Source organism: Mauremys reevesii, unplaced genomic scaffold (assembly GCF_016161935.1).
Source record: "Mauremys reevesii isolate NIE-2019 unplaced genomic scaffold, ASM1616193v1 Contig12, whole genome shotgun sequence".
NCBI lineage: Eukaryota > Metazoa > Chordata > Testudines > Geoemydidae > Mauremys > Mauremys reevesii.
Window position 1 is genome coordinate 435395 of NW_024100738.1, and position 70410 is coordinate 505804.

General features: G+C 52.7%; 2 protein-coding genes across 3 annotated transcripts in view; both read left to right on the forward strand.

Annotated features, from left to right (window-relative positions):
* The first annotated feature begins 15751 nt into the window (after nucleotides 1-15751).
* LOC120392840 (zinc finger protein RFP-like) lies at nucleotides 15752-60277 on the forward strand. Of its 2 annotated transcripts, XM_039517521.1 has the most exons (9): nucleotides 15752-15969; nucleotides 23010-23463; nucleotides 26600-26695; nucleotides 27278-27508; nucleotides 28948-28970; nucleotides 29659-29774; nucleotides 34236-34295; nucleotides 49201-49260; nucleotides 59760-60277. In XM_039517521.1, exons 2-9 carry the CDS (start codon nucleotides 23047-23049, stop codon nucleotides 60275-60277), a joined length of 1521 nt encoding a protein of 506 aa, XP_039373455.1. In that variant the 5' UTR covers nucleotides 15752-15969; nucleotides 23010-23046. The 2 variants fall into 2 exon arrangements, with proteins under 2 accessions (XP_039373455.1, XP_039373456.1); XM_039517522.1 differs by lacking the exons at nucleotides 27278-27508; nucleotides 49201-49260.
* A 5569-nt stretch (nucleotides 60278-65846) lies between these two features.
* The window catches only part of LOC120392859 (zinc finger protein RFP-like), an 11904-nt gene continuing 7340 nt past the window's right edge, over nucleotides 65847-70410 (forward strand). The window contains exons 1-2 of the mRNA XM_039517539.1: nucleotides 65847-66466; nucleotides 69774-69869. Coding sequence (XP_039373473.1) covers nucleotides 66050-66466; nucleotides 69774-69869 — 513 coding nt within the window. The 5' untranslated portion in view covers nucleotides 65847-66049. The remainder of the gene's footprint in view (nucleotides 66467-69773; nucleotides 69870-70410) is intronic.

The window sequence follows — 70410 nt, forward strand, 5'->3', positions numbered from 1 at the left end:
GCAGTGTTGATTTACCTGCCTTTGCCCTGCTCGCCTGGCAGTTACAGTCAGGACCGGCTTTAGGAAGGGTGGGGCCTAATTCGAACATTTTCGGAGGGGCCCTGGCAGGCGTGACTTAAAAAAAAAAAGTTAAAAAACCTTTTCATTTCTTCCATGTATAATTTACTTTCCATAACTATATAAATGATCATAAAATTATATATTATGTACATTGCTGGCTGGAGGCAGGGCAGGGGGTGGGGGGCTGGCTGCGGGCAGGGCAGGGGGTGCGGGGCTGGAGGCAAGGCATAGGGTGCAACAGGGGCTGGCTGCGGGCAGGGGGTGTGGGGCTGGCTGGAGACAGGGGTTGGCTGTGGGCAGGGGCTGGCTGCAGGCAGGGCAGTGGGTGTGGGGCTGGCTGTGGGCAGGGCATGAGGGGTTAGCTGCGGGCAGGGGGTGCAGCAGAGGTTGGCTGCAGTCAGGGCAGAGGCTCCCCTGCTTCTACCATCCTGGCCCTTTAAATAGATGCCAGAGCCCTGGGGAAGCAGCGGGGCTCTCATGGCTATTTAAAGGGCTGGGGCGGCAGAGGCAGTTGGAGCCCTGGCCCTTTAAATAGCCCCTGGAGCCTCCTGCTACCCCAGGGTTCTGGGGGCTATTTAAAAAGTCTGGGGCTCCTGTTGCTTCTACTGCCCTGGCCCTTTAAGTAGCCACAGGAGCCCTGGGGAAGTGGCGGGGCTCCAGTGGCTATTTAATTAAAGGGCTGCGGTGGTAGAAGCAACAGGAGCCCCAGACTTTTTAAATAGCCCCCAGAGCCCTGCAGCCCTACCCCAGGGCTCCAGAAGTGGGGCACCGGTGGCAGTTTAAAGGACCTGGGGCTCTCCCCAGCACTGTGCTGAGATCTCAGAGCTGACAGGGAATCTCCTTCCTCCAGGATTTACCTGATTTACTCTCTAGCTGGGGCAGATTCTGTCACTGACACCATCAAACCCTCCCCCAGGGCTGAGCTCTGCCCCTAATGCTCTGATTCTCTCCCCAGCGAATGTGACTCTGGATCCAAACATGGCTCATCCCCAACTCATCCTGCTTGAGGATCAGAAGAGTGTGAACTGGGGAGAGACACAGCAGGATCTGCCAAACAACCCTGAGAGATTTGACACTGAGCCCTGTGTGCTGGGCTGTGAGGGATTCACCTTGGGGAGACGTTGCTGGTAGATGGAGTGTGGGGGACGCTGGGCTGTGGGGGTGGCCAGAGAGTCTGTTGGGAGAAAGGGACCGATTAGCCCCCTGAAACCTCTTCGCCATGAGCAGGCTGCACGACTTGCAGATGGTTCGTTTCCAGACGGCACCAAGAGAACATCTATACACACTTGTGCTCCATACCCTTCACTTCCTCACCCTCGGATCCCACCCTGTCACGAAGTGGCAGGACCCCCTGCCACCTTTTGAGGGTGAGGCACCCCGGTGGGCCAGCCTATCCTCTACCCTGGTCCCGAGACCTGCCGGGGATATCAGTTGGCAGCTCCTCTACAGGGCTATGAACACGGGCGTGTACTTCGCACGGTTTACCCTCATCCCAGACACCTGCCCTTTCTGTGGTGTGAGGGAGACCCTGGCACATATTTACCTGTAGTGTGCCAAGTTGCAGCCCTATTCAAGCTCCTCTTAGACATCCTGTTAACCCTTTTGGTTGCACTTTTCCCCCTCACCTTATTTATGCATTCCCTATGCATGGCCCCACGAAGTCACAGACCTCCTAGTCAACCTTCTCCTGGCCCTGGCTAAAATGGCCATCTGTAAAACCAGGGAGAGGAGGTTGGCCGATGGGGGTCTTCTGTGACTGTGGAGGCTATTTCCTATCTGCTGTCCATTCACACATCTGGGCAGAATTCCTTTGGGCGGTGTCCACTGGCTCACTTGTCTTTGAGGAGCTGTGGGCGCTGTCCGGGGTTCTCTGATTGGTGTCCCAGTTATGTTCCCTTCCTTTGACCCTTTGTCCACACTCCTGTCCCTGTTATTTCATTAGTTGTCCCCCGTAACCATTTTGTTTCCAGGCCCAGTGGATCCTCCCCTTAGGCTGAGGGGAGGTCCTTTAGCAGTGGGCAGGCTCTGCCTGCCTACTCCCTGGGTCCCAGTAGGACCCCTGAGAGATTTGTCACTAAGCCCCCTGTGGTGGGCTGTGAGGGAGTCACATCGGGGAGACATTGCTGGGAGGTGGGGGATGCTGGGCTGTGGGGGTGGCAAAAGCATCTGTTAAGAGGAAGGGAGGGATCATCCGTAGCTCTGAGGGGGGATCTGGGCTGTGGAGTGGGACTGGTGGGAGTATCACTTCCAGGCTCTCACCTCCCCTGCGACCCCCCTGCCCCTGAGCCGGGCCCCCAGCAGGATCCGGGTTTGTCTGGACTGTGACCGGGGGCAGGTGACATTTATCGATGCTGGTGATGAGGCCCCGATCGTCACTTTCCCGCTGGGCTCCATCACTGGGGAGAGAATCCGACCCTGGCTCTGGGTGGGGCCAGGATCCCGGCTCAGCCTGTGTCCCTGAGACACTCGGGGAGGGGGGGGGGGACCGGAAATCAGCCTCTCTAGCCTCACATACCCCAGTCTCTATAACCTTGGAGGACTCCCAACTACCCAGCCCCTGGCTCCTCATCGCTATGGTCCCTGGAAGCTGCAGGAGGGGCCCTGAGGGGCAGAGGTGGGGGCTGGGCAGGGGGCAGAACTAACAGCCGGGCAGAGGACAGGCAGGGGTGGGGGTGGCAGGGACACAGCATGAATCAATCAGGGTTTGGGGGGTTGGGGAGAAGCAGCAGCACGGAGCGGTTTGTACAGATCGGTGGGATTAGGTCTCACTGGGGTCTCCCAGCCAGAGCTCCTGCCACAGGGGCCAGAGTCACTTCAGGACAACTGGTAACACTGTAATGGTCACACACACAACGGGCGGTGGGGGGAGATGGGTAAGGGGAGCAGTTGATGGAAAAACTGTTATATAACCTTAAAAAAAATCATCATTGGGTCAGTCCCATGATTTTTATTTTTTTTCAACTCCTGAGGTTGGCAGCACGGGGGGAGGCAGGGACAGGGTGGGTTTAACCAGAGGGAATTAGAAGAAGCAAGAAGGAAAATGTGAATGAAAATAAAAAAAGAATAAAGGGAGAGTCCAGGAGAAATGGTGGAAAACAGGAATGAGAAGAGTGACAGGAAAATATCCCTGCCAGGGGAACCAGCCTGGGGGCAGCAAGAGGGGAAGGGATAAAATTGCGGGGGAGTGAGGGGGGAGGAAAGGAGCACCATGGGGGATGATCTGTGACATGGAGGGGAGGAGAGTGGGAGAGACAGGAAAATAGGGATCAGAAGTGAGAGTTAGAAAATACAAAAGGACAGTACGAAAGGAAAGGGAACGTGAGCAGGATAGGGAGATTTATTACATGTTACTGAAAGTGAGACTGTAACTCATTAATTTCCTATATTAATCCCTGGCCATTGGTGCTATTTTAGTGCCAAAAGAAAACTGTTCTCAGTAGCTGGGGATCTCCTTGTCATGCTGTGCTTATTAAGGCTCCTTCTCAGCTCCATTTACTTACCACCTTTAGTTACTTAGGGCTTGGCTACACTTACAAATTTGCAGCGCTGCAGCAGGGTGTGAAAACACATCCTCTGCAGCGCTGCAAATTGCGGCGCTACAAAGCGCCAGTGTAGTCAAAGCCCCAGCGCTGGGAGCCGCGCTCCCAGCGCTGTCCGTTATTCCCCAGAGGGAGGTGGAGTATGGACAGCGCTGGGAGAGTTTTCTCCCAGCGCTGGCGCTTTGACTACACTTAGCGCTTCAAAGCGCTGCCGCGGCAGCGCTTTGAAGTTTAAGTGTAGCCATAGCCTTAGTGTAAATAAAACATTACAAACATTTCTTGTTTGTTCCCCTTTAATGTTCCAGCTGCACACACATGCACTGTCTCCACTCCTCCAATACACACACTCTCCCCGTAACACACACTTGTATTATTGTTGTTACTTCCTGTTGAAATGAGCAAGGCATCTATGTTCTCTGTCATTTTATTCTTTCGAAGTTGGTTAAGGATTGCAGTGCTGTTCTTTTAGGGGAGGGGTTGACTGGTCTGTGCATTTCATAATTTTATTTCTCTCTTATGCTTAAATTTAATTCTTTGAGCTTTATTTAATTATTTAATTCCGGGGCTTTTAACATCACTGCCCATTGTGCTCGCCCCCATTGGCAGTGCTGCCGGTAGAGTCCAACAGCTTCTGGATGCTACAGGCAGGGTCACCGACGGCGGGAAGTAAAAGGGCAGCTTCCCTGGGGAGGCTCCAGCAATTTAAAAGGGCTCGGGGCTCCCAGTCGCTGCGGCAGTGGTGGCCATGAAGGGCTGGCTGTGGGAGTCTGGTCCCCAACCCCACCCCTTCCACCCAAGGCCCTGCCCCTTCGGGGGGCCAGAGCCACCCTCCACCTTACCCAGAAGGGACCCAGCGTACTCATAAGTCCCTCTACTTACTTTCACCCCTGCCTGGAATCACGGTTAAATTTGTCATCCCTCCCCCTCAAAAAAAATCTGAAATGGTGCCTTGGTGAGCCAGGAGTGGCCAGGGGGCTGTGGGAGGGCCATGGGCTCTGGCAAGATGCAGTCCCCATGTGACAGCATGAAACCCTCAAATTAATCTCCTATTTCCTCATCTTGGAGTCACAGCTCTCCCAAGCTGCTCCAACTAATTCCTCCACCATTTGGTCTAGCTCAGGGGTCAGCAACCTTTCAGAAGTGGTGGGCCGAGTCTTCATTTATTCAGTCGAATTAAAGGTTTTGCATGCCGGTGATGCATTTTAACGTTTTTAGAATGTCTCTCTCTATAAATCTATAAACTATTGTTGTATGTAAACTAAACAAGTTTTTTAAAATGTTTGAAAAGCTTCATTTAAAATTAAATTAAAATGCAGATCTTATCAGTTTAGTGCAGTGGTTCTTAACCTGGGGCGCGCACACACCCTGGGGCAGGGCCGGTGCAAGGATATTTTGTGCCCTGGGCGAAACTTCCACCTTGCGCCTGCCCCCCCCCCCCCCGGCACATCGGTTCATTGAGGGGCAAATCCCAGTGAGCCTTTATAGACCCCAGGGGCCGGCCATGCCCAGGGGCTGCTCCCCAGACCAGGTTCCCCCCTCCCTGCCCCCCTGAACTCCCCTGGAGGGTGCACAGCCCCCCCCCCCGTGATCCCTTCCCGCCCCATCCCAGTGGCTCCCGCCCCGAGTCCACTCACTGGCTTTCCCAGGCTTGAGCTGCTGCAGCAGCTTGGCAGGGAGGAGCCGCCTTCTGGAGGCACCGGAGAGCCAGAGCGTCCCGCTTGCAGCAGCACCGAGCCCCAGCCAGGGAGGAGCCAGCGCGGTGCAGGGGGGCAGCAGCTCTGCAAAGGTGGCGGTGCCGCTAGTGGGGAACAGCTGTGCCCCCCTGCCCCTCCTACCCAGGCTGCGGCCTGGTGCCCCCCAGGTGCCTCCTGCAGGCTGCAGTTGATGTATGTGGGCACCAGCCCCCCAGCACCCCCCTCTCCTAGGGTTACCATATTTCAACAATCAAAAAAAGAGGGGAGAGCCCTGCCCTAGCCCCACCCCCATCCACTCCCTCCCACTTCCCACCCCGATTGCCCTGGTCAGAACCCCCAACACCCCCCCTCCCACTCCTTGTCCTCTGACTGCCCCAACCCTTATCCATACCCCTGCTCCCAGACAGACCCCTGGGGACTCCCACACCCCATCCAACTACTCCCCACCCCCTGACTGGACCCCCAGAACTCCCGACCCATCCAATCCTCCCCCTGCTCCCTGACTGCCCCCCGGGACTCCCCTTACCAGGCCCTGCCGGTCAGACACTGGCTCCGCGTGGAGTGCTGAGGCAGCAGGAGGGGGGAGCTGTGGGAGGGGCGGCAGCGACAGCTCACACTTCCAGGAGCCGCAGAACCTGAGCGCGGGGAGCCGGGGGCAGTGGTGAGCTGCCAAAATCTTAACAACCGGTTCCCTACTGGGTCTTTGGTGGCACTTCGGCGGCAGGTCCTTCAGTGCCGCTGAAGACCCAGAGCGAGTGAAGGACCTGCCGCCAAAGTGCCGCCAAAGACTTTGAGCGCTGCCCGGTGAGAATAAGCCCCATGTGTTTTTTTTACTTATTCCTGCCGGGACCCCGTCAAACTGTTCGAATCGGGCCTTGCACTTCCTAAAGCCGGCCCTGCACATCAGGGTTGCAAAATTGTATTGGGGGCCGGGTAGGGAAGGCTGTGCCTCCCAAAACAGCCTGTCCCCCTCATCCGACCCCCACCTATGTCTTTCCCCTGACTGCCCCTCTCAGAACCACCAAGGGCCACAAGCAACCCATCAACCCCCCCCTGCTCCTTGTCCCCTGACTACCCCCTCTGAGACCCCCCACCCTAACTGCCCCCCAGAACCCCTCCCCACTCCCTACCCAACTCGCCCCACTCCCTGTCCCATGACTCCCCCAACCCCATCAGATCCCCTGACAGATCCCGAGAACCACCACCCCAACGGATCCCCAGAACTCATGTCTACCCGAATTCCCTGTTCCCCGTCCCCTGACCGATGCCGTGCGGCCCTCTAGAGCTCACAGCCCCCCCTCCTTACCATGCCACTCAAAGCGGCAAGAGCTGCAGAGCTTCCCAGAGCACTGGCACTGGCGGGTCGACACACTGCAGTTCTGCAGGGGGACAGGAAGCAGGGGAGGGGCCAGGGGAGCCTCCCCAGCTGGGAGCTCTGGCAGGCCGGAGACGGGACGTTCCTGCAGGCCAGATGTGGCCCACGGACTGGAGTTGTTTGCCCGCCCCTTTAACAGCTGGTTCTACACCGGCTTCTAAATTTAACAACTGGTTCTTGCGAACCGGTGGGAACCAGCTCCAGCTCACCACTGGCCGGGGGGCTCCGGCAGCAGATGCATGCTGGCGGTGGGCCCTGCGCGGCCCCCGGCTCACCCTTCACCGTGTTCGGGCTCTGAAGCTCCCGGGAATGTGAGCCGCCGCCACCGCCCCTCCTGCAGCAGGCTCAGTGCCCTGCACCCTGGCAACGCATGCTCCCGGGAGCCGCAGAACCCGAGTGTGGTGAGGGGGGAGCCCGGGAGTGTGTCTGCCGCCAGTCTGGGGTCCCGTCCGCTGGCCCCGCTCAGCCTCTGCCGGCCTGGGGTTCCGTTAACTCAGCCAGCTGTGTGCTGAGTGGGGCTGGTGGCCAGATCCCCGGCTGGCAGCCGTGTGCCAGGAAAAATAGGCTCGCGTGCCAAAGGTGGCACGCGTGCCGTAGGTTGCCGACCCCTGGTCTAGCTACACCTCACACCAGGAATACAGCTGAGGTGCATACAGATAATTTCCCAGTGACTAGTGACAGCCCCATGAGGGCAGGGTTAACGTTGCACTAGCCGGTACCTTAACTCTGTATTTCTTGGTTTTCAGAAGTTTGAGTTTTGATGAACTTAAACCAGGTGGGGGAGATGGTCACATAAAAGATTCTAACTCTTGTTGTTGAGAGAGACGAGCTTTGGAGCTGCACCAAGCTCTTCTTTAGGGCTGTGTTACTGGAAAGCTCATCGCTGTCCCCAAAAGAAGTTGATCCAATAAAAGATCTCACATCACCCACCTTGTCTCTGTAATATACCAGGGCCAACATGGCTGCAACAACACAGCAAATCACTTCTGATGAACCTGATGTTTTGGAAGGACTGTTTATTACATCTAATACACTATACTTATTGCTTGGACAGATTATTAAAAACACAAGGAGTAAATAATCCTGTGATAATTTGTTTCTTTCTTTATGGAAACTTTACAGTATATCTACATTCAAAGTGATTTGCCATCAAATACATTGCAGATTGTTTTCATAGCAATGTAACATGAGACTTTTACAGCTTGTGGAATTAGTCATCTCTTTGTTTTGCTGAATTTTATTCAAGAACAGTGGGCCCAGTATTCCTCTTGGGGGAGATTTGTAGCAAATAACTTCCTATATTGTTAATAAAGGACATTTACTGCACCAAACCCAACGACCAGTCTAATTTTCTGCCTGTGCTGTTATTGCAGTTTTTTGTCTCTGTGGGGGGGAGGGGTGAATCCTTTTTTTTTTTTGTAAAAAAATAAAATTGTGCTCAGAATCAATCGAAACAGAAAACTGCCTCCTTTTCTCCTTGTGACTTCAGTGGGAATTAAGCATGTGCCTGAAGTTGATCCTATGTTCAAGAGTGTCACTAAGTAGGGACTTCAGGCCATACTAAAAAAGGAAATTTATACATTGTATAACAGATTATCTCCTCCTGTGTGAAAAGCCATTTAAGGAGCAATATCATGAGGAAACCTATCAGAGTGCAACCATTTAAAAATGGCAGTATTGTTGTGAAATTGTTTTTTTGTTTTGTATAAAACAATTTGCTTATTTTTCACATTTTAATCACAATATTGAACAAAAAAATAGATTTTAGTTTTTCTTTCTTTCAGTTTTCATTTTTGCTCCCTTTTGTCCTTCGAGACAGGATAAGAGATGGGTGACTAAAATGTTTTTATTCCATTTGATTAAGATTTCTCATTTTGAATCAATTTGAAATGTTTTTTTTTCAGTTAGCATTATTTCATTGAAAAATTAGAAACATTAAAATAGGAAAACATCATTTTTTCCAAAAAATGTCTAAACCATTTTCTATTGAAAAAATCATTTTTGTTTAAACATTTTTGACCAGTTGCATTGTTGTCAACTCTCATAAGTTTTTGTGGTTTTTATTTTAAGTCTCGTGGTATTCCGTAATTTTCTGTAAGCCCTAATGCTCTAGTTATGGGTTTGTGAGAAACTCAGATTTCATTTAAAATAAAAATACATTTCTAGCTTTTATGGTTGCAGGGGAAAGTTTAAGATTCTGACCCGAGTGCACACTCAGGGGTCAGAAACCAAATGGCAAAAAAATAGAAACTCAAAATGTATTTTTTAAAATATTGATTTTAAGTCAATCACTTCTTCTTTGACCTAATTGTGATTTTTTTCAATTATGCATGCGCATGCGACGGAAGGAGAGGAGGTCCAAAAAGGCCCAGGCCTCTTCTAGCTTTTGAGGTCCCTCGCCATAATAAAAAGATTTTGTCAGCAGACGAGTAGGGAAGGCATGATGATCAGCAGCTTGTGGAATGTTACTTGGAATTTCAAAACGATGAATTTGAAGAAAAGCTTTGCAACTTGCCCAAATGTTAATTTTTTTTGAATTGGATAGGATTGCAATTGTCTAAATTTGAGGCCACCTTTGAGCTGGAGGCCCAGGCCACACTCTGAAGATGGGCTAGGACGGGGGGAGTCCATCAAACATCAAGAGACTGACCTAAAACATTTTTTTAAAATGTAATGATTAATGGTGGGTTCTGAGCAGATGGGCCAGTGCTGGGAGGCTGAACTGAGGATGGTGGGGGTGATGGAATGGTGGGGGGCCTGAATTGATGAGGTTGTGATGATGGGGCTGAGGGACTGAACTGAGGGGGGCTGAATTGAGGGGTTGGGTGGGGATAGAACTGATAGAGCACTGAGGGGACAGGATTAATTGCTGGGCAGGGTGACAGCTTCTGCAGCAGGGGCCTTACCCAATACATGTAGGAGAGAACACTAATAGTCACACACTCTGGGGATGGGCTGAGTGGGCGGGGGTGTCCATCAAACATAAAGGGAATGACCTAAATTTTTTTTTATATATTTAATGATTTATTTGGGCCAATCTCATGATTTTGGGGGGGGTTCAGCTCATGCATTTTGATGTCTTGTAGTAACTTTCTTTAAAAAGGGGACTCATGGAATTATAGACCAGTCAGCCTAAACTTTGATACTTGGAAAGACCCTAGAGCACATAATTTCTATTGTCCTAGCTGGCCATATGGGTGAATGCATCCAAGGCCTTCCCTGTCAGCAATGGAGACACTGTAACATGGCCTCATGTCCCACCCTGTTAAATTCACAACTCAATTCAAAAGCATTTTAAAATAATTCCATATCTTCCCTAGCCTAAAATAATACAATATTTTAACTGGGAACTGATGGAGAAAGCAGCTGTGAATAATCATTAATATTTATCTATGTAAATGTTTGAGAAACTTACTGCAGACCTGGGTAAATTTCACTTTCCCCCACTTCCACAAATACCTTGACACAATTGTAGTTTTTCCTCCTTTTTTAGCAGTGGGGGGAAGATTACTTTACTTTAAAATACGTGGAATAAGACTAGTTTGGATACATTTCACACCTATAGATACATTTCACCCAGCTGATAAGCAATAGTTAAAAGAGGTGTGGATAAAAATAATCTCTCAGTCTTAATATTTGTATTCATAATACAGCGAAATAGTATCTGAGAATGGGAAGCATCTAATACTATTAAATATATTTTTTTCTTTATTTTTTAGGCGAGTGACAGATGGATATTGGTCAGTTTCATTAACCCATTTCTGAATAGAAAACTTTTGTATGAAGTTGGAGCCTATTAAAAGGAGAGGATTTGTTTGGTTTTGTTCTTGTTTTGAGTTTTCAATTAACTTTTTAAAAAAGTTGCATACAAGACTAAACCCCAGGAACTGAACACCAAAAGTTGATATTAAAAATGTTCTAATAAACAAAATGTAGTGTTTGTAGTGAAATGATCTCTCAAAATTTATTTTAGTGCAGACACTCTATCGTAATAGAGACTGTTACATAGCAGAAAAGCCCCACGTTCAGTGGCACAACTACTATCTGTATGTGTGGTACATTTTTACTTTATTCCCCACTTACCAGAGGAAAAATTACTCAGGGATATTTTTTAAATTAACTATTCCTCTGCATTGTATGGTTATTAGCAGAGGCAGGTCCAAGCAGTGCAGCTTGCACTTGAAGGAATTTTCCTCCAGGGCAGATTGGCAGAGGCCCTGGAGGTTTTTCGCCTTCCTCTGCAGCATGGGGCAGGGGGTCACTTGCTGGAGGATTCTCCGCAGCTTGAGGTCTTCAAACCACAATTTGAGGATTTCAATAACTCAGACATAGGTTAGGGGGTTGTTACAGGAGTGGGTGCGTGAGATTCCGTGGCCTGCTTTGTGCAGGAGGTGAGACTAGATGATCATAATGGTCCCTTCTGACCTTAAAGTCTATGAGTCTAATATTTTTTCTTTATTAATAATTATTATTTTCTTGGTTCTCAGAATGGCAGAAGTCGGGGGAGGGATAGCTCAGTGGTTTGAGCATTGGCCTGCTAAACCCAGGGTTGTGAGTTCAATCCTTGAGGAGGCCACTTAGGGATCTGGGGCAAAAATTGGTCCTGCTAGTGAAGGCAGCGGGCTAGACTCGATGACCTTTCAAGGTCCCTTCCAGTTCTAGGAGACTGGTATATCTCCAATTATTACCCTTCAACCAACAGCCTTGGACTAACTCTTAAGAAAGCTGTCTCCTTTACAGTTGCAGTGGGCAGTTTCACTGAGCCCTCAGTTATTGAAACAAACAGTCAGAGGTAACTACTAAGCAAATATGAGAAAACTCCGAAATCCAGAGTTAAAGTTTGTGACGATGCTATTGTCAGAAGTGTTGTCAGAGTGGTACCGGTGTGGTGCTCTGCTTTCTCCAATGTTGATATCACTCAGCTGCGTGCGTGAGTTCCCTCTGTGTGCTGCCCCAGCTCTGCAGATAGCTGACACAGCAGACCCGACGAGAACCCCCAATAACCACAGAGTCTAGTAAGATGCAAAGTCACGTCGACTGGGTTTATTGCGACCTTGGACACAATGGCAGTTCCTGTAGGTTTCTTAGCCTAACTCAGGGCATACTACGAGAAAGTGCCTCTTGGCAATGGACCCAGCTCAGTCAGTGGGGGGACTTTCCACTGCCCCCTCGGCTGGACAAAGACACCACCCCAGGGATACATTCTTATACACAGATACAAACAAGTTACACATCACTCCTGACGTATTGAGGTGCAACCCCTCTACGTAGCAAGGTACAACCCCTCTGCGTAGTAAGGTGCCGCCTCTCACCTTGTACATGTTGGTTCGATCAAAACAACTCTATCCATCATATTACCCTTTTGCCCCTGTCATTGGGATGGGCCAGCCTGTTCTTGTTATCTGTGTGGAATGTGCAAGTATGTGAATGTTCAGTACCTTTTAGGTATGTATCTTCTTGCAGCATCAGCCCTTTCCTTGCCAGCTTCTGTGAGCAGGGCCTGCCTCTGGCTCACAGCTTAACTTTGCTTTATGTTAGCAAAGTCTTGACCATTACTTTAGTTCAGGCCTCAGGCCTCATACCAGGCCTCTGATACCAAGGTTTATATCTTAAGGCCTCCTCTTACTACAGATGCTGCCCATGGGAGCCAGCTGAGGTTACTCTATTAGGGTGAACTGCAAACAAAGCTGGTGGATATTCCAATACTTAGATTTACCAAGCCAGCACAAAACAGCTTCTGTATTACCTCACTGCTTACCCAGAAGTCCAAACAATGCAGTTCCCTTAAAGTGCCCAGCCTAAGGCCTCCATCCAGACACATATGTCAGATATGATGATGATTACTGAAAATCTTATCTCATCATATAAAAGGAAAAGTTCTTCTGATCCCAAAGGACCAGCCACACACAGAGGTCCAATTATAACTTGGATTTTACCCAAAATAAACGATTATAGTCAATTCTTGTTAACTAAACTAAATTTTATTAAAAAAGAGAAAGTGTTGGTTAAAAGATCAATATACATACAGACTTGAATTCAATTCATGAGGTTCAAATACATAGCAGAGATCACAGGCACCAACTTTCCTTGGCACCAGTGGGTGCTCGCGCCCCCGCCATTCCGATCCCTGCCCCCGGTCCCACCCTGAGTCCAGCTGCCTCCCTGTCCCAATTGGACCCCACCCCAAATCCCCGCCTCGGCACCCATCAATTTTTCCCTGTGGGTGCTCCATCCCCAGAGCACCCATGGAGTCGGCACCTGTGGCAGAGATGAGTTTGTAGTTGCTAAAAGTCTTTTTAGAAATAGTCCTTAGGTTATAGTCCAATGTCCATGTTCAGGGTGGCTCCAGTCAATGACTGGGGATCTCAATCCTTGTAGCTTAAGGTTTCCCCCACTCGAAACCCAAAGCAGATCTGAAAAGAAGAAGGATCATGTCCCAGGGTTTTTAATACATTTCCAGCAGCCTTTTGGCCTGAGAAAACAATAGGCTTAACTTTCCTTCTCCTAAATACTCCCTTTTTGATCTTTGAATCAAAGCTATAGCTATAGACATGTTTGTTCAGGTCTTGTGGCGTAAGCAAACATCTACTCTTCTATCTCTAACAATGCAGGCTTGCATTGCAAAGCTCTATTCATTTACATAGCTTCCTAACCAGTCTTTAAAGTTCTGCCATGGGTCAGGTCAGTCTGTGAGTTAATTAACTCTTTCTGGCCCTGTGTCACCTTTCAATGAGATATTATATTACACTCATAACATCACAAATTTACACTAAATTCAGAGGGTTATTATAAGCCAGGGTTCGACTTGCAACACCAAGACACATTTGAATGCAAAGAAATGCACCATTAAATGATCCCAAACAATGAGCTCTCTCCCTGTTGCTCCACCCAAGCTTTCCTGTTGCTTGGACCAAGCTTTTGGTTGCTGGGACAGGTTCCAAAAAACAAAACAAAGAAACAAAAAAACCAAAAAACACACCACAACCCTACCCCACAAAACTCTTGCGGGTGCTCCAACCAGCTGTGTGAGAAGCTGATGACTTGGCAGAAATCACAGTTGTGGTCCATAAAAGGAATGTTGAGTTGTTGTTTTTGTCTCTTCATGCTAATTATAGAATCATAGAATCTCAGGGCTGGAAGGGATCTCAGGAGGTCATCTAGTCCAACCACCTGCTCAAAGCAGGACCAAACCCAACTAAATCATCCCAGCCAGGGCTTTGTCAAGCCTGACCTTAAAAACCTCCAAGGAAGGAGATTCCACCACCTCCCTAGGTAACCCATTCCAGTTCTTCACCACCCTACTAGTAAAAAAGTTTGTCCTAATGTCCAACCTAAACCTCCCCCTCTGCAACTTGAGACCATTACTCCTTGTTCTGTCATCTTCTACCACTGAGAAGAGTCTAGATCCATCCTCTTTGGAACCCCCTTTCAGGTAGTTGAATGAGGGGGGATTTGATAGCTGCTTTCTTCTCTTCTGCAGACTAAACAATCCCAGTTCCCTCAGCCTCTCCTCATAAGTCATGTGCTCCAGCCTGTGACGGGTCTGGTACCCCAGCACCCCCTGGTGGCAGGGGCGAGCTGGGGCCTACTAGCCAGAGTTCACGTAAACACCCCTCCCTTCGGAGCGGGGTAGCACAGCCTAGCGGCCGGAGTCCATAGACACCCCCTCGGAGCGGGGTAGCGTGGCCTAGCGGCCAGAGTCCAACAACCCCTCCCTTCGGAGCGGGGTAGCGCGGCCTAGCGGCCAGAGTCCAACAACCCCTCCCTTCGGAGCGGGGTAGCGCGGCCTAGCGGCCAGAGTTCAACAACCTCCCTTCGGAGCGGGTAGCGCGGCCTAGCGGCCAGCGTCCAACACCCCCGCCCTTCGGAGCGGGGTAGCGCGGCCTAGCGGCCAGAGTCCAACAACCCCTCCCTTCGGAGCGGGGTAGCGCGGCCTAGCGGCCAGAGTCCAACAACCCCTCCCTTCGGAGCAGGGTAGCGCGGCCTAGCGGCCAGAGTCCAACAACCCCTCCCTTCGGAGCGGGGTAGCGCAGCCTAGCGGCCGGAGTCCAACAACCCCTCCCTTTGGAGCGGGGTAGCACAGCCTAGCGGTCGGAGTCCATAGACACCCCCTCAGAGCAGGGTAGCGCGGCCTAGCGGCCAGAGTCCAACAACCCCTCTCTTCGGAGCAGGGTAGCACGGCCTAGCGGCCAGAGTCCAACAACCCCTCCCCCCCCGCTCGGCGGGGATCCGCCCGCAACACGCCGAGCGGTACTGCAGCTTTAAGGCTGTCGGTCTCGACAATCCCCTGGGTCCCTTCCTACCCTGTCTAGCCGGACATCAGCATTGCGGGAGCGGTTCCCCTGTAGGTCCCTCCCGGCCAGCGTCCTCCCCCCTTGGGGTCTCCGGTACAGCCTCTGCTTGGCTGACGCCCCGGTCCAGGCACCCTGGCTCTCCTTCTGCAGGAGCTGACAGTCTGCGTCCTTCTCCCCCGGTGGTCAGCCCCAACTGAGCAGGCCTGCAGGCTTTTATACTGGTCTGCCAGTTGGAGCACGCCCAGCAGAGCTTCCTGGGCGTGGCTTCCTCTGCTATCAAAGAAGGGTTAACCCCTGCGGTACCAGTGCGGGGCTGTCCTGCCCCGTCACACAGCCCCCTAATCATTTTTGTTGCCCTCCGCTGGACCCTCTCCAATATATCCATATCCTTCTTGTAGTGTGGGGCCCAAAACTGGACACAGTACTCCAAATGAGGCCTCACCAGTGCTGAATAGAGGGGAACAATCACATCCCTTGATCTGCTGGAAATGCCCCTACTTATACAACCCAAAATGCCATTAGCCTTCTTGGCAACAAGGGCACACTGTTGACTCATATTCAGCTTTTCGTCCACCGTAACCCCTAGGTCCTTTTCTGCAGAACTGCTGCCCAGCCATTCGGTCCCTAGTCTGTAGCAATGCATGGGATTCTGCCGTCCTAAGTGCAGGACTCTGCACTTGTCCTTGTTGAACCTCATCATATTTCTTTTGGCCCAATCCTCTAATTTGTCTAATAACATCATGTGATTTCTTGCTATGCCCCTCCTTTTCCTCTAGCATTGAGCCTCAGTCAGTGCACAGAGAGGGGGAAGGATTCAAACATTCATTAGAAGCCACTAGAATTACCCCCGGATGCTCAAATGAAACAGTCTGAAACAAGATGAAAGAAGAATAAGCTACTTTATTAAGAAGGCTTCTGCTGGATTCAATGCAACTCAAAGGAAAGGGGTAGCCAGGAGCTCCCCAGAGACCCTGGCTCTGCAGTGATATTTGTTACATAGACACAAGGTAGGGGAATGATTTTTGTTTTATCCTTTGACCTGGGTGTATGCAAAGTGTGAATGAACTGTACCTTGACAGCTAGTGATGAGCTAGGTCGGGGTGTGTGTGTGAGTGAATCTTCAGGACCGGGCTGTATTTACATGAACACACCCACTCTGCCTAGGTACCCAGCACACAGAGCTGTGTAATGTTGCCCAAGTGATCAATTTTGGCTGGTGTTGGGTTACAGATCACTTGAGTATTGAATGCAGGGGTCATGGGATGTTGTTATCCTGATTGTGTGAGTAAAGGGCAGCAGAACTGTGCTGAGCTGGTCCTGACTGAGGGAGGGTCACCCTTAACTCAACTGAACCCACTAAGCAAGGGGCTCAGGTGCCAAATCTATGTGGAGGTGGGTGTTGGTGTCTGTCTGGTAGTGTGGGCTCTGTGTAAGAATTGTAGGTGGCTCCTTGTTCCTGCTTAGAGATAAAGCTCCTTAGGCTCTAGGGAGAGTTTTGTTAAGTGACCACTAGAGCTGGAATCACTGATAACCAGGTCTATAGGACAATGTCTCTGGTGAAAGATACTGTGCAGCCTGCACAAGCAGTAAGGCTCCCCTGCTAACAGCTGAAATCACTGAGAGCTCTGCTAAGTCCTGGAACCATAGGACATCCCAGTGGGTGCTATGGAGTGGCTGGAGGAATAAGTGAAATATTTTCTCTTTCCTCCCTTTCCTGGGTGGGAGGTGAACTCACATGAATGCATCTATGAATTTTGGGTCTTCCCTGACCAAGGAAATCAAGTGTGAGTGGGGTGCACTGGAGAGAGAAGAGAGGGGCACTTTAAAGGAACTTTTGGTTGTTGGACTTAAGCTCCTGAGGCAAAAGGACACTGGCCAACATACTCAGGGGTGGGTGTTTTGATTGTGGTACTATGCTTACGAATCCTGCCTGTGGCATTTTCCCGAGTCAGTGCCAGGTTACTTTCCTCCATTTTGTTAGATGTTTCTTTTCTACCCCCCCCCCCCACTCTGTGCTTGTGAGAAGAGGAAGTTTTGCCTCTAGAGTGTAATTGTCCCAGCTTACTGGGTGGGAACTTGGGCTGGTTCTGTGCTGTATTGTTAAGAGGCACCCCTGGATATTGAACCCGGCCCTTCTTGCTGCCGACTCCACCTGGCAGAAGGGTTAAAAATATCAAGTGGAAAAATCTTAGAAACAACTGAACACACCATCCCTGCTTAGTTGGCTTCCTTCAGTTCCTGCAGAGGAAGTCTCAACTCTCCTTCAATGACATGGGAGGGGGAGGGGAAGGAGATGGGGGAGGGGTTGATGGTGAAAGGCAGGAAGTTTGCACAGAAACAAACTTCCCCCAAATCATTTTTGCTGAAGTTATTAAAAAAAACCTACTTATGGTTACCCTGAATCCAGTGATGTTTTTCACCCACCCCCTGGCATCCAGCTGGGTGCCCAAGTTGCATCCCAGGCGCAGGCTGGAGGGCAATGCTGCGGGGGGGGGGGGCGAGTCAGAAGCACAGGACAGTGATGTGGGATGAGGCTGGAAATGCCCCCAGCCGGGCTGGTGCCAGAGTCCTGGCTGGGCTGGGTCTGTTCTCTGCAGTGGATGCATGCAGGCGATGGCTCCCGTGCACCCCCCGGCTCCCCCCTCGCCGTGCTCTGACTCTGTGGCTCCCAGGACTGTGAGCTGCCGCTGCCCCTCCCAGAGCAGGCTCAGGGCCCCGCACCTTGGCCGCTCACACGCCCGGCTCCCCTATTCCTACACTGTGGCTGTGCCTGGCTCACTGTGGGGGGTTTGGTGGTGGTGGGGGCAGAATAGCTGTAACTGCAGCAGGGCATCATCGATTTACCTCCCCTTGCCCTGCTTGCCTGGCAGTTGCAGTGCACCAGTCGGGGGTGGGAGGCAGCTGCAGGTGTGTGTGTGGGGGGGGAACACACAGGCTGTGGGGGGGAGGGGCAGGCGGAGGCTGCAGCAGGGTTGCGGGGAGTTGAGTGGATTGGCCCTGCTGGGTTGGGGACAGGGGGTGTCTCCATCTGACTGGTGGAGGGAGGGGAATGGCACCCACTGTCCTGTGCTAATTATTGGTCAATCTCCGGGCATCTGGGGTGCACCAGCCAGGGGTGGGGTCTACTGGGGGTCTGCTCCAGGTGTGTAGTGGCTGTACCTAGGGTCGGCCCAGTGCTGCTTTCTTCTTTTTATTATTATTATTTTATTAAAAGCTCAGCTCTGTGTGTGTTAGGTCAGCTGCCGGGGGACCTCAGGGTGGAGGGGAGCTGCCGTGGGGGGGCGCCTCAGGGCGGGGGCTCGGGGATGGGGAAGGGCGCAAGGTGGAAGTTTTGCTTAGGGCGCGAAACATCCTTGCACCGGCCCTGCCCCTCTCACAGTGCTCAGGAGGGGGTAAGCCCTCTGGCTGGGGGTGCAGGCTCCAGGGGGAGCCAGAAACAAGGGATTCAGGGGCAGGAGGACTCTGGGGTGGGGCCGGAGGTGAGAGGTTTGGGATGTAGGAGGTGCCTCCGGGCTATGGCCGAGGGGTTTGGAGAGCAGGGTGGGAGGAGTTGCAGGCTCTGGGGCTGGAAATAACGGCTTAGGAAGGAGCACTGTGGAAAGGGATCTGGGGGTCATAGTGGACCACAAGCTAAATATGAGTCAACAGTGTAACACTGTTGCAAAAAAAGCAAACATCATGAGAAGTAATTCTTCCGCTCTACTCCACACTGATTAGGCCTCAGCTGGAGTATTGTGTCCAGTTCTGGGTGCCACATTTCAGGAAAGATGAGAACAAATTGGAAAAAGTCCAGAGAAGAGCAACAAAAATGATTAAAGGTCTAGAAAACATGGCCAATGAGGGAAGATTGTTTAGTCTGGAAAAGAGAAGACCGAGTGGGGACGTGATCACAGTTTTCAAGTCCCTAAAAGGTTGTTACAAGGAGGAGGGAGGTAAATTGTTCTCATTAACCTCTGAGGATAGGACAAAAAGCAATGGGCTTAAATTGCAGCAAGGGAGGTTTAGGTTGAACATTAGGAAAAACTTCCTAACTGTCAGGGTGGTTAAGCACTGGAATATATTGCCTAGGAAGGTTGTCTAATCTCCTTCATTGGAGATTTTTAAGAGCAGGTTAGACAAATACCTGTCAGGGATGGTCTAGGTCAGAGGTTCTCAACCTTTTTCTTTCTGAGGCTCCCCCGACATGCTATAAAATCTCCGTGGCTCACTTGTGCCACAATAACTGGTTTTCTGCATATAAAAGCTGGAGTCGGTGTTAGCGGGTAGCAAGTAGGGCAGTTGCCTGGGGCCCCATGCCACAGGGACCCTCATGAAGCCGCATTGCCCCATGCAGTGGGGCTTCAGCTTTCTGCCCTGGACCCCAGAGAGTCTAATGCTGGCCCTGCTTGGAGGCCCCCCCGAAACCTGCTTGAGGCCCCCAGGGGGCCCCAGACCCCTGGTAGGGAACCAGTGGTCTAGATAATACCTAGTCCTGCCATGAGTGCAGGGGACTGGCCTTGATGACCTCGCGAGGTCCCTTCCAGTCCTACGATTCTATGAGGGGTTTGGGAGGCAGCAGGGGGCTCTGGTCTGGGGCACCATGTATAAGTGTTAGGCACTGAGAAAATCACTATGCACTTCAAAGCCCAAATTAGGTGCCTAAACTCCTATTTAAAAAAAAAAAAGAAAAGAATGAGGCGAGAGAAGCCCCTGGGTTACGTCTACACAGTCCATGGCTCTGAGCCTCCCGCCTGGGTCGACAAACTGGCGCTTGCATTAGTGCTCTAAAACAGCTGTGTAGGCAGCATGTTGAAGTTGGGGGGACGTGAAGCAGAGGGGTCCCACATCTCAGGGGAGTGCCCTAAGTACTGGGATAAAAGTTATGAGGGAGGCTCCTCCTCTCTCCCTCTCTTATCTTCCTCCTGCCCCCAGGTGTTTTGTGTGAACTTGCCTGCAAGGCCTGATCCTTTAGGCATACTCAGAAGATGCTACCAGACTGGGCCCCACCCATTGGCAGTGGGTAGGGGAGGCTGGGGGAGGCTGAGTTTCCCCAAATGGCCAGGCATGGCCCCACCCACACTCCACCTCCCAGGGCCCCGCTTTGGCAGAGCTACTGGGCTCCAGGGCCTCAGGGTGGGGGCTGCAGCACTGCCACCTGCCCCAGCATATGGTGGGGGGGGGGGCCAGCTCCTGCGGGCACTAGCCAGCCTGGGATGGGTGTTGGCAACCGGGGTGGGGGGACGCTCCAGGCTCCTGGAAGTGGTGGCACTTTGGCCAGAAGGGGTGGGGCTGGGGTCTAGCCTCTCCCAGCCACAGGGTCATGAGCTGCCCATGACCCCACTCATGACTTAGGCAGCCGAATGCCCGTCTTTCCGGAGTTTATGAATCACTCTGGGGCTTAGCCTGGATGCCAGGAGGGAGACAGCAGAGCAGGTGCCCAGAGCTGAAACCATAGCTGCTGAGGGAACTTTTTTTACAACAACAGAGGCACTCAGTCAGGAGTGCTGGAGTCTGTACAGAAGTGGGGGCGTCACTGGCACCAGAACCCTGGTTCCATCCCCTGCTCCTCCTCCCGCCACCGAGGTGCTGCCCAGGCCGGAAACCAGAGCTCAGCAGTGGTAAGAGCCACCTCGGGAGTCTGGGCTTCTGTGGGGAGCCCCAGACACTCTGTTACCCTCACAAAATTCTCTGTTACTCACATTCTAGGGGCACCCACTTGTTCCTAGGGCTCAGGTGTAACCTTACACTCTGCAGGTGTGGGGGGTCTTTTACCAGTGAAAGAGCCTTACAGAGTAATATCCTACATAACCTCTATTTATTAACAATCACCAGAACAGAATACACACGCTAAGCATACAATGCTCCCCACTCCCACTAAGACAGATGAACTTTCCTTGATGGCCAGTCAGGATCAGGTCCATCTAGGGGACTCCAGTTTCTGCACAGTGTCATTGGCAGGGTGTTGATGTCTGGCAGTTCTGATCTTTGGGGCCGTGTCCTGGAGTTGGCTCCCCAAAGAACTTCCTTTTGGACCCCAGTTTATATAGTGAAACCTGAGTCCTGCTTAGCTCTACCTTAACCAATCATTATATTAAACTGTTACTAACCAATTCTAACATATTGTAAAGTAATTCTCTAACCAATTATATCCCAACCCCTTAAGTGATTTACACCTAGAAAAATTAATTATATAACAGACAGAAACTATCAAAGAATCAGACAAAGACCCTCCAGACAAACAATAGGGAAGTGGGGACCATAAAGAGAAAACAATAAAGAAATGAGGATTTCACAACTACAGCTGTTGATAGCGTTCTGTCTGACAAGAAATTACTTATCGAACTAAGTTGTCTTTAACCATCTTAAGGTCTGTTTCCTTATCTGGTGACAGTGGGGGCCATTAGGACAGGGCCTCCTTCTTAACAGCCCGATATTATATTGTTTGAATGTCATTTAGATGGAATGTGAGGATGTGACTTCCTGCTTCTCAGCTAATGGCTGCTGCTCTTCTAATCTGGCGGCAGACGAAGACTTTAGGCTTTAGGCCTTAGAATAAGGCTACAGAAAAAGGCCTGATCCTTACAACTGCATTGTCCTGGGCAGGCCTCCAAGATGCCCAAGAGCAGCCCTTGACCTTTGTCCCTGCACCTCGGGGCAGGTGGAGGATATGGGGCTCCCCACAGCAGCCCAGGCTCCCTGGGCAGCTCTCACCACAGCCCGGCTCTGGCTTCCAGCCTGGCCAGGGGACAGGACCTTGGGGGAAGAGGGCGTGATCAGCTACTCCACTGAGAATCACAGCCCCTGCCTCTGCTGCTTCGTGCCTTCCCAAGGCTACTAGGCCCATATTAAAAAGTGCAGAGACCATGGCCTCCCTGGACCCTCCTGCATCTGGCACTGTAGGAACTTTACACTTCTCAAGCACTAAGGGGGTTAGAAAACCGCCCCCAAATTTAGAGTGGCTGAAGTGGTTCCCACCCCCCCACACTCGATCAGGAGACACACAGATTAAGCGCCGACCGGGTGTGTACCACTGGAACACGCAATGCATAGAGCACCAATCAGGGAAAAGGGTGAGGAGTTAAATTGGGGTTGCACATGCGCATAATAAAATAATGTATGTAACCATTATAATAAAAGGACGTGGAAAACCCCCGCTTGGGGCGCTCCACTGGAACAGACTGACGGACTTGGCTTTATTTATTGCAACATGGCACCACTGCACGAGTGAGTTTAGGCACCTATAGGATTCATTGGGAATATTTGGCATTGAAGTGTTTTTGAAACTGAGACTTAAGCATCTTAAACAGGGACTTTGGTACCTAACTGATTGTGTGTATCCAGGGTAACATTGTTATCCCATGGGCAAGTTCACGTTGCCTTGTATTTTTTGTGGCTGAAGAGCTATGGAATAGAACAGAGGTAGGTAGCATGTGGCACGTGCGCCAAAGGCGGCACGCAAGCTGATTTTCAGTGGCAATCACAGTGCCAGAGTCCTGGCCACCAGTCCGGGGCGTCTGCATTTTAATTTAATTTTAAATGAAGCTTCTTAAACATTTAAAAAATGTTTACTTTACATATAACAATAGTTTAGTTATATATTATAGATTTATAGAAAGAAACCTAAAAATGGTAAAAAGTATGACTGGCATGTGAAACCTTAAATTAGCGTGAATAAATGAAGACTCGGCACACTACTTCTGAAAGGTTGCTGACCCCTGGAATAGAGGATAGCAGGGGTGATTTATGGTTCTGTGTTTGGGGAAGGTCTGATGATTTGCCTGTGAAAGAGGCAGTGTAACATATTGTGAGACAGATTGTTCTCTGCCGTGTGAAAAGCTTCATTTTCATGAGCAAATCTGCAGGCATGGTTAACCCATGGAAATTATTTTTCGTCACTACTTTTGAAAAAAATTATTTTTGTTTCATTTTTTACAATTTTGTTTTTTAATAAATCAACTGAAAAGAATGTCTTTCATAAAACAAATGGAATGGAATAAAAACTAACATTTAATTATTTATTTATTTGTATTTTTCCACTATCTACATAACAATTTATGATCTGGAGCAGAAGCAGAGAGAACAGAAGCCCAGAGATCCCAGCAGCCATGGCCTCAGGGACTCCTGTACGGGAAATCCAAGAGGAAACCAAATGTCCCATCTGCCTGGGATATCTGACGGACCCAGTCACCATACAGTGCGGGCACAACTTCTGCCAAGGCTGCATCACTCAGTTCTGTGGGACATGGGAAGAGCAGGACTCTGACCCCATGTGCTGCCCCAGCTGCAGAGCCCGAATCCGGAAAGGGGCTTTCCAGAGTAATTATCAGCTAGCAAATATAGTGGAAAAAATCAAACAAATGGATTTCAAACGAGGAAAAGAGAATCTGTGTGAGAGACACGGCAAAGCCCTGGATCTGTTCTGTGAAGAGGACGGGGAAGCCGTGTGTGTGGTTTGTGAGAGATCCCAGGAGCATAGATCTCACACGGTACTTCTCATGGATGATGCTGCCCAGAAATACAAGGTGGGACACACTGTGGATCCGGGTTAATTCAGCTTTTTCCTTTTCAGACTCAGTCTCTCAGAGCCACAGAATCTCCTAATTTCCCAGATTTTCTCCCTGATCTCTGGATCCTCCTAAATCTCTGCCCTGCAGGCTCCTTCCTCTGGGCAGGTGCAGGGAGCCTTGGCCACTGATAGCCGGCACCCAGCCTGTCATTAGGGAGACATGGGCACTAGAGCTCCATGTGAGGCACTTTCCTCACACACAGGACTGAAGCAAGATGTGTCCATGGTGCTGCCAGGCCAGGCATGGAAGGCATGAGCTGCGCTCACCACACCCCTGACAGCATGGGCGGTGGGTACCAGAGGCAGGGCAAGGCAATGCCTTCCCAAACTGCCAGGTGTAGCCCAACCCACACTCTGCCCCCAGGCACCTCCCCTGCTTCTGCCACCTCCTGGGGCTGCCTGGGCTTTAGGCTGGGGCAGGCTGGGGCCGGGCGCCATCCCTGTGCTCCGGGGCCATGGGGGGCTGGGGCCACATTCTGCCCACTTAGCGGGTGAGTGGGAGATTGGGGGTGCTCAGGGGCTGGGGTCCTGCCCCCATAGAAACAGCTGAGTTTAGAGGCTGCACAGAGGGCAGGAGGGAAGAGGGTGTGTGGGGAACATCAGGAAGAGGCTCTGAAACTGCTCTGTGTGAAGAGGATCTAAGTTCAATTTGTCGGGTTTCGCGTCTGTCCTGGGCTCACAGAGCTCACTCGGTGGTTCCCATCAAGCAAGCTGTCCGGGAGCACAAGATACAGAGTTGCTGTTCACTCTCATGGGTAATAACTTTGGATTTTAATTACAGGTTAATGGCATCACAAGTTGCCTGACACTAGGGCTGCTGACAGACTTGCCAGGCCTCTGGGCAAGACTGGGGGAGGGAGGGGCAGCTCCAGGCCTCCAGAAGGGGCAGGGCCTCAGGGAGAACGGGCAGGGTTGGGGCTAGCCTACCCCAGACAGCCCTTCAGCGCTGCCCAGGCCACATCACCTGGGGCTCCAGCAGCGATTTAAAGGGCCTGGGGCTCTGGCCACCACTGTTCTTGCAGGAGCAGCGGCGGCTGCCAGGAGCCCCGGGCCCTTTGAAATCACCAAACCCCAGGGCAGCAGCCCCTTTTGCCTCCCTTGTTGACGGCCTTGCCTGACACAGGTGTGTAACTGCATCGTTCAGCTGTGTGTAGCCTACATTGCATGAAAGCGGATATACACATAAACGATACTCCAGCCTCGCAAGGAAAGCAACAGAGGAAGATTTTAAATTTGTCTGATGGGAGAGGGGGGAGTTTTTTCTCTGAGCAGCTGAATCCTTTTCAAACCCAGCTCCCACCAGTGAACTATGGGACCTTCCTACAGCCCCAGATGCTGATAAATGATCAGTGAGGTTTGATTCTAGGTGGTGCTGGATTCAGAAGAGCTGCAGGCCAGTCTGTGTGAGAGTGCTGCTTTCAGCTCGCAGAGGGGGAATTACAAGCTGTGTCTGTTATTACTGACTGTGTCACAGTGTTTAATATTGTTATTTGCATCCCAGCAGCCCCTACAGCCCCCAGATGAGATCTGACCTCGATTGTGGAGGGCCCTGCACAAAACCCAGTGAGGGACAATCCCTGCCCTGAGCCATTTACAGTCTAACTGGACAAGACAGACAAAGGGTGGGAGGGGAAACTCAGGCACAGTGAGGAGAAGTGACTTGTCCAAAGTCACTTAGTGGGTCAGTGGCAGAGCTGAGTGTAACCCCCACTTTTCCCAGGCCAAGTGCAGTGTTCTATCCACTAGGCTACGCTGCCTCCCCCTGCCCACCCCCCGCAGCACTGAGCAGTGATGAAGTGTGGCCATTAGGAGGAAAAGACGCCTTGATAAAGGTCCCAGACCCTGCAGGGCAATGACATTTCCCACTGGGATTCTGAACTCCTGTGCTGCTCCACGAGGGGTTAAACTCAGATGCTGCCAGCCTGCACTAGAGGAGATCACTGGGCTAAATGCTGTCTGGGACCCCGAGCTCCTTCAGTCCGCACACAAAAGGGCTCCAGACAGCTCAGGTCCATGCCAAGTACCACTGGGATTACACTGGATTGTAGCAAAACCAGCCCCAGGCTGGAGCTGACCGGTGCCAGTCTGACCTGTTCTGTTGTGTACGTGGGCAAGGACCAGCCAGAGCTGTTCTGTTAGTCCCACCAGGCAGCCTTTTGTAATCTCCCAGAATGCACTGCTTCCGGGATCTTTACCAGGGAATGGGACTGTGGGGTACCTGCCCAGAGTACATTGCCTCGGAGAGGGGTTAGGACAGCACTGGGTCAAACCCCAACCCGTCCTTTATACAAATCTGCATCATGTCTAATTAGGGAGGTCACTGAGGCATCCCCAGAACACGGGACACCCTCACACCTGCCTGCATGGGCCCATCCTCACCAGTATCAGTCACCCTGTGTGGACCCCACCACCGTTTTTTCCAGCGTGCCACCTGCCTGCATTATTCTCCATGAAGGTGCTACCCCAGCCCTGCTCCCACCCTCATGGGTGTCCTCCTGCAGCCTCAGTCTCCTCCTCTCCCTTTTGCACCAGACAAAGCCACATCCAGTGCTGGGACCCTGCTGGACAGGGACAGTGCTCCACAAAACTGGGACTGCGCAGCTTCAAACCAGATGAATGGCCCCCCGACATCTCACGAGTTTTGCCCTGGTGCTTAGACCAGCTCTGCCCAACCAGTGCAGCCCCAGGGCTTCAGGACTGGAATCCCAGCACATATTTAAACCCTGGTGGCTTCTGAGATTTGTATCACTTTGTTTGTTAAACCTTCAAAAAACAGGTTTATTGATTCACCCCCATGTGACTCCAGTGCCCTGTTATGCTCTGTACCATTAATCAATTCACAAATACCAGTAAAGCTTGGGTATAATTGAGATCTCTTGCTAATTGCTGAAAACACTGAACCAGAATTGGTAACGAGTCTGAATATGACACGCTCTTAGTTTCCATTAATGACGTTTCATCTCCTTTGTGGTCCTGATGTCACAAAGCGATTAGAACCACAGTCATCTTGGGTTTCGGGTGGAAAAACACCCACTTCCAAGCACCACTCAACTATCCAGATGAAACCTCCCAAATCATTTCTGTTTCTTCAGGAAAGAATCCAGGCCCATCTGAAAACTCTGACGGAAGAGAGAGAAAAGCTGCTGGGATTGAAAGCGACTGGAGAGAGGAATTGCCGAGAATATCTGGTAGGTGCCTGTTGTTATGAACCAGAAGGGACTGGCAGTGGGAGGTCTGTTTGGAGGCAGACTCCTGTGTGGTCTACGTGAACATGGGCTTGTGTGTGTTTCTCCATGATCATGGATTGCTGGGTTTGAATCATGTGTAGACAAGCCCTAAGCTTCCCTTTCAATTGATGAGTATTCCTTGTGGCTTGCCTGAATTCACACAAATGTCCCCATGAAGTGCTTGTCCACTCTGTCTAGACATTTTGTGCATTTTTAAAGCATCTGTTTCTTTTAACTCCCCTGACGTCTCTGTTAGTGCAGTGCTGAGTCCTGCCTCCTGCTGCTCTGGGTCTGAATTTCCACAGACCATAAATAACAGAAGATGCTGACCATGACTGACAGTGAAACACCCCTTTCACAGGGATACAGGGGCCAAAAGGGAAGGTGTGAGAGAATCCCCTGCCTAGTACCCACAGGGTAGAGTCAAATGTCAGAAATCTTAAGATTTTCAAAGAAAATCACCCTCCTGCACACTCAGCTCTCCATGAAAGGACCCTGGGCTCCATCCATGTCCCTGACCAGCCCTTGCCCTATTTCATACAGAAACAAACACAAACCGAGAGGCAGAAGATTGTGTCTGAATTTCAGCAACTGCAGCAGTTCCTGGAGGAACAAGAGCGACTCCTGCTGGCCCAGCTGGAGAAGCTGGACAAGGAGATTGTGAGGATCCAGAATGAAAATGTCAGTAAACTCTCCGAGCAGATTTCCCATCTCAGTGAGCTGATCAGTGAGGTGGAGGGGAAGTGTCAGAAGCCAGCGAGTGAATTCCTACAGGTGGGTGCTCCAGGACAGCCAGCTCTCCCCCTCAGTGCTACCCACCGTCAGCCCTGCCGATCAACTCCTCCCTCTTCTTCCAGCACCATCTGCCTGCTGCAATCAGCTGTTCCACTGTGTGCAGGAGATGCTGGGAGGGAGGGGGAGGAGCGGGGAGGGAGTGTGCTCATGTTAGGATTCCCTCCCCACTTTGAACTCTGGGGGACAGATGTGGGGACCCACATGAAAGACCCCCTAATCTTATATTCCATCAGCTTAGGTTAAAAACTTCCCCAAGGCACAAATTCCTTTTCTTGTCCTTGCTGCCACCACCAAGTGATTTAAACAAAAATTCAGAGATGGGTCACCTGGAATCCCTATTCCCCCAAAATATCCCCGAAAACCCCTTCACCCCCTTTCCTGGGGAGGCTTGAGAATAATATACCAACCAATTGCCTTTAATGTAAGTACAGACCAGACCCTTATCTTTAGGACACTAAAATCAATCAGGTTCTTTAAAGAAGAACTTTATTATAAAGAAAAAAGTACAAGAATCACACCTGCAAAATCAGGATGGAAGGTAACTTTACAGGTTAATAAAAAGATTTAAAACACAGAGGACTCCCCTCTGGACTCAGCTTCAGAGTTACAAAAACAGGAATAAAACTACCTCTTAGCATAGGGAAAATTCACAAGCTAAAACAAAAAAATAGCCTAACGCATTTCCTTGCCTTAGTTAGAATTTTTGTAATCTTAGATGGATCATTTCAGGTAGGTTTTCAGGAGATGTTGTACCTGCTTGGTCTATCTCTCGATCAGGAAAGGGAACAAACAAACAGAGCCCAAACAAAACCTCCTGCAACCCACCATATTTGAAAGTAGCATCTTTCCTTATCGGTCCTTCTGGTCAGGAGCCAACCAGGTTATCTGAGCTTCTTAACCCCTTAGAGGTAAAGCGATTCAGTACAGCTGCAAGGAGGTATTTTATGTTACTCTTTCCTTTATATTTATGGCAGCTCACAAGAGGAGGTGAGGAAGAGACAGGGTGGAGGTTGAGTGGGAGGGGGAAGAGTTGGGCTGGGGTGTGGCATTGGGGAAAGGTTTGGAGTGGAGGTGGGGCATGGGGTTGAGCACCCCCAGGGACAATTGGAAACCAGCACTCATCATTAGAAACATGCCAGACCCCCACAGAGGGAGGAGCGGGCTGCTGAATCATAAGCACTGGAGTCCAGCAGTCGGAGATCTCAGTGTAACTCGGCATGTGCATTGCTGACATCTGAGTGAGTATTATTCTTAGCAGAGTCACAGAGATATGAAAGATGGAAAAGCCCCATTAGCTCAGGGAATCCCTGGGGCCAGAGCAGGGTCTCTTCCCCCCTACTTCCTAAATCCCTTCCCTGGAATCCCCCGTGTGTGATTGTCAGAGAGGACTGAAATTCTTTTGTCTCTCTCTCCTCTAGGATGTCAGAACCACCTTGAGCAGGTATGTGGCTCCCTCGCACTCCACAATGCTGGGAAAGAGCTTGATGATGAGGGTAGCACCGCATCTCCCCAGGGCTCTACAGCAAAATGTGTGGGCAGATCGCATGTTGGATACAAATCTCTCTGATCAACTCCATCCTGGGGTGCTCACTCTTGTACAGAAGACTGAGCTCAAGTATTTTGTAGAGATGTCACATCCCTGGGGGACTGGCTGCCTCAGGATTGTGGAGATGGACTATGGGCCTGTCACTGCTGGGTACTGGTCACTATTCAGCCCAGGGCAGTAGTTTTCAAGAGCCTTTCCCCATCTGAGGGCTGTTTGGAGACCTGTGAGAAATGAGCTGGGGAAGGGGTAGTTGGTGTCTCAGTCTAGTTCCTAGAGGCAGATTTCTACAGCACTTCACCTGGGAACCTCCTGACCCTCAGAGCATGGAGGCCAAGGAGCGAATTGGCCATGGAGACTCAATTCCACTTTTGTCCGTAGAACTGGTCTCTCCAGACCAGAGTTGAAGAATATTAATGACCTTTGAAGGGAAGGTTGCTTGGCCCTGGGTTGTGTTGCACCTGCTCTGAGGCTGAAAGAAGTCGAGGAATTCTAACTCCAGGGCCATTAGAGCAGCAACTCACTAGCCAGAACTTATAATGAGTCACACAGTAAAATATAATCACGTGAAATTGTTTCCCTCCAGGTGTGAGAAGGGGAAGTTCCAGCAGCCAGAGGAGATTTCTCCTGAACTGGAAGAGCGAGTCTGTGGTTTCTCCCAGAAAATGATTGTGCTAATGGAGATTCTGGGGAAGTTCAAAGGTACCTAGAAGGGATCTAGGAATGGAAATTGGGATGCGCCTCTGAGAAGAGAATGTTGCTGATCAATTTGTTCACACTTAGATGATGCTGTTAAATTAAGAAATGACTCAAAGACTTTAAGGCCAGACGGGACCATCATGATCATCCAGTCTCACCAACTGCACACTGCAGGCCACAGAATCTCACCCACCCACTCCTGCAATTGACCCCTAACCTCTGGCCAAGTTACTGAAGTCCTTAAATCATGATTTTAAAACTTTAAGTGTAACTGGTTGAGCACTCAGCAGTGAGGCGCCTCCTGCTGGTCAGTCAGGGAATTAGCTTTCCCGCTCCAGAGCGCCCACTGCTGGCCAGTGTCTCTCCTGCCTCAGGCCCCTCCATTCCCCTCCTGGACCCCAGTGGCCCTTACCTTGGAGTTCTGTCCACAGCAGTACCCCCACACCCTGGGTCTCCTCTCCCAGGGGCATCCCAACCCTTTACACCCACCTTGCCTCAGTGGTTACTGCCAGTCATCTAGCCCCCTTTCTCTGGGGCAGCCTGCAGTCCGCAATGTCCACTCATCATTAGCAAAGGGGTTGGACCTACTGCCTTTCTAGCCCTAGTACCATCCCTGGCCCTTAACAAGGTCTCAGCCTGGAGACTTGCCGGGCCAGAGCTCCCCAGCTCTGCCTGCTCCGCCCCAGCCCTGCTCTGTGTAAGGTACCTTGTGATCCCAGGCAGCCCTGCAGTGAGACTCTTGCCTGCCTAGCTCCCAGGCCTTTGATCAGGGCCAGCTGTAACCTAATTCGGTGTAGCCCCCGCTGTGGCTGCCTCCCCAACCAGCCGACCTCAGCTGCTTTTCACTTTCTACCTCCTTTTATCCCAGGACGGGGGTAACTGTCCCGCTACCCAAGTTATGGATCAGGAGAAGGCGTTCGACAGGGTGGACCACGGGTATCTCCTGGGCACTCTGCAAGCGTTTGGCTTCAGGTCCCAGTTTGTGGGTTTTCTCCAGGTGCTGTATGCTTCCGCAGAGTGTCTGGTCAGGATCAACTGGACCCTGACCGAGCCGGTTAGCTTCGGGCGGGGAGTGCGGCAGGGGTGCCCCCTCTCGGGCCAGCTGTACGCCCTGGCATTCGAGCCCTTCCTCTGTCTCCTCCACAGGAGGATGACGGAGTTGGTGCTTCGGAAGACGGAGCTGCGGCTGGTCCTGTCGGCATACGCTGACGATGTGCTCCTCGTGGTCCAGGACCCGGGCGACTTGGCGCGGGTGGAGGCCTGCCAGGCCGTGTACTTGGCGGCCTCCTCCGCCCGGGTCAGCTGGGTCAAGAGCTCTGGCCTGCTGGTCGGGGACGGGTGGCAGGCGAGCTTCCTCCCACCCGCGCTTCAGGCCATCCGGTGGAGCGCGGGTCCGCTGCTCTATCTCAGCGTTTACCTTTCTGCCACGCATCCGTCTCCGCCGGAGAACTGGCAAGGTTTGCAGGGCAGAGTGGCGGAGTGGCTCCGGAAATGGACAGGACTCCTCCCGTGCCTTTCCCTCCAAGGGAGGGCACTGGTGCTCAATCAACTGGTCCTGTCCATGGTCTGGTACCAGCTCAACACCCTGGTCCCGGCCCTGGTGCTCCTGGCCGACCTCCGGAAGGTTGTTCTGGAGTTCTTTTGGCCAGGACTGCACTGGGTCCTTGCAGGGGTGCTCCACCTGCCCCTGGAGGAAGGAGGACAGGGCCTGAAGTGCCTACGCACTCAGGTCCACATCTTCCGCCTCCAGGCACTGCAGAGGCTCCTTTATGGTGCGGGTAGTCTGGCGTGGAGAACCCTGGCGCACGCCTTCCTGCGCCGCTTCCGAGGGCTCCGATACGACCGGCAGCTCCTTTATCTCGATCCGAGGGATCTTCTGCGAGACCTCTCCAGGCTGCCGGTCTTCTACCAAGACCTCCTCCGGACCTGGAAGCTGTTCTCTGTGACCAAGTCCATGGCAGCCACCAAGGGGGCGGATCTTCTCGCGGAGCCCCTGCTACACAACCCCCAGCTCCGTGTGCAGGTGGAGGAGTCCCCCGCAGTGCGCCAGAGGTTGGTCCTGGCGGAAGCTACCAGGGTTGGAGACCTCCTGGACTAAGACCGGGGAGACTGGCTGGATCCCCTGGTGCTCGCTTGGTATATGGGGATCTCGAGACCTTGTACTCCCCGACGCGTACTACAGGAGGTGAAGGCCGCTTTGCCGCCCGCTGCTCAGGCCTACCTCGACCGGGTCCTGCGTGAGGGCACGCCCCGCCCGCCCCCCACCCCATGCCCTCTGGACCTTTTCGTCAGGCCCCTGCCCCGTGGACCCGACCGGCCCCCACGCACCTTCTCCACAAGCCGGGTGCACAATCTGCAGCCAGTCTGTTTCTAAACCGTGCCAAGGAAGCATCTCTACATGCTCGTGCTCCACACCCTTCACTTCCTCACCCTCGTGTCCCACCCTGACACCAAGTGGCGGGACCTCCTGCCACCTCTGGAGGGTGAGGAGCCCCGGTGGGCCAGCCTGTACTCCACCCTGATCCCAAGGCCCGCCGGGGATATCAGTTGGCAGCTCCACCATGGGGCCGTGAGCACGGGCGTGTACTTGGCGCGGTTTACCCCTGTCCCAGACACCTGCCCTTTCTGCGGCGTGAGGGAGACCCTGGCTCACGATTACGTAGAGTGCGCCAGGTTGCAGCCCCTATACCGGCTCCTCACCAATATCCTGCTTCGTTTCTGGCTGCACTTTTCCCCCCACCTCCTTCTCCATGCACTCCCTATCCGTGGCCCCACAAAGTCGCGGGACCTCCTGGTCAACCTCCTCCTCGCCCTGGCCAAACTGGCCATGTACGTGACCAGGGAGAGGCAGTTGGCCAATGGAGACTCCTGCGACTGTGGGGCTTGTTTCTGATCCTAAGTCCGTTCACATCTCTGGAGGGAGTTCCTCTGGGTGGCGTCCACTGGCTCCCTTGACGCCTTCGAGGAGCAGTGGGCGATGTCCGGGGTTCTCTGCTCGGTGTCCCCGTCAGGCTCCCTTCTTATGACCCTTTGACCACACTCCCGTCCCTGTTCTTTTGTTAGTTGTCCCCCGCAATTAGTGGGTTTCTGAGGTCCTGTAGATCCTCCCCTTAGGCTGGCATGGGGGATCCGTTAGCATGGGGCGGGCTTCCGTCCGCCCCATTTCCCGGAAACCCAATAGATACACAAGTTACAGAGAATCCACCATTGACTCTAGTTTAAATCCACAACTGACCTGTGCCCCATTCTGCAGAGGAAGGAAGGAAAAAAATCCCCAGGCTATCTGTCAATCTGACTTGGGGGGAAATTCCTTCTGGACCCCAGATATGATGGTCAGTTTATACCGAGCATTTTGGCAAGACCCAACAGCCAGACACGTGGCAAAGAACTCTCTATAGCTCAGAGCCCTCCCTGTCTACTGGCCCATGACCAGCCATGGGGCACATTTCTCAAAGGCGGATCCAGCCCATCACTGAGCTCTGGTACCGTTTGCAGCTAGTTTGGGCCAAATGGGCTGTAGGGAAGGAGAAAGCCCCTCCCACATGGTGAGGGATCCCTCCAGCACAGGCGCCTCTGGTGCCTCCTTCCCAGCAGCTGCAGGCACAAGGCGTGTTCCTGAGAGGGCTGGGAATGGGGTGGGGGTGGTGAGGGCGGGTGGAAGAGGGAGGGGGTGGACGAGGGATAGAGGGACATGGGCAGTGGAAAGCTGGGCCTCTGACACTCTGCACAGTGGCCTAAACACCCGGGGGCCATTATCATAGGGATGTAGCTCTGGCTGGTTCAGAACTTCCTCAGCCTGTGCCAAGGTCTGCACCGGCCCCTGCAGCCACTGAACAGCAGAGTCACAAATGGCCCATCCCCTCTCTCCTTTTCCCGGTACAGGGGGGAATCGGACCCTTTGAGTCAATCCTCCCCCACCTCAATTTCCACCTTGATAAAATAATTTTACTATTATTTCCATTTCTGCCTATGGAGGACGAGGTCCCATCGTGCTACTCTCTGTAGAGGCGCTGAGTAAACAGACCCAACAGCTCACAATTAGAGCCAAGATTTCACAAACTCTGAACATCCCGTTAGTGTCAAAGGGACCCAAGTGGGTAAAGTTACCTTTATGCCAAAGTCTTTGCAGGCTCTGGGTCTAGGTTACGACAAAAGGCAGCAAGTGAATGAGACAAACCAACTGGAGTCTGAAGGGGGGGAGGGGATGAGGAGGGAAAAGTAAATCTCTTACAGATTGTGTGTCCTGGGATAGTTGTGAGGCTGCAAGGATGCTGGCTCCATTGTTGAAAGATGCCTGATTGAGAGGGGAAAATAGATTTCAGACCTTTTTATATTAAATACCTGAGTGTGTCTGTGCATCTCTGCCTGTTTCTCTGTCATAATTATAAAACAGTTTCAGAGTGGGGATGCTCTTATGAATATGAAAGTCTGAAATCTCACCTCTCTTCTCCTTTCTCCCCCAAGACACTCTGCCATCTGAACTGGAGAGAAAAAGGAGAGAATCATTTGGAGCACACAGACAGGGTGAGTTTGCGGGTGAAGATTGCCTTTAAATTATGAGAAAATTCCAGAGAAAACGTCTTCATGAGATTGTAGCTAAAGTTACCAACCAAACTGACAGTGACCATGACACACACAGCCCTAAAAATAACACATTAAACGGTAAGGAGATCCAGGGGCCCATGTCTCCCCCCACAACACACACACACTTTTAAAGGTGGGATGACCAGGACACTTTTCAGCATGGGCATAGTTTGGGGGAAGAGGGCCACGTTGCCCCCCCACACTCACACTGCAAGCCTTGAGCAGGCATGGAGCATTGCAGGCAGTGTCTGTGCTTTGGGCAGGGCAGCTGAGCAGCTCCTCTGTGTAGTGCAGCCCCTGCCCGCAGCACCAATCTCACCCTGGTGCTGGCCTCTCTCAATGGCCCCACCCCTTCTCCTCTTTCCCTGAGGCCCTGGCCAGGCCAGAAGCCAGAACCAGGCTGCCATCCAGGGACTGCACTGGGGAGACCTGGATCCTCCACCTGCCCAGGATGGTGCACCCCAGGGAGTGGGTACATGGGCTGGGGACTGCTGCCAAAGGCCCATGGACCCATGTCCAGGGCAGGTGGAGTGTCAGGGGCTCTCCATAGCGGGCAAGTCTCCCAGCCTGGCCAGGGGGCAGGGCCTCAGTCAGGGCCACGGAGGGGACGGGGACACTAAAAGAGTCCTGACACCACCCTTAGTGCTGAGTTCATGCCCATTCTGATGAACAGAAACACTCTTAACTGAGTCACACGCGAACAGAGCTCTCTGCCACATCCCTCTGCTTCACCCCGGTGCAGGGGATCTCCCATCACTCTTCTCCAACATCCTGCCTTTCCTCTGGGCAGGGCTGGGCTCTCCCATTGGAGCTGCTCCCTGCTTCCTGGATTGGGGAGATGCTCTTCCTGTGAGACTGTCAGCTCCTCCTTTCGCTCTAGGCTGGAGATGGTGCTACCACACCCAGTGCCACCTCCTACTCTCTGGTCTTAAGTGGCTGTTCCCCATTGCTGCACCTTCCTCTCTGTTCCCTGGCCTGGGACTGGAGGCTGCATTAGGGGAGGGAGCTCCCCCAGGGCTGAGCTCTGCCCCTAACACTCTGATTCTCTCTCCCCAGTGAATGTGACTCTGGATGCAGACACGGCTCATCCCCACCTCGTCCTGTCTGAGGATCGGAAATGTGTGAGATGGGGAGACATGCAGCAGCGACTACCCAACACCCCTGAGAGATTTGACACTGCTCCGTGTGTGCTGGGCTGTGAGGGATTCACCTCGGGGATGCACTGCTGGGAGGTGGAGGTGGGGGGTGGGCCATACTGGGCTGTGGGGGTGGCCAGAGAGTCTGTGGGGAGGAAGGGACGGATCAGCCTTAGCCCTGAGGGGGGGATCTGGGCTGTGGAGCGATGTGGGTGGGGTCAGTTCCAGGCTCTCACCTCCCCTGAGACCCCCCTGCCTCTGAGCCGGGTCCCCAGCAGGATCCGGGTTTGTCTGGACTGTGACCGGGGGCAGGTGACATTTATCGATGCTGGTGACGAGGCCCCGATCTTCACTTTCCCGCCGGGCTCCGTCCCTGGGGAGAGAATCCGACCCTGGATCTGGGTGGGGGGATCCCGGCTCAGCCTGTGTCCCTGAGACACAGCAGAGGCAGGAACCAGAATTTAGCCTCTCTAGCCTCATGGACCCAAGTCTCTATGATCTTGGAGGACTCCCATCTACCCAGCCTCTGGCTCCTCGTCTCTATGGCCCCTGGAAGCACCTCCCACTCCCTCTCTGCAGCCCAAGGGATGGGGGGAGGAAGGGGAAGAACCCCTGGGGCTGCAGGAGGGGCCCTGAGGGGCAGAGTTGGGGGCTGGGCTGGGGGCAGCACTAACAGCCGGGGAGGGGACAGGCGCAGGTGGGGGTGGCAGGGACACAGCATGAATCAATCAGGGTTTGGGTTGTTGGGGAGAAGCAGCAGCAGGAGGGAGCGTTTTGTACAGATCTGTGTCCTTAGATCTCACTGGGGTCTCCCAGCTGGGGATCAGCACGAGGGGAAGGGATAAGATCAGGGAAGGAAGAGAGCAGCCGAGGGGGATGATCTGTGACAGGGAGGAGAGACACAGGGAAATAAAGAGGGATGGAAAGTGAGGCTAGAACAATAATGAATAGAAAAGGACAGTATGGAAGGAAAGGGAACGTGAGCGGGACGGGGAGATTTATTACATGTTACTGAAAGTGAGACTGTAACTCATTTATTCCCTATATTAATTCCTGGCCATTGGTGCTATTTTAGTGCCATAAAGAAAACTGTTCTCAGTAGCTGGGGATCTCCTTGCCGGGCTCCAGTTATTAAAGCTCCTTCTTAGCTCCTTTTACTTTGCTACTTTCCAGCAACTTACTGTAAATAAAACATTACAAACAATAATTCTTGTTTGTTCCACTTTAACGTTCCAGCTGCAAAGAATATTGAGCCTCTGGTAAGAGAGTTTGGATTTTACTGTGTGATGTGTCACTAACCAGCCTGTGCTCTGCCTCTGTCCTGTGCACCCCCATGTCAATCAGGAATTGCTCAGCTGTGGTGACTGGTTGCACAGGGGGCAATCCATGAAGGGACTCTGGTGTTGCAATGCTGAGAATCACAGTGAGTAATTTTTAGGCAGTGAGAAAATCACAGGGACAGCAGCACTGTGACCCTCAGAGCTGAGTCAGAGGCCTAAACTCCCTAGACAATGCATGGGCGACACAGGCACCTTACAATGTGATTCACAAAAGCCACCTCAGTAGATGGGGAGCCATGTAAGTTAGCCAATGGGAGATGCTGACAAGGCGGGAAGGGATGTCCTAAGTCACACCCCTCTCATGGTGCCTATATCTGGGCTGCAGAGGAGTGTGTGTCTCTGCTTAGCAACCCACAAACAGGAACCTACCATCTGACGTCCGGGGCCTCCAATCACGGCAGCTGCCAGTGCCTGGTAGTGGTGGCAGTGGCTGGGAGCCCCAGGCCCTTTGAAATCGCCCCAGCAGGCTGCAGGGCTCCTAGACGCACATGCTGGGTGGGTGCAGTGGCACATTAGGGGAAGGAAAAGCACTGGACCTTGGTAGGAGCTGCACTGGCCAGGGGTGGGGAGAAGAAGCCCTGGACCGTGGTAGCTGGGCGGGGGGTTGGGCAGGAGAAGCCCTGGACTCCGGCAGGAACCACGCAGGGTGGGGTGGGGGGCAAGAGGGTTGAAGCCCTGACAGCTGAGACTCTCTATCTCCTGTGCCCCCTGCGGGGAGCTGGCTCTCACTCTCCGGCTGTGGAGAAATTCAGCCAAATGTACCCACCTTGGTATCTCCATTTCCCCATCACCACACAGCCATGAAGGGATTCAGCCTAGGAGGCAGGGTCAGCATTAGCCCCATGTGGCAGGTGGGATGTAGGGCACCCAAAGGTGAAGTGAGTTTCCCAAGGCTAAGCAGAGAGTCAGTGGCAGAGCAGAGAACCAAACCCAGCACACCTGAGCCTCAGGCCTCTCTCTTAACCACTGGGCCACCCTTCCTAATCAAGAAAGGGGAACCTCCTCTGCTGTTTTGAGTGGGTGGGTGGGAGCGGGCACTAGACAGAGCCACCAGGAGATGGGGAGCAGAGAGACATGAGAAAATAGACACGGGTGGGAAGCAAGAAGGGGGAAATATCAGGAAGGGGAGCAAGGACTTAGAGAAGAAACAAGAGCGAGGGAAAGGGGCAGGGAGAGCGATAGGAAAGGAGAAGGGGGAAAACTCCCCACTGCTTGTGTCTCCCATCCACCTTCTTCCCACAGCCGTCGGTGGCCCTCAGCTCCCAAACAAGCCCTAAACAGGGGTGAAGCACAGAGACTGGGATGTTACTGAAGACAGCTTGTAGCTGAGTGCAATGATTTTAATACACTGTACTTCATGGTAATGTAATGCTGTAGTTCACTGCTATTTTAATAATGACATTGCAGCGATACCAGTGACAGACACACATTCAATAACTAGAGTATGAAAGAAGTGTATAAATATGCTGAAAATTGTCAGTTCTGGGGACAGACTGAGCCCCCCAAGACACACACACCTCACCCTTAAGGCAGGAGGGGGCAGAAAGGAGTGAGCAGTGGATAGGAGGAGGCTGTCAGGGGAGGGGACCTGCGGGAGGGGCAGAGCAGTGGCAGGAAGCGGTGGAGTGGGGTGAAGTGGGGTGAAGTGGGGGCTTGGCCTTGGGGAAGGAGGAGGAGCCGGGATGGGGCACCCACCGGCACAACTAAAAGTCAGCACCTATGGCGCGAGGGGTGGTACTAGGGGCAGGCGCAAAGGCAGGCGGGTGGGCATGTGGAAGCCCTGGCCGTGCCAGAAGCGCCCCCAGCAGCGCAGTTGAGTGGGGGCCCTGAGTGCAGTCTAGCGCAGGCGCAGCACCGCCCAAATGTCAGGCACACGGAGTCCACATGGGCGCAGCTTGTGCATGCGGGCACCAGTGGGGGCCCATTGACTGTTCTGCCCTGGGGCCCGGAATTGCTGTTGTTAGGCCTGGGGGGACTCTGCTCATGTCCTGCTTGGGGCCCACAGCCCAGCTCTGTGTCCGTTTCCCTTTCTGTTCACTGTGCTGTGTTAGATCAATGATGACAATCATCCAGGCTTTGTTGTGTGTGTGGAGGGGGGGGGGTTGGCAAAGGCTGCAGCTGGGTTTGGGGGAGTTACGGGAGATTGGCCTGGCTGGGATGGGGGTTGGCTCTATTGGGTTGGTTGGGGGTGGGGAGTGGCACCCATTGTCCTGTGGTAATTCTTGGTTGGTCTATGGTCATCTGGGGTGCACCAGCCGGAGGTAGGGTCTACTGGGGGTCTGCTCTGGGTGTGTACTGGTGGTACCTTGGGTCACCTCTCCCCCACCCCCGCTTTTGAAAAATATTAAAAGTTCTGCTCTTTGTGTTGATCTGTTTTTCTCTTGGTTTTGGTTGGTGGGTACAGTGGACTGGTGCTGGTGTGTGGAGTGGGGCTGAGAGAGGCAAGAGGGACATTGGTTGTGGGGATTTCTGGGGGGCACAGAGAGGTGTTGCTTGAGGGGGACCCTTGAGTGCATGGGGGCAGGTATTTGAATGCAGAATGAGGAAGGGGCACTGGTATGGGCAGTAGAGGGCTTGGGCTGGGGTGTTGGGGGTGTATGGGGCCCTGACTGGGACAGAGTGGGGTGGAGGCATGAGAGTCTGGCTCTGGCAGTGGTGGGTGCATTGTGGGGGCCCTGGCTGGGGCACTTGGGGGACAAGGCTTTTGATTTTTGTTTTTATTTAGATTTTTTTCACCATCAGTGCTGGTACATCATCCCCATCACTAACCTGCCCCTACATTCCTGACATCAGGAAAGTGAAACTGTTCCACTGCCCAGAGGGAGCCATGGCCACAGAGAACCCCATGGAAAGTCTCCAGGAGGAAGTTACATGTCCCATCTGTCTGGAATATTTCACAGAGCCTGTCACTCTGGAGTGTGGGCACAATTTCTGCTGAGTCTGCATCGCCCAGTGCTGGGAGGGATCCTATACAGCCACCTCCTGCCCTAAGTGCAGAGAAACTGTGCAAAAGAGAAACCTTAGGCCCAACAGGCAGTTGGAAAATGTCCTAGAAATTGCCAAGCGACTGAGTTTACAGGCAGCAAAGGGAGCAGGAGGGGACGGGGTGTGTGGGGAACACCAGGAGGCTCTGAAACTGTTCTGTGAAGAGGCTCAAACTCCCATCTGTGTGGTGTGCGGCAGATCCTGGGGTCACCGCACTCACATAGTGGTTCCCATCCAGAAAGCTGCCCAGGATACAAGGTACCGAGTGGCTGTCCAGTCTAATGGGTGATAACTTTGGATGTTAATTACAGGTTAATGGTGTAACTGGGTCATTCAGCTGTGTGTAGCCTTCATTGCTTGAAAGCTGATAGGGGAGTTACAAGCTGTGGCTGGTATTACTGGTTGTATCATAGTGTTTATTGTTATTTGCATCCCCTACAGACCCCAGATAAGCTCTGACCTCGATTGTAGGAGGTCATGCACAAAACCCAGTGAGGGCCAGTCCCTGCCCTGAGCCATTTACAGTCCAACTGGACAAGACAGACAAAGGGTGGGAGGGGAAACTGAGGCACGGTAAGGGGAAGTGACTTGTCCAAGGTGACTCAGCAGATCCGTGTCAGAGCTGGATATAAAAACCTGGTTTTCCAAGGCCCAGTTCAATGCCCTAACCACTAGTTACTCTGCCCCTTTCAGCAGCACTGAGCAGTGATGAAGTGCAGAGATTAGGAGGAAAAGACTCCTTGATACAGGCCCTAGGCCCAGCAGGGAGATGAGGTTTCCCACTGGGATTGTGAACTCCTGTGCTGCTCCCTGAGGGGTTAAACGCAGATGCTGCCGGCCTGCACTAGAGGAGATCACTGGGCTAAACGCTGTGTGGGACCCCGAGCACCTTGAGTCCACACCCACAAGGGCTCCAGACGGCGCAGGTCCATGCCAAGTACCACTGGGATTCGACTTATCTTCAGCAAAACTAACCCCTGGGCAGTGCGGACCTGTGCCAGTCTGACCTGTTCTCGTGTGTTCATGGGCAAGGACCAGCCAAGGTGGTTCCATTAGTCCCACCAGGCAGCCTTTTGAAATCTCCCAGAATCCACTGCTTCTGAGGTCTTTGCTGGGGATTTTGGGGAAGCTACCCAGAGGCCATTGCCACGGAAAGGGGCTAGGACAGCACTAGGGGAAACTCTAGCTGTTCCTAACACAAACCAACACATCTAATGGGGTTTGCCCTACTCCAGCCAGTCCAATCCCCAGGGGGCTGAAAGTCAATGGAGTTGGACTTCCTTGAGCATCCCGGCCTATATGGCTGCCCCCGGTGGCTTATGGGGTTGGTATCACTGTTCATTAAATCTTCTCAAAAAATCTTTATAGATTCACTGCCATGGGACACCAGTTTTCCACGGGTTCGACTCAATGGAGAGAGTGGACGTAATAACTTCAAACAATCTGAATACAAAACCCGCCCAATTTCCATAAATAAGGTTTCATTTCCTTGGTGTCTCTGATGTCCTACCTCTAGAAAGACCCACTGTTGTACACAGTATTGTTGTAACTGTGTTGGTCCCGGAATATTAGAGAGACAAGGTAGGTGATGTAATATCGGCTCATGGCCAACTTCTGTGGGTGAATGACAAGCTTTCAGACTTACACAGAGCTCTTCTTCAGACCTGTGAAAGAGTATGTTCCCCAGAGCTGAGTTGTGTGTAACTCTCTTACCAACAGGAGCTGGCCCAGCAGAAGATATTGCCTTACCCACCTAGTCTATCTAGGAAGACTGACTGTTATCTTGAACTTTGGGTGGAAAACACCTCATCTACCCCCTACAACCATCAAAATAAACCCATCAAATCATTTCTGTTTGTCAGGAAAAAATATAAGCCCATTTGAAGACTCTAAGGGAAGAGAGAGAAAAGCTGCTGGGATTTAAAGTGACTGGAGAGAAGAGAAGCCAGGAGTATCTGGTAGGTGCCTGTTGTTCTTTGCCTGCTGGGACATGGAGGTGGGAGGGATATTTATTGGTAGATTTCTCTGTGGCCTTGTGTGTGTTTCTCCATGATCATGGGATATTGTGTGTGTGTGGTGTGTACACACAGGTGTGCATATCACAACTGTTCTTTCCTTGGAGAAGGACAACAGCATCTTCTGCAGGATCTAAGATGAATTTTAATTAATGAGTTAATTACGACCCCTTGTGGCTTTCACAACATGTCTCCCAAACTGCACTGACTATACCCCCGTAGCCATGGAGACGGCCCTTTCAGAGAGATGGGGGCCAAATGGGAAGCTGTAAGAAAATCCTCTCCCTTGTGATCACAGTGTATAGTCAAGTGTCAGGATGTGAAGAATGGTGGGTTTTGAACCTCAGTCCACAGAGACTGTCATTACAACCCAGCCGCTCTCCAGAGCCAGCAGGGGAGGGGCTAGTGGAACTCTGGCTCCACCAGAGGATCTGCCTACGAAGCTCCCGATTGGAGCAGACGTTCGGATGCATGAATTACGCCAGCAGGAGTCACGTGAAGTTGTCCAAACAACTGTGTGAACTTCCGATCTGCTGCTGGACTGGACCCTGACTCTGGCTTGGCCCTGGCGTTGTTGCTGGCTCAGGTTTGACCTGCAGTACTGTTATCTGACTCCAGCTTAACCCTTCGTGTGGCTGCCTGACTCCAACTCCAGTCCCGATCCCTGGTGTGACTCCAGACACTGATTCTGACTCAGCCATTGGCATGACTCCTGAGCTCGACTGTAGCCCCAACCCTTGGTGAGATCCTGACTTTGACTGCAGCTCTGATTTTGGCTGTAGTTCCCGATTTCCAGCTGCAGCTCTGAGCACTAGGCCTGACGGCTCATGTCCTGGTCTCTACACAGATGTGTTAGAGATTGTAAAGAAACTCTGTCTCGTAAGACTGTGTGGAAGGTCATCAGGCTCCGTCCATGTTCCTGACCAGCTGTCATAGGTCTCTCCCCCACTTGGAGTTGTTCGGTTCCAAAATGGGGACCTGCATGGACTCCTCTAAACTAAAATCCTAGTTTAGATCTGGTTCTCGCTGCCACCAGCTACATTGCCTGTTCCCCAAGCTTCCCCTGCGGAACCCAGATTCAAACCCCTTGAATGTCACCAGAGAGAGAGAAACAGCCAGTTCCCCTCCCCCTCTTCCCTCTCTCCAGCCTGCTCCGGAGAGATTACACACCGAGTCAAATCCTTGACTCAACACAAAGAGGGACTCATCTCCCCCTCCCATTCCCTAGTCCTTGGGAAGAATACCTTGATTTAAACTCCTTGAATCTCTACACACAGGGAAGCAGCCCACTTCCCGCCTCCCTCTCTCCTAGCCACTCTGGAGAGATACACACCGATTCAACTCTGTGAATCACCCTCAGGAGGAACTCACTCTTCCCCCCTCCCCTTCCCTTGAATCTCCACAAGAGAAGGAATTAACCAAGTTTTAAAAAGAAAAGATTGTATTAAAGAAAGAAAAAAAAAACCTACACTCTCTCTGTATTACCAGGATGCAAAAATACAGGGTCTAACTTATAACAACTGGAGAGACTTCTCCTCCCTCCTCCTCAGCATAATTAAAGTAACAGCAACAGAAATAAAGAATTTCTCCAGCAAACACACAATTGCAAATGTAGAAATCAAATTATAAGACTAATCCGCCTTTCTAATTAATACTCACTATTGGATAGTAGGAACTACTCCAGGAGAACTTGGAGACATGGCTGGCCTCTCTTAGATCCAAAGAGAGAACACAGAGCCAACAAGGAACACAGACAAAGGCTTCCCTCCACAGAGATTTGAAATTATCCTGTCCCTTGATTGGTCCTCTGGTCAGGTGTTTCTCAGGTTACTGAGCTTGTTAACCCTTTCCAGGTAAAAGAGACCTTAACCCTGATCTGTTTATTTATGACACCAGCCCTTTCCTGATTTCTTATAGAAACAGACAGAAACTGAGAGGCAGAAGATTGTGTCTGAATTTCAGCAACTCCAGCAGTTCCTGGAGGAGCAAGAGCGACTCCTGCTGACCCAGCTGGAGAAGCTGGACGAGGAGATTATGAAGATACAGAATGAAAATATCACCAAACTCTCTGAGGAGATTTTCCATCTCAGTGAGCTGATCAGTGAGCTGGAGGGGATGTGTCAGAAGCCAGCAAGTGAATTCCTGCAGGTGAGATTGAACTGGAAACATCCCAAATCCCAACACAGGGACTGGACAGCTCCTGAACCACGGGCATAGGAGTCCAGCAGTCAGAGATCTCAGTGTAACTCAATGTGTGCATTGCTGACATGTGAATGATGATTGTTATTTGCAGACTCACAGACACATTGATATTAGAGATGGAAAAGCCCCATTAGCTCAGTGAAACCATGGCCCTGGGGCCAGGGCAGGGCTGATTTTTCCCTGTATTTGCAAAATCCCTTTCCTGGAATCCCAAGTGTGTGTCAGGTGGTACTGAGATTTATTTTAATCTTTCTCCTCTCTCTCTCCTCTAGGATGTCAAAAGCACCTTGAGTAGGTATGTGGCTCTCTCTCACTCCCACACATACTTGGCAATTCTGGGAAAGAGCATGGACATGATGTTAGCACTGCATCTCCACTGCAACGTGTGTGGGGAAGATCACATGTTGGATAAAAATCTCTCTGATCAACTTCATCCTGAGGTTCTCACCCTTGTATAGAAGACTCTGGAATTCTTCAGTCTGTGGGAAAGACTGACCTCAAGTATTTCCTAGAGGTGTCACATCCCTGGGGGACTGGCTGCCTCAGGATTGTGAGGATGGACTGTGGGCCTCTCACTGCTGAGGCACTGGTCACTATTCAGCCCAGGCAGCAGCGGTCAAGAGTCTTTTCCAGCCTGAGGCTTGGTAGGAGACCTGTGTGGAATGAGGTGGGGAGCGGGGAGTTGGCGTCTCAGTCTAGTTCCTAGTGGAAAGATTTCTACAGCACTTCACATAGGAATTTCCTGTCCCTCAGAGCATGGAGGCCAAGGAGTAAATTGGCCATGGAGATTCAATTCCCATTTGTCCCCAGAGCTGAAGAATATTAATGAGCCCTTTGAAGGGAAGGTTGTACGGCCAGGGGCTGTGTTGCACCTACTCTGAGGCTGGGAAAAGTCGAGGAATTCTGACTCCAGGCATATTAGAGCAGGGACTCACTAGCCAGAACTTATAATGAATCACACAATGAAATATAATCATGTGAAATTGTTTCTCTAGGTGTGAGAAGAGGAAGTTCCAGCAGCCAGAGGAGATTTCTCCTGAACTGGAAGAGCAAGTCAGAGATTTCTCCCAGAAAACTATTGTGCTATTGGCGACTCTGAGGAAATGCAAAGGTACCTAAAATGGATCTAGGAATGGAAATTGGGATGTGCCTTTGAGACTATGGGAAGAAAAAGTTGCTGGTCAATTGGTTCACACTCAGATGATGCTTCTATTTAATGTTGGGTGAGAAGGCCAGACACTTGGTCCAAGACATTCAGGTTGATTCATTCAAACCTTTGTTTGCAACACAAACATACCTTTCAATTACAATTGCAAAGTAAGAAATGACTCACAGACTTTAAGGTCAGAACAAATCTCTCAGATAAACTTAAGCAGATCCATCTGCTCTGACCTCCTGCACATTGCAGGCCACAGAACCGCCTCACCGACTCCTGAAATTTACCCATAAACTCTGGCTGAATTACTGAAGTCCTCAAATACTGATTTAAAGACTCCAAGTTACAGAGACTCCACCATTTATTCTAGTATAGCATCTGTACAAAAAACAAAACAAAAACAGGGTCTCTGGCAATTTGACCTGGTGGAAAATTCCTTCCCTATCCCAAATATGGTGGTCAGTTTGACACTGAGCATTTCAGCAAGACTCAACAGCCAGACACCTGGGAAAGAATTTTCTCTAACTCAGAGCCCTCCCCATCTAGTGCCCCATCACCAGCCGTTGGGATATTTGCTACTAGCCATCGCATACAGAAAGAAGTGCTGGCCAGTTCCCTTCTCCCGGAGCATAGGCGGGCCATGGGGGATTTTTCCTATGAAGCTCTGATTACCCCTTACAATGTCTGACATATTATACACATCCAAATTGCATATTTATTAGTTCTTTTCCAATCACCTTTGAGTGATATGAATATGAAGTACCTTATATAGGTCATACACTGCACATGCAGAAAAAAGCCCTGCCAATGAAATGTTCATGCAAGCTATTTTCATGTTCTTGTTCTCTTCTCTCTTGTGGTTTATTACCACTGATTGTGCACACGTCACTTTGACCCTTGTCTCCACACAGGGGGTATTGGACTTCTCTGTGGCTGGATGCACAGCCCCCCTCAGCCCAGCTCCAGCCCTTCAGTGCCACCCCCCACTGCACAGCCCCCCTCAGCTTAGCTCCCTCCAGGCCTTCAGTGCTGCCTCCATATTGCACAGCTCCCCTCAGCCTAGCTCCAGCCCCTCAGTGCTACCCCTCCCCCAGCTGCACAGACCTCCTCAGCAGGGCCGGCTCCACGCCCCAGCATGCCAAGTGCGTGCTTGGGGCGGCATGCCGTGGGGGGCGCTCCACCGGTCGCCGGGAGGGCGGCAGACGGCTCCTGTGGACCTCCCGCAGGCACGTCTGCAGGAAGTACACCGGAGCCGCGGGACCGGCGACTGCCAGAGCGCCCCCCACGCCGTGCCGCCGTGCTTGGGGTGGTGAAATTGCTAGAGCCACCCCTGCCTCTCAGCCTAGCTCTGCAGCAGCAGCAGGGATGAGAGACAAAGGGAAGCCACTTTGGGGAGCTACCGGAGGTGAGCCCCCCTGTCACGGAGTCCCTGTGTGATGCTCTAGAACTGCTCCCCACAAAGCCAGTCAGGACTTTGGGGAGCCTCCTCTCCCTCGGAGCAGACTGTCTTCAGGGCAAGAAGCTCACACAGCTTCACCTCCTGGGTCTCTCCTTGGAGCATTCAGCATCCTCTGCCCCTCCATGCGCTTCCCACAGCGAGCCCACCCCAGCGGGGTCCTGGGGAAGCCACCGGGTCCTGGACCCCCACTTCACAGTCAGACGTGACTCTCAGCCAGCCAGTAAAACAGAGGTTTATTAGATGACAGGAACACGGTCTAACACAGAGCTTGTAGGTACAGCGAACGGGACCCCTTGGCCGGGTCCATTCTGGGGGGCAGTGAGCCAGACACCCACGTCTGCACTTCACTCCTCGTCCCAGCCAGCTCCAGACTCCCAAACCCCCTCCAGCCCCTCCTCTCTGCTCAGTTCCTTTCCCGGGCCAGGAGGCCACCTGACCTCTTTGTCTCCAACACCTTCAGTTGGCACCCTTGCAGAGAAGGGGCCCAGGCCATCAGTTGCTAGGAGACAGTGTCAGGCATTTATGTGCACTGGCCCTTTGCTCTGCAGCAATCACACACCCTTATTCCACCACACAGATACTTAAGAACTGCATAAGGGACACTGAGGCACCAACACAGTATTCAGAGAAAACATTAAGAACAGTCCCACTTCGTCACACACACCCCCCCACACAAGAATTTGTTTCACCCCTGCTCACAACAGACCCCTGCCCCCAGCAGAGATTGTCCTTGTCAGGAGGCAGAGGAGGTTCCCACCTACCCTGGGATAACCCCTGCCTGGAGGGGGGGTGCCCTGGTCACAGTGAGGGGGTGGGAAACCCTGCTCCCCTGAGAGACCCCCCTCCTCTGCTTCCCACATCCTGTGACATGATGGGGGATCTCCCATGTAAGGGACACAGACAGGGGAGAGACATGGGGTAAGCGGTGTAGAGATGGGAAACACACACACACACACCCTCCTCCTCCTCCTCCTCCCATAAAACAAATTATTTAAACAAGAAAGTAGTGACAAGAATGCACTGAAATATGGTTTTAGGATAAATATTTATTTCAGTGCCCCAATTCTACAAAAAAAATATTGACTGTGGCAGTGAGGTACATTCAAAAACACTAAAGTGACTTGAATTTATTATTATTGTTATAGTTTATTATTTATTAACTACCTAGCCAGGTTATGGTTTTTTCAGTGTGGAAAATTGTGTGTTAATTTACGGGTTGAACGATGACTGAATGACATAACACCCCGCCAATGTCCATCAGTAGCGGCTTGGCTACACTTGAGAGTTGCAGCATCGGTGGTGGCTTTACAGCGCTGTAAGTTACTCCCCATCCACACTGGCAAGGCACATACAGCGCTGCGTCTCCCTGGCTACAGCGCTGGTTGTACTCCACCTCGAGGAGAGGAATAAAGAGAACAGCGCTGGTGCTGCAGCGCTGGGGTGCCAGTGTAAACAGTGATTAATCTTACTACGCTGTAACTGACCTCCAGAACCTTCCCATAATGCTTTTAAGTAAAGATAACTCTCTTTGTTTTGTTGTGAACTGGGGCTCCCGGAGCTGCTTATCTAAAAAACAAACACAGCTCCTGTTTGCTCGAGCAGAGGCAGGGAGCTCCCTTTGGAAAGCCCACAGCTAGTGTTTGCTCGAGGGGGGGGAGGGAAGGGGCTTGAGGAGAGAAGCATTGCGGGGCGGGGTGGGGGGTCCGTTTCGGGGAGGCTGCTTATCTGGTCTGTGAGGGAAAAAAACAAAGAGGCTATTTGCATTTAGTGAATGAGAGAGGGGTGGGGAAAGGGGTCGGAATTTGCAAGGCAGGGAGCTGACACAGTGTCAGCTCCAAAAATCCACTCTCTCTGTCTCCCCCACGCTCCCTGTCACACTCCACCCCACCCCCGTCTTTTGAAAAGCACGTTACAGCCACTTGAACGCTGGGATAGCTGCCCATAATGCACCACTCCCAACACCGCTGCAAATGCAGCAAATGTGGCCACACTGCAGTGCTGGCAGCTGTCAGTGTGGCCACACTGCAGCGCTTTCCCTCCACAGCTGTACGAAGACAGCTTTAACTCCCAGCGCTGCACATCTGCAAGTGTAGCCAAACCCTAGGTTTGGTAATTTTGTCAAGTGTCTGTCGTACAATATGATGCTGCCGACCCCTGGCCAAAGGGACCAAAGTGGGTAAAGTTACTTTTATGATAAAGTCTTTGTATGATCAGGGTCTAGGATACGACAAAAGGCAGTGAGTGAATGAGACAAACCAACTGGAGTCTCGGGTGGGAGGGGATGAGGAGGGGAAAAATAAATCTCACTTACAGATTGTGGGTCCTGGGATGGTTGTGAGGCTGCAAGGATGTTGGTTCTATTGCTGGGAAATGCCTGAATGAGAGAGGAAATAGAAGGTTTCAGTTAGTTTATATTAAATGCCTGAGTGTGTCTCTGGGCCTCTCAGTCTGTTCTGTCATGATGAAAACACAGTTCTATGTGTTCAGAGTGGGGACGCTGTTACAAATATGAAAGCCTGAAATCTCGTCTCTTTTCTCCTTTCCCCCACCAGACACTCTGCTGTCTGCACTGGAGACACAAATTGGAGAACCCCTAGGAGCACACAGACAGGGTGAGTTCTTCTTCGAGTGATTGCTCATGTCTATTCCACAATAGATGTGCGTGCTCGCCACGTGCACCAGTGCCAGAAGTTTTTCCCCTAGCAGTACCCGAGTGCGGGGAGCAGCCCCTGCAACCCCTGGATTCAGGGCCGGCTCTAGGTTTTTTGCCGCCCCAAGCAAAAAATTTTTTGGGTACCCCACACCCCAGCCCAAGCCCCCCACCACCACCCCAGCACTGGGCTCTCTCTCCCCCCCTCACCCACACTCCAGCCACTCCAGCACTAGGCTCCCCACCCCCAAATGTGGGATCTGCTACCAGCACACGGCAGCTGAGCTCTGGCCCAGCCGCGACTCCGTTCCCATGCGGGTGGAGCTGCTGGGCGGCACGGAGTACACGGCCCCCTCCCTGGGCTTCGCGGTGCTGCTGGTGGCTGAGGCGGATCAGTTCGTGCTCACCGCCCTCACTCCCGACATGCTGGCGGCCGAGGACCTGGAGAGCCCCCTGGACCTGCTGCTCTTCAGCCTCACGGTGCCCTGGCCCAGCCCCGGCCGGCGGGAAGGCGAGGATCTCCGGCTGCAGGGCTACCTGCTCAGCACCGACGAGCCCAACTGGCCACTCACCTCTTCACACACTCCAGGATCCCCTCTCGCCCCCACAGCCTGGGCTCGGCTCCAGGGGACCCCGCTTCCCTCCCTCACCAGCTCCTCACACACTCCAGGAGCCCCTCTCGCCCCCACAGCCTGGGCTCGGCTCCAGGGGACCCCGCTTCCCTCCCTCACCAGCTCCTCACACACTCCAGGAGCCCCTCTCACTGCCGCAGCTCGGGCTCGGCTCCAGGGGACCCTGCTTCGCTCCAGGGCCTGGGCTGCGGCGGTGGCAAGAGGGGCTCCCGGAGCAGGTGAGGAGCCAGGGATGGGGGGGAGCCGAGCCCGGGCTGCGGCTGCGCGAGAGGGGCTCCCAGAGTGTGTGAGGAGCCGATGAGGGAGGGAAGCGGGACCTGGGATGCAGAGGGGGGGGGGGAGGGATCCTGCTGCTGCTGCCGCTCTGAGTCTCCCCAGGGCAGCGCGGCGTTTCCCTGCCTGAGTGGGCTGTGCAGGGTGCCGCCAGGCTGGGCAGGGGGCGCGGATCCCAGCTCATGCGCTGACAGGGCGAGTGGCTTTTTGTCACTCCAAGCAAAAAAACAAAAACAAAAAAGGGAGGGGGGTGGATTTTGCCACCTCTTAGAAAGTGACGCCCCAAGCACATGCGACCAGGGAGCTTTGCGAACAGGGGCTGCTAACAGGGAGTTTCGCAAGGGAGTTCTCCAGGTGAAGGAGGAGCTAATACAGCATCTGTGGGGTAAGTGACTGTCTGTAGTGTGTGTTTGTTTGTGTTTGGGGGTTACTTGCTGTGTGCTGAGCTTGTGTTTGTCAGTCTGTTTGTTTGTTTGGTTGTTTGAGGGACCGTGTGCTCTGGCTGGCAGTTGGAGGCAGGTTTGAAAGCTCGAAGCCTCTGGTAATTGGCTGAGCCTTAATCAGTGGGCGGGGCATTCACTCAGGCCAGGGCTTTATAAAGCCGCGCACAAGCGACCAGGGAGCTTTGCGACCAGGGGCTGCTAACAGGGAATTTCGCAAGGGAGTTTAGAAGGGGAGTGGGAAGGGAGTGGGAGTCCCTCGCCGGCCGTAACCCCTTCCCTGTAGCCCCCCCTAAAATCCTAAAACCTATAAACCAAACTACATTCCGAAACTACTTTCTGTAAACCACCCTTTCACTAACTAGGAGACAATGCAGGCAGAAGCCCAGCAGCAGAGTGGGGGCTATCCAGTTTATTGCACTGAGTGTAGCATGTATGATTACCTGCCCTGTGGGCGGGTGGCGTATGTGTGCAGTCGGTGCAAGGAGCTCCTGGCCCTCAGAGACCATGCAGTTTTGGAGGCCAGGGTGGCGGAACTGGAGGAGCTGAGAGAGGCAGAGAGGTATGTTGATGAGGCTTTCCGGGACACTGTAGAATTGTCCCACCTCCGCTTAGACAGCACCTGTGCTGTTGAGGAGGAAGAAGGGCCCAGGGAAGTAGAGCAGTCTATGGGAGCAGAGGGAAACCTTCCTGTAGTTGGGACCCTCCTTCCAGATGGTGCTGGGGTTGCCTCTCGCACTGAGGTTGCCTCTCAGGGGGAGGGAACTCCAGTTTCTAGGAAAAGGCAGGTGTTAGTAATGGGAGATTCGATTATTAGAAATGTAGATAGCTGGGTCTGTGATGACCGGGAGAACCGTATGGTGACTTGCCTGCCTGGTGCGAAGGTTGCGGATCTCTCGAGGCATCTAGATAGACTTAGGTGTAGTGCTGGGGAGGAGCCGGTGGTCGTGGTACATGTAGGTACCAATGACATAGGGAAGGGTAGGAGAGATGTCCTGGAAGCCAAATTTAGGCTGCTAGGGAAGAGACTGAAATCCAGGACCTCTATGGTGGCATTTTCAGAAATGCTCCCAGTTCCACGCGCAGGGCCAGGTAGGCAGGCAGAGCTTCAGAGTCTCAATGCGTGGATGAGACGATGGTGTAGAGAGGAGGGGTTCACGTTCATTAGGAACTGGGGAAACTTCTGGGGTGGGAGGAGCCTATACAGGAGAGATGGGCTCCACCTAAACCAAAGTGGAACCAGACTGCTGGCGCTAAACATTAAAAAGGTTGTAGAGCAGTTTTTAAACTAGGAGATGTGGGGGGAAAGCCGACTGCTGCAGAGGAGCCTGTGGATTGGACACAGACTTCTCTTAGGGAAGAGTCTGATGATAGAGAATCTCCAGGTTATAGTCAGGAGCAGAGGAATGAGAAATATAATGTCAGGGCCGGATCAGATGATGAACAGTCACATAAAAAGAATCTGGCACATCAGAAAAGGCAGGCTAATAAACAGGGACAAGTTTTTAAAGTGCTTGTACACAAATGCCAGAAGTCTAAATAATAAGATGGGTGAACTAGAGTGCCTTGTGATAAAGGAGGATATTGATATAATAGGCATCACAGAAACCTGGTGGACTGAGAGCAATCAATGGGACACAATCATTCCGGGGTACAAAATATATCGGAAGGACAGAACAGGCCGTGCAGGGGGAGGAGTGGCACTATATGTTAAAGAAAGTGTAGATTCAAATGAAGTAAAAATCTTAAGCGAATCCACAGGTTCCATAGAGTCTCTATGGATAGAAATTTCATGCTCTAGTAAAAATATAACAGTAGGGATCTATTATCGACCACCTGACCAGGACAGTAATAGTGATGATGAAATGCTAAGGGAAATTAGAGAGGCTATCAAAATTAAGAACCCAATAATAGTGGGGGATTTCAATTATCCCTATATTGACTGGGAACATTTCACTTCAGGACGAAATGCAGAGATAAAATTTCTCGATACTTTAAATGACTGCTTCATGGAGCAGCTGGTACGGGAACCCACAAGGGGCGAGGCGACTCTAGATTTAATCTTGAGTGGAGCGCAGGAGCTGGTCCAAGAGGTAACTATAGCAGGACCGCTTGGAAATAGTGACCATAATACAATAGCATTCAACATCCCTGTGGTGGGAAGAACATCCCAACTGCCCAACACTGTGGCCTTTAATTTCAAAAGGGGAACTATACAAAAATGAGGGGTTAGTTAGACAAAAGTTAAAAGGTACATTGACTAAAGTGAAATCCCTGCAAGTTGCGTGGGCCCTTTTAAAGACACCATAATAGAGGCCCAACTTCAATGTATACCCCAAATTAAGAAAAACTGTAAAAGAACTAAAAAAGAGCCACCGTGGCTTAACCACCATGTAAAAGAAGCAGTGAAAGATAAAAAGACTTCCTTTAAAAAGTGGAAGTCAAATCCTAGTGAGGCAAATAGAAAGGAGCACAAACGCTGCCAACTTAAGTGCAAGAGTGTAATAAGAAAAGCCAAAGAGGAGTTTGAAGAACGGCTAGCCAAAACTCCAAAGGTAATAACAAAATGTTTTTTAAGTACATCAGAAGCAGGAAGCCTGCTAAACAACCAGTGGGGCCCCTTGACGATGAAAATACAAAAGGAGCGCTTAAAGATGATAAAGTCATTGCGGAGAAACTAAATGGATTCTTTGCTTCAGTCTTCACGGCTGAGGATGTTAGGGAGATTCCCAAACCTGAGCTGGCTTTTGTAGGTGACAAATCTGAGGAACTGTCACAGATTGAAGTATCAGTAGAGGAGGTTTTGGAATTAATTGATAAACTCAACATTAACAAGTCACCGGGACCAGATGGCATTCACCCAAGAGTTCTGAAAGAACTCAAATGTGAAGTTGCGGAACTATTAACTAAGGTTTGTAACCTGTCCTTTAAATCGGCTTCGGTACCCAATGACTGGAAGTTAGCTAATGTAACGCCAATATTTAAAAAGGGCTCTAGGGGTGATCCCGGCAATTACAGACCGGTAAGTCTAACGTCGGTACCGGGCAAATTAGTTGAAACAATAGTAAAGAATAAAATTGTCAGACACATAGAAAAACATAAACTCTTGAGCAATAGTCAACATGGTTTCTGTAAAGGGAAATCGTGTCTTACTAATCTATTAGAATTCTTTGAAGGGGTCAACAAACATGTGGACAAGGGGGATCCAGTGGACATAGTGTACTTAGATTTCCAGAAAGCCTTTGACAAGGTCCCTCACCAAAGGCTCTTACGTAAATTAAGCTGTCATGGGATAAAAGGAAAGGTCCTTTCATGGATTGAGAACTGGTTAAAGGACAGGGAACAAAGGGTAGGAATTAATGGTAAATTCTCAGAATGGAGAGGGGTAACTAGTGGTGTTCCCCAAGGGTCAGTCCTAGGACCAATCCTATTCAATTTATTCATAAATGATCTGGAGAAAGGGGTAAACAGTGAGGTGGCAAAGTTTGCAGATGATACTAAACTACTCAAGATAGTTAAGACCAAAGCAGATTGTGAAGAACTTCAAAAAGATCTCCCAAAATAAGTGATTGGGCAACAAAATGGCAAATGAAATTTAATGTGGATAAATGTAAAGTAATGCACATTGGAAAAAATAACCACAACTATACATACAACATGATGGGGGCTAATTTAGCTACAACGAGTCAGGAAAAAGATCTTGGAGTTATCGTGGATAGTTCTCTGAAGATGTCCACGCAGTGTGCAGAGGCGGTCAAAAAAGCAAACAGGATGTTAGGAATCATTAAAAAGGGGATAGAGAATAAGACTGAGAATATATTATTGCCCTTATATAAATCCATGGTACGCCCACATCTCGAATACTGTGTACAGATGTGGTCTCCTCACCTCAAAAAGATATTCTAGCACTAGAAAAGGTTCAGAAAAGAGCAACTAAAATGATTAGGGGTTTAGAGAAGGTCCCATATGAGGAAAGATTAAAGAGGCTAGGACTCTTCAGTTTGGAAAGAGAAGACTAAGGGGACATGATAGAGGTATATAAAATCATGAGTGATGTTGAGAAAGTGGATAAGGAAAAGTTATTTACTTATTCCCATAATACAAGAACTAGGGGTCACCAAATGAAATTAATAGGCAGCAGGTTTAAAACAAATAAAGGAAGTTCTTCTTCATGGCGCACAGTCAACTTGTGGAACTCCTTACCTGAGGAGGTTGTGAAGGCTAGGACTATAACAATGTTTAAAAGGGGACTGGATAAATTCATGGTGGCTAAGTCCATAAATGGCTATTAGCCAGGATGGGTAAGAATGGTGTCCCTAGCCTCTGTTCGTCAGAGGATGGAGATGGATGGCAGGAGAGAGATCATTTGATCATTGCCTGTTAGGTTCACTCCCTCAGGGGCACCTGGCATTGGCCACTGTCGGTAGACAGATACTGGGCTAGATGGACCCTTGGTCTGACCCGGTACGGCCTTTCTTATGTTCTTATGCTTGGAGGGCTGGTGCCTAGATCTGGCCCTGCCTGAATTGGTGCCTGGCTGGCGCGGTAGAAGGGGAGCTGCCCCACGCTCCAGAGGCAAGCCACCGCTGGGGTCGCCGCCGGCCCGGTACTGGTCTCAGTCTCGGGAACTTTCCCGACACCACTCACTGCCCAGCAACCGTTCAGGGCCCAGTCCATGTGGATCACTCTCAATGCCGGCCAGACTCCCGGCACTGCTCCTCTTCGCAGAGCAAATATCGACAGGACTGTGGCGGAGGTCGCCAGCGGTCCTCATCTCGAAGGAGGTACTGCAGATGGTCGCGGCACGATTGTCAATGCCGTTCCCACTCGGACTCCCGCTCCAAGTCTCCGCCAAGGCACCGTAGCCACGGGTGTCGATCATCGGCGTCCCGCTGTCGTAGGTCCGCCCGTCGAGACCAATCACGAAGCAGCTACTACCGTTGGTGCTGTTCCTCCGCATTGAGATCGCGGTCCTGTGGCTGATGCAGATCCCGACACCACCTCTACTCCTAGTCCAGAAACAGCAGCGAGTCATATGCCAGCCCAGCCTCTGCTCATGGCCGTTCATCTACAGGCCAGGCTAGCCAACTTGAACAGCCAGATCCACCGGTGCTGCAGCAAGTGTGATGGCACTGAGCATCATTGCCAGCCCAGTGGTACCAGTGGTCACCGTGGCCTCCAGTGCAGCCCCCAAATGTGGGCTCGTTTGGTGGCCAGGGCATCGGAAGCCCTGTCGGCCTCCACTACACCTCCAGGAAAGGAATCGGTGGGACCCGTGTCCTCACTACTGTGCCCAGAGTCCAACCAGGTGGTGGATCCTCCAGTGCCAGCCAACACCCAAAGCACCGCACCGGCCTCCTCGCACCGGCCTCCTCGCCCCGTCCGGAGGACCTGGTTGTGACCCTGCCCCCCTCCATCCCGCAGGAGGACTAGGTCCTCACCATGCCAAACTCAGTGCTCACCACCCTGCGGTGGTGGTATGCCCCAAGCAACATGCTCCAAAGGGTCCTGTTCAGGGACAGGGCCCCATTGTTGGAGCTGGTGTCCGATGCATCAGACCTGGGCTGGGGGGCCCATGAGGGGAATTTTCAGACCCAAGGCCTGTGGTCTCTGCAGGACCTGACCCTTCACATAAACGTCAAGGAACTCAGGGTGGTGCGGCTGGCGTTTATGGCCTTCTGCTCGCACCTGAAGGGCAAGGTAGGCAGGGTGGTCACGGACAACACGGCCTCAATATTCTATATCAACAGGCAGGGCGGGGCCCAATCCTCTGCCACGAAGCCCTCAGTCTGTGGGACTTCTGTATAGCCCATGACATCCACCTGAAAGCCTTTCACCTGCCGGGCGCCCGAAATGTGAAGGCGGATCGCTTGAGCAGGGACTTCTCCTCTCAGCACGAATGGTCTCTACACCCGGAAGTGGCCCACCAGCTCTTCCAAGGATGGAGAACTCCCAGGTGGACCTGTTCGCGACCCAGCAGAACCGACGATGCCCCCGGTTCTGCTCCAGGGGGGTCTAGGGAGAGGAGCTATCTCCGATGCCTTTCTCCTGTCCTGGTCAGGCCGGCTTCTCTCTAACTTTCCCCCATTCCTGCTGATTAGCATGGTCCTGGAGAAAATAAAAATGGACTAAGCCAGGGTCATCCTCATTCCCCCGGCATGGCTGAGACAGCACTGGTACAGGACTCTCTTGGGCCTGGCAGTGGCTCTGCCGTGGCCACTGCCACTCTGCTGGACCTGCTCTCCCAGGACCAGGCCTGCCTCCTCCACCCCAACCTAGCAGCTCTTCACCTCACGACATGGCTGCTCAGTGGCTAGGTGGCGAGGAAAGTACATGCTCAGAACAGGTCCACCGTGTCCTCTTCGAAAGGAGACGGCCCTCCACTTGCTGCTCTTTCTTGGCGAAGTGGTCTCGGTTTTCCAGGTGGGCGGCAGACCAGGGTGTGCTCCCAATGGCTGCCCCGATCCAGCTTATCCTTGATTACCTCCTCCACCTGTGGGCCCAGGGCCTGGCACCCTCATCAGTCAGGGTGCACCTGGTGGCCATATTGGCCTTCCATCCCCCGGTGCAAGGATACACACTATTTTCCCATGCTATGACTGGTCGGTTCCTTAAGGGTTTGGACCATCTTTACCCATATTCTAAACCCCTGGTCCCACCGTGGGACCTGAACCTGCTGCTGGCTCGTCTTACGAGGCCTCCATTTGAACCGTTAGCCACGTGTTCCTGGTCTCACCTCTCATGGAAAGTGGCCTTCCTGGTTGCTATCTCGTCAGCCAGGCGGGTCTCTGAGCTCAGGGCCCTGACCTCTGAGCCGCCATATATGGTCTGTGATAAGGACAAGGTCCAGCTCTGCTCACACCCCGCGTTCCTCCCGAAGGTGGTCTCTGCCTACGACATGGGCCAGGACATTTTGCTACCGGTTCTCTGCCCCAAACCTCATGTGACTAGTGAGGAGCGCCATCTCCACATGCTCGATGTGAGACGAGCTCTGGCTTTCTACCTCGAGTGGACCAAGCCATTCAGAAAGTCCTCACAACTGTTCATTGCATTGGCGAGCGTGCGACGGGCCAACCGATTTCCACTCAGCGGCTTTCTAATTGGATCAGTTCATGCATCCACTCCTGTTATGAGCTGGTGGGTATTCCCCCCCCCAGCTCCCGCCACCATTGTGAGGGCACACTCGACTCGGGCACAGGCCTCGTCAGCTGCCTTCACGGCCCATGTCCCTGTACAGGACATTTGTAGGGCCGCCACCTGGTCTTCAGTTCACACGTTCACCTCACACTATGCAATAGTCTCCCAAACCAGGGATGATGCCAGGTTTGGCTGGGCGGTACTCCGTCTCGAGAACTTGTGAACTCCTAATCACCTCCAGCACATATAACTTGGAATCACCTATTGGAATACACATATTTAACTTGGAATACACATGAGCAATCACTTGAAGAAGAAAAGACAGTTACCTTTTCCGTTTTTCGAGATGTGTTGCTCATGTCTATTCCACATACCGCCCTCCTTCCCCTTTGCCGGAGTTGTCTGGCAAGAAAGAACTGAGGGTGGGGGGAATGCGCAGCTCCCCTTATACCGCGCCAGGTAGGCGCCACTCCAGGGGTTGTGGGGGGCGCTCCCCCTCTACGGGTACTGCTAGGGGAAAAACTTCCGGCACTGGTGCACATGGCGCGCACGCACACCTACTGTGGAATACACATGAGCAACACATCCCGAAGAACACCAGTTACGGAAAAGGTAACTGTCTTTTTGCAGCTGGAGATTCTCTTTAAATTATGAGAAAATTCCAGTGAAATCATCTTCATGAGATTGTAATGAAAGTTACCAACCAAATCAACAGTGGCCATGACACACACAGACAGCCCTACAAATAACCCATTAAACAGCGAGGAGATCCAGGGGCACTGGAACATGGGGGGCCAGGGGGCCAAGCCCACCCACTTTTTAACATGGGCATAGTTTGGGGGCACGGGAACATGTTGCTCCCCCAAACTGCAAGCCTTGGGCCGGCGTGGAGCATCACAGGCAGTGGCTGTGCTTCGTGGTGAGGCAGCTGATCAGCCCCCTCCCCCCCCCGCCCCAGTGTAGCACAGCATCTTCCTGGAGCTGGCCCCTCTCAGTGGCCCCACCTCTGCTCCTCTTCCTCCTGGACCCTCCACCTGCCCTGGGTGGTGCACGCGGGAGAGTGGGGACATGGGAAGGTGGAGGGTCAGGGGCTCTCCATAGTGGCCAAGGCTCCCAGCCTGGCCAGGGGCAGGGCCTCAGCGGGAAGATGAAGAGTGGGGCAGGGAAGGGAGAGGGCAGGTCCAGAGGTGGTGCGACCTAGTACCCCCCCTCCCCAACTTCAACCAAGCTGACATCACACAAATAATCCTGACACCAACCTTAGTGCTGAGTTCATGCCCATGCTAATGAACAAACACTCTCCCTGAGCAGCACATGAACAGAGCTCTCTGCCCCAAGGGCTGCCACATCCCTCTGCTTTGTCCAGGTTGCAGGGGGTCTCCCTATCGCTCTTCTCCAACATCCTGCCTTTCCTCTGGGCAGAGCTGGGCTCTCCCATTGGAGCTGCTCACTGCTTCCTGGATTGGGGAGATCCTCTCCTTCTAATGCTGGCAGCTCCTCCCTTCTCTCTAGGCTGGGGATGGGGCTACTTCACCCAATGCCACCTCCTCCTTTTTGGTGTAAAGCAGCTCTTCCCCAATGCTGCATCATCCTCTCTGTTCCCTGGCCTGGGAGTGGAGGCTGCATTAGAAGAGGGAGATTCCCTCTGGGGTTCAAAACTGTAGCTGCTTCCTCTTCTCCCTCGTCACTAAAACCTTCCTGGCTGTGTGTCTCCTGCAGGGAATGGAGCAGAACCAACATGGGTAGCTGGGAGCTGAAGCTTATGCAAGCAAATGGGAAACTAATGAAGTGGGTCTCCTTACACAGAGTGAGGAGCTGCAGTAACATCCCTGCTCAGTCTCAGGTGCCCAGGACAGAGGCAGATCCCTGGGATCCAGGCCTGTCCCAGCCAGGACAGGGCTGCTGGGGAGTGTGAGAAATGGTCCCAGCCTCCCCCAGGACCAAGCTCTGCCCATAACGCTCTGATTCTCTCTCCCCAGTGAATGTGACTCTGGATCCAGACACGGCTCATCCCAACCTCGTCCTGTCTGAGGATCGGAAAAGTGTGACACGGGGACACACACGGCAGCGACTGCCTAACAACCCTGAGAGATTTGACTCTTGGGCATGTGTGCTGGGCTGTGAGGGATTCACCTCGGGGAGACATTGCTGGGAGGTGGAAGTGGGGGATGGGAGATGCTGGGCTGTGGGGGTGGCCAGAGGGTCTGTGAGGAGGAAGGGACGGATCAGCCATAGCCCTGAGGGGGGGATCTGGGCTGTGGAGCGATGGGAGGATCAGTTCCAGGCTCTCACCTCCCCTGTGACCCCCCTGCCCCTGAGCCGGGTCCCCAGCAGGATCCGGGTTTGTCTGGACTGTGACCGGGGGCAGGTGACATTTATCGATGCTGGTGACGGGGCCCCGATCTTCACTTTCCCGCCGGGCTCCGTCCCTGGGGAGAGAATCCGACCCTGGCTCTGGGTGTGGGACAGAGACACCCGGCTCCGACTGTGTCCCTGAGAGACACAGTCAAGTGTGGAACTGGAAATCAGCCTCTCTAGCCTCACAGAACCCAGTCTCTATGACCTTGGAGGAATCCCATCTACTCAGCCCCTTTCTCCTCATCTCTATGACCCCTAGAAGCGCCTCCCCCTCCCTCTCTTGAGTCCCAGGGATGGGACCGGAGCGGGTGGGGGAGAACCCCTGGGGCTGCAGGAGGGGCCTTGAGGGGCACAGGTGGGGGCTGGGCAGCGGGTAGTACTAACAGCCGGACTGGGGACAGGCGGAGGTGGGGGTGGCAGGGACACAGCATGAATCAATCAGGGTTTTGGGGGTTGGGGAGAAGCAGCAGCAGCAGGGAGCGTTTGTACATATCTGTGGGATTAGATCTCATGGGGTCTCCCAGCCAGAGTTCCTGCCGCAGGGACCACGGTCACTACAAGGCAACTGGTAACACTGTAATGGTCACACACACCCATGGGGGGAGGGGGAGATCGGTGCAGATTGATGAAAAACCATTATATAACCTTTAAAAAAATCATAATTGGGTCAGTCTCATGATTCTTTTTAAACTATTGAGGTTGGCAGCACTGGGAGAAGCAGGGACAGGGCAGGTTTAAGCAGAGGGAATTAGAAGATGCAAGAAGAAAATGTGAATGAAAATAAAACAAGAATAAAGGGAAAGTCTATGAGAAATGGTGGAAAACGGAAATGAGAAGAGTGACAGGAAAACATCCCTGCCAGGGGAACCAGCCGGGGGCAGCACGAGGGGAAGGGATAAAATCAGGGAAAGAAGAGAGCAGCCGAGAGGGATGATCTGTGACAGGGAGGAGAGACACAGGGAAATAAACAGGGATGGGAAGTGAGGCTAGAACAATGATGAATAGAAAAGGACAGTATGGAAGGAAAGGGAACGTGAGCGGGACGGGCAGATTTATTTCATGTTACTGAAAGTGAGACTGTAACTCATTAATTCCCTATATTAATTTCTGGATGACTGTCCTGTTGTTGTGCCATTAAGAAAACTGTTCTCCGTGGCTGGGGAATCTCCTTTCCATGCTGTGGTTATTAAGGTTCCTTCTCGGCTCCATTTACTTACCACCTTAAGTTACTGACTGTAAATAAAACATTACAAACAATTCTTTGTGTTTGTTCCACTTTACTGTCCCAGCTGCAGGTGCTGGTGGCAGAGTCCTGGGATTTGCTTCCTGACTTGGTTGTGTCTCCTCAACCCCCCACAGGGAATATTGTGCCCCTAGGATGAGTTTGGGTTTTACTGGGATGTGTCATGCTCCAGCCGGGGCTCTGTCTCTGTCCTTAATTTGTAGGCAACTAGAAAATCAAAGTCTGCAAAGCTGTTAGGGGCCTAAACTCCCTAGACAATGGATGGGCATCACAGGCACCTTACAGTGCGATTCACAAAAGCCAGCTCACTAGGCGGGGAGCCATCTCAGCTAGGCAATGGGAGAGGTGACAAGGGGGGAGGGGAGTCCTAAGCCCTGCCCCCTCTCACAGACAGGTGCCTAAATCGGGGCTGCAGAGAGGTGTCTACGTCTGCTTAGCCACCCACAGACGGGAACCCAGCATCTGACGTCAGGTGGCTCAGGCGCCTAAAGCATTTCTTGCTGGAATGAGGTAGGCACCTGCCTCGCTCCACACAGGGGCGGCTCTACGTTTTTGGCCGCCCCAAGCAGTCATGCGCGGGAGGCGCCCCGGAGCCGCGGGAGCAGCGGACCTCCCGCGGGCATGACTGCAGAGGGACCGCTGGTTCCGCGTGGCTCGGCTGGACCTCCTGCGGCTGCGGACGGTTCGCGGTCGGCGGCTCGGCAGAGCTGCGCAGTCATGCCTGCGGGAGGTCCAGCCGAGCCGGGACGGCGCCCCTCCGCAGTCGTGCGTCGCGGCAGGTCCAGTCGTCCCGGGGCTCCGGTGGACCTCCCGCAGGCATGACTGCGGCAGGTTCGCCGGTCCAGCCTGCCGCCCTCCCCGGCGGCTGGGGACGCCCCCTAGATTTTGCCGCCCTAGGCACCAGCTTGTTTTGCTGGTGCCTAGAGCCGCCCCTGGCTCCACAGGAGGAAGGGAGAGAAGCATGAGATGGTTTTGATGCTATCATCTGCTTTATAACTTTTAGCCCCATGGGGAGAGCACTCAGCTGGCACATGGGAGATCCATGTTCAGTTCTCCCACCAAGCTGTGTGCAGCAGCTCATGAATGTGAATACCAACCTCAGGGCAAACAGTTATAAACCAGGGCACAGACTCCCAATGGTCGTGTGTCCTATATTTAGACTTCACCTCCCAGGTATCAAGTGAGAACACTCAAGCACCCTTCCCCCGCAACTCTCTGCCCTGAGGCCCCTGCCTGCACCTCGCACCCCTCCTGCACCCCAACCACCTGCCTGCACCCTGTACCCGTCCTGCACCCCAACCCCCTGCCCTGTGCCCCCTGCCTTCACCCCATACCCCTCCTGCACCCCAACTCCCTGTCCTGAGCCCCCTTCCCTGAGCCCCCTGCCTGCACCTCGCACCCCTCCTGAACCCCAATCCCCTGCCCTGAGCCCCTTGCCTGCACCTCGCACCCCTCCTGCACCCCAATTTCCTGTCCTGAGCCCCCTGCTGAACCTCTCCTGCACCCCAGCTCCCTGTCCTGAGCCCCTTCCTGCACTCTGCATCCCTCCTGCACCCCAAACCCCTGCCCTGAGCCCCTTCCTGCACACCGCACCCCCTCCCACACGCCAACCTTTATGATGTTCGCTTTTAAAAAAATAAATAAAATTCCCGGGGTGCACACCCAAATGGAATGTGCTGTGCACGCCTGTGAGTGTGATCCTGCAGCGCCAGGAGACACAGACAGGAGGGAGCGGAAGCAGCAGGCTGCTGGCTGAGCAGCTTCCAAGCCACAGCGGGCTGCTCTGCCTTTGCTGCTGGCTCCAGCAGGGCTCCCGCAGCAAGCTCGCTCCCCACCCCACTCAGCCCGGCCCCTGCCTGACCAGTAGGGCCTAAAAAATAGGAGGGCCTAAGGCTAAAGCCACATTAGCCTAATGGGTAATCGGGCCCTGCCTGGAGACCTGGAGCAGGAGACAGTGTCTGCCCAGCCCAGGAAGAGCCATTAATAGAACCGTTGTACCGGAAGACAAAGGGAGCAGGAGGTGGCAGCACTGGAGGGAGAGACTCTCCCTAATCCAGGAACAGGAAAGAGCCCCCCTCAGCCCAAGGCAAAGGGATGTGGCAGCCCTGAGGGGGAGACGTCTCCATGCATGTCTCTGAATTTAATATTTCAGACATGTAGAAATAGTCACCAGAACTCAGCTGGTCAGAGTTAAGGGTGTTTGGCTGCTGGGCAGTGAGAAGATTTGTGTGTGTGTGTGTATATATCTAGCTCCTGGACCTGGTTAGGTGCCACCGGACTGCAGTAAGGGGAACCCAAGCAACTGGGCCCCAGGATCCCCAGATAATTCAAGCCTCTGGGACTGGATCAGAGCCCATCCACTGCTCCAGTCTTGGGGTCCCTGGGCACATACTTGAGGGGCTCTCTAGCCCCCGTCTGAGGTGTGAAACCCGCTGCCTATCCCATAGTGCAGAGCTGACCCTCCAGACTCCCACATGCCTGAACACACCGTCTCCCAGAACTCCAGGCCAAGGTGAGAGCCTGCTGGTTTCAGCTGAATTCTCTCCGGGGGCACATTGTGACCATTTAACACATAGAGAGACTCTTTGCACACATCCAACATTATTGCTCTTTCACTTAACCAGCTAAAACACAAGAGAGTTCCAGGGTCCGGCTCTAACATTTCTGCCGCCCCAAGCGAAAAAAAAGAGCGCTGCCCGCCCCCTCCCCGAGCGTTGCATCGCACCGCCCAAGTCCCCGCCCCCCCGAGCGCCGCGTCGCCCAAGTCCCCGCGCCCTCCCAGCACCGCCCAAGTCCCCACCCCCCCGAACGCCGAGTCGCCCAAGTCCCCGCCCCCTCCCCAGCATCGCCGAAGTCCCCGCCCCCCCGAGCGCCGCATCGCACCGCCCAAGTCCCTGCCGCCCCCCAAACCAAAAACAACAAAAACAAACCCCGATCGCCCAAAGGTGCCGCCCCAAGCACGTGTTTGGTAGGCTGGTCCCTGGAGCCGGCCCTGGCTGCTAAGGTCTGCACTGGCCCTTGCAGTCACTGAGTAGGGGGCCTACTGAACCACCCCTCTCTCTGCCTCAGTTTTCCCATCTATACAATGCCTGTGTGTCTCTTCGCATTACAGTCTATGGAGGACGAGGGCCTCATGGTGCTGAGCTCTGAGCAGACACTGAGCAAGTAGACCCAGAAAGCGAATGAGTCAGTGTCCTGATCCTGAAAAGTCATAATTTACTGAGAAAGGGTCAGAGCACAAAAATATCACCCCAGCTGTCTGACTGAATGTCTCTAAGTAACCAGCTGCACACGGTACATCCCCAGGGCCCGGGGAGAGAAATGACAGGTACGATATGCACCATTCCAGTCTTTTTCCTTCCTGTAACCCTGTACCAAAGCACTGAATCGGCTCTGCTCTGCAATGCTGAGTGAAGACCTAGGTACCTGAGGGAGCAGCAGGGGAAAGGTGTTTGAACGATGCCTGCAAATCTCAAGCCCCGCGGAGACCAACGAAAGATCAGCACTTCCCTGCACTGAGCTGCAACGTCTATTAACCATGTTGTTAAACTGCTGCAACACTGGACCCGGGTAACTCCGCCCAGCACGACTCCCCCACCACAGCTGAATTCCCTCTCCTTGTCCCCAATGGTGGCTTCCCAGACTGCCCCAGCCTCAGTCTGTCCCCACATCCCCTCCTGCAGCCGCAATGGGCAAGTGGCCTGAGAGGTCTCTGTTTATCCCACACCAGGTACCCTGCAGCCCCTAGTGCGAGCTCCCCGCACACCCACTGCCCTCGGCCATTGGGCCCCAGCCCTCACCTGGGGACAGGAGCTTGGTCTCCCCGCAGTCCCTGGTCTCTCTGCTGGGACTGACAAACAGGGAGAAAATGGGGGCAGGACCTTGCTGGGAGTGGTTGTGTTACAGGGGTACCTGCCCCATTTGGGCTCAGGCTGAGATCCCAGCACATTCCACAGGCCCCTGAGCTGCCATCAGATGGACTTTCAGCCTCCGTCTGTGTGGTGATGGGGGAGGCACTGGGTTACTGCCCTGGGGGAGCTGCTGGGGGGAAGGAGGAGATTTACCTGTTCATAGATAATTTTAACAGTTCTAAAGCTTCAACTTTTTGACTCTCAGTGTCCAGTCTCATTAAATAGTTCTGGTCTGACCAAAATATTGTCTGATCCCCCCATAATTTCCCACAACCGTGAACATTTTAATTGGAATGAAATGCTTAAAACCCAAATTGTTGTGCACCTGTGAAAGTTTAAATAGATAAATATAAAAATTGCTTAACATAAAGATTATCTGTCAAAATAATATATTCTAAACAAAATTCTGCCCAGCCTGACTATCACTCCTTAGACACCCAGCTCCTGCTCCTCCAGGTTCAGCCTCACAGGGGGATGTCCCAGTGACCCTCCCCACCAGCTCAGGGGCTGATTGCAGGCCGAGAGCCCTTTGGGGTTTTAATTACAGGCTGATTTCACTGCAAGTTACCTATCACCTGTGTGATTGTACATTTTTACACTAAAGCCTCCAGGGGTGAAATTGGCTGGGTCCTTCCAGCTCTGCAAACAGCCTGAGCCATTTTCAGGCAAGGAACCACCCCCTTGCTGCTGCAGGCGGGGCATAGTGCGAATTCAGGAATTTGAAACAAAGCCTGTTACAAACTGCCCAGAGGAAGCCATGGCTGCAGAGAACCCCGTGGAAAGGCTCCAGGAGGAAGCGACATGTCCCGTCTGTCTGGAGTATTTCACAGAACCTGTCAGTCTGGAGTGTGGGCACAATTTCTGTCGAGCCTGCATCAGCCAGTGCTGGGAGGGATCCGATACAGCCGCCTCCTGCCCTCAGTGCAGAGAAACTGTGCAACAGAGAAACCTCAGGCCCAACAGGCAGCTGGCAAATATCCTAGAACTCGTCAAGCAGTTGAGCTTACAGGCAGCAAAAGGAGCAGGAAGGGACGGGGTGTGCGGGGAGCACCAGGAGGCTCTGAAACTGTTCTGTGAAGAGGATCAAACCCCCATCTGCGTGATCTGCAGAGAGTCCCGGGCTCACCGCGCTCACACGGTGGTCCCCATACAGGAGGCTGCCCAGGAGTACAAGGTAGGGAACTGCTGTGAAATTTAATGGGTTAACTTTGGGGGTTTAATGACAGGCTAATTTCACTGAGAGTTCCCTGTCACGGGTGTGACTCATCATTCAGCTCTGTAAAGACTTCATTGTGTGAGGAGATGCCACACTGCCTGACCATTAATTTTGTTATAGCAACAGAGGCAAAATATCAAATCTTGAAAGCAGGATCTGCACCTCCCCCCCTGCCGAAGCACCGCTCACTCCATACCCCCCCTCTCTCCATTGCTCTCCCCCACCCTCACTCACGTTCACCGGTCTGTGGCAGGAGGTTGGGATTCAGGTGGGGGTGCCGGCTCTGGGCTGTGGCCGAGGGGTTTGCAGTCTGGGAGGGGGCTCTGGGCTGAGCCTCGGGCAAGGGATTGGGGTGCAGGAGGGGGCTCCAGGCTGGGGCAGTGTTGGGGTGCAGAAAAGGATATGGGGTGCTGGTTCTGGGAGGAGGGTCAGGGCTGGAGTAGAGGTTTGGGGTGCAGGAGGGGGTGAGGGAAGCTGGCTCCAGCTGGGAGACACTGATTTACCTCAGGTGGCTCCCGGTCAGTAGTGCAGTGGGGCTAACGCAGGCTCCCTGCCTGTCTCAGCCCTGCGCCACTCCTGGAAGGGGCCAATGTGCCCCTGTGGCCCCTGGAGGGGAGCATGTGGCTACACACGCTGCCCCTCTCTGCAGGAACCACCCCCGCAGCTCCCATTGCCCACAGTTCCCCGTTTCCGGCCAATGGGAGCTGCGGGGATGGTCCTTGCAGGCGAGAGCCACGTGCCCTCACCCCAGGCTGTGGGGACATGCTGGCCCCTTCTGGGAGTGCCGCACGGCTGGGGCAGGCAGAGAGCCTGCCTGCGCTGCCGGAGATTGTGATCGACTGGGAGAATCTCCAGGATCTACTAGTCAATTGCAATTGACTGGTAGGTGACCATGGTCTAGCTAGACAAAAGGTGGGAAGGGAAACTGAGGCACAAACTGGGGCAGTGAGTTGCACACAATCACCCAGCATGTCAGTGACAGAGCTTAGCATAGAACCCAGATGTCCTTAGACCCTGGCCAAGGCCCAAACCACTTTGCCATGCTGCCATCTTAGCATCAGCCCCATCCAGTGATGAAGTGTCTCCGTTAGGAGGGAGAGACACCCTGATAAAGGTTCAGGCCCAGCAGGGAGAGGAGGTTTCTCACTGGGATTCTGAACTCCTGTGCTGCTCCACGAGGGATTTAACTCAGATGCTGCCGGCCTGCACTAGCGGAGATCACTGGGCTCAAGAGTGTGTGGGACCCCGAGCACCTTCATTCCGCACACAAAAGGGCTCCAGACAGCTCAGGTCCATGCCAAGTACCACTGGGATTTCACTGGGTTGTAGCAAAACTAACTCCAGGCTGGAGCTGACCGGTGCCAGTCTGACCTGTTCTGTTGTGCACGTGGGCAAGGACCAGACAAAGTGGTTCCATTAGTCCAGGGTCTCAAACACGCGTCTGCGAGGTTATTTTCTGTGACCCGTGAGCTCCTCGCGGCCTCCCCCTAGCGTTTATCTAGAGCGGCTCCGGCCCCACGCGCACCAGGGGCAGGGCAGGTTCCCTTCCTGTCGGCCGGCCCTGCCCCGGCGCCGCTCCGGGAAGCGGACGGAACCTGGGGGAGCAGAGGCGCAGGGGTGTGTGTGTTGCTGTTGCTTCAGGCACCACCCCCAGCAGATCCCATTGGCTGCGGTTCCCCATTCCCAGCCAATGGGAGATGTTGGGGACAGTGCCTGAAACAACAGCAACACACACGCCCCGTGCCCCTGCTCCCGCACGTTCCAGCGGCTTCCCGGAGTGGCGCAGGGGCAGAGCAGGAAGAGCCTTCCCTTTCCTCAGTGCACGCTGGGACAGAGCCCTTGCTGACCCCTCCTGCACCCCAACCCCCTGCTGTACCCTGCACTCTGGCCCCCTGCCCTGAGCCCCTTGCTGCACCCCTCCTGCACCCCAACCCCCTTCCCTGAGCTGCCTGCTGCACTCTGCACCCAACCTCCTGCCCTGAACCCCCTGCTGCACCTTGCACACCAACCCATTGTCCTGAGCCCCCTGCCACACCCCTCCTGCACCCTAACTCCCTGCCCTGACCCCCTGCTGCACCCTTTATCCCTCCTGCACCCCACACCCCAACTCCCTGCCCTGAGCCCCTGCATCACCCCACACCCCTCCTGCACCCCCTGGGGGCAGGGAGGGGGCGGAGTTGGGGTGGGGATTTCGGGGAAGGGGTTGGAATGGGGGCAGGGAAGGGGTGGAGTGAGGGCAGGGCCAAGGGCGGTGGGAGGAGGTGTCAGTAATGCGGCCCTCAGGCAATGCACTAGTCCTCATGTGGCCCTCGTGGTCATTTGAGTTTGAAACCCCTGCATGAGTCCCACCAGGCAGCGTTTTGAAATCTCCCAGAATGCACTGCTTCCGGGATCTTTACCAGGAAATGGGACAGTGGGGCATCTGCCCAGGGGACATCGCCACGGAAGGGCTTTAGGACAGTCGTAGGGCAAACCCAAAGCCATTCTTTATACAAATCTGCATCATGTCTAATTAGGGTGGTCACTGAGGCATCCCCAGAATATCAGACATGCCCACACCTGCCTGCATGGGCCCGTCCTCACTAGTATCACTCACCCTGTGTGGGCCCCACCACCGCTTTTTTAAGTGTGCCACCTGCCTGCATCATTCTGCATGAAGGTGCCACTCCCATCCTCATGGGTGTCCTCCTGCATCCTCCGTCTCCTCCTCTCCCTTTTGCACCAGACAAAGCCACGTTCAGTGGCGAGTCCCTACCGGACAGGGACAGTGCTCCACAAAACTGGGATTGCACAGCTTCAGACCAGACGAATGGCCTCCCGACGTCTCATGGGGTTTGCCCTGGTGCTTAAACCAGCTCTGCCCAACCAGTGCAATCCCCAGGGCTTCAAGGGTGAAACCCGGGTGGCTTCAAGGATTTGTATCACTTGGTTCTTTAAACCTTCTACAAAACAGGTTTATTGATTCACCCCCATGTAACTCCAGTGCCCTGTTATGCTCTGTACCACTAATCAGTTCACAAATACCAGTAAAGCTTGGTTATAATTGAAATCCCTAATTACTAAAAACACTGAACTGGAATTGGTAATGAGTCTGAATGTGACACGCTCTCAATCTCTATTAATGAGGTTTGATCTCCTTGGTGGCCCTGATGTCACAAAGCGATTAGAACCACAGTCATCTTGGGCTTTGGGTGGAAAAACACCCACTTCCAAGCACCTCTCAACTATCCAGATGAAACCGCCCAAATCATTTCTGTTTTTTCAGGAAAGAATCCAGGCCCATTTGAAGACTCTGAGGGAAGAGAGAGAAAAGCTGCTGGGATTGAAAGCGACTGGAGAGGGGAATAGCCGGGAGTATCTGGTAGGTGCCTGTTGTTATGAACCAGCAGAGATTGGTAGTGGGAGGTCTGTTTGGAGGCAAACTCCTGTGTGGCCTTGGTGAACATGGGCTTATGTGTGTATTTCTCCATGACCATGGATTGTTGGGTTTGATTCATGTGTAGACAAGCCCTAAGCTTACCTTTCAATTGATGAGTAGCCTTTGTGGCTTACCCAGAAATCCCCCCAGGTGAACTGAATGTCCCTGTGAAGTGCTGTCCACTGGGTCTGGACATTTTGTGCATTTTTAAAACGTTTCTTTCTTTTAACTCCCCTGATGTCTCTGTCAGTGTAGTGCTGAGTCCTGCATCCTGCTGCTCTGGGTCTGAATTTCCACAGACCATAAATAACAGAAGATGCTGACCATGACTGACAGAGAAACTACCCTTTCAGGGGGATACCGGGGCCAAAGGGGAAGGTGTGAGAGAATCCCCTGCCTAGTACCCACAGGATAGAGTCAAATGTCAGAAATCTGAGGATTTTCACAGAAAATCACCCTACTGCACACTCAGCTCTCCATGAAA

Coding starts and splice junctions, on each gene's coding strand:
- LOC120392840 (XM_039517521.1), top strand. CDS start 23,047: ATGGCCTCAGGGACTCCTGTACGGGAAATCCAAGAGGAAACCAAATGT. Junction 27,509..28,947: donor CAGCGAGTGAATTCCTACAG/GTGGGTGCTCCA, acceptor TCTCTCCTCTAG/GATGTCAGAACCACCTTGAG. Junction 34,296..49,200: donor ATTTGGAGCACACAGACAGG/GTGAGTTTGCGG, acceptor TTCCCCCACCAG/ACACTCTGCTGTCTGCACTG.